Raw genomic sequence first — 72,089 nt, 5'->3', positions numbered from 1 at the left:
AAAGTAGTTTTAAAAGACCCTAAATTAGTTTAAAGAATGCTTATGATCTTGCCATGCATTTCACTGTTCATTGCTAGCTCCCACCTAACACTTTTAGATATAGGAAAGATTTGAAGTATTCTAAACAAATGGATTCTCTCAATGAATGTTAATGCAGCATTGATTTAGAAGGTGTTAAAAAAAAGTGGTCTTTCAGTTTGACTTTCATTTTTCTTCAATCTTATGTCAATGTGGATATATGACAGAATTGGCTAATGCTGGTAATTCTGTAACCTAGTAGTTTAACTGATATTGCTATCTTATTGACAATAAATATCCTTTTCTATCATTATTACCCATTCACACATTCTTTCAAGAAATCTGCATTGGAAGCTTATTAAATCATTGAACTATGTCTTTTGAATACAATACTGAAAACAAACAAACAAACATAAGCCTTATTCTTGTGAACATTTCCATTGTCTGGAAAAGAAATCTGTTAAACAAGTAAACATGCTTATGGTCTGAACCTGTCCATCAACACTATCTAGCCTTTACCAGGTGTCAAGGCTAGTGGATTCTTGCACCAATATTCACCATTAGTAGAACAGTGAACTGATACTGGAATAGTTTGAATCCAGCACTTCCTCTAGGACAGACATCTCTAAAGTGTAGAAAAAGGTCACACTGTGATCTTGGATTTTTGCCAGTTGGGAGAGGCCATGAAAACCTCATACTGCCTCTCATATTATTTATTTGTCATTGAAAGGGCAGTTTTTGTCCTTTTTTCCTCATTCATGCTTTTGCTAAGGGAAACTGCAGTTTTAATTTGAGATTTGCAGAGTATTTTTGTTTAATAGTTTAAAGAAGGTTGGAGACTTTGTGATTAAATGTGGAATATAAAAACTACAAATGACTGCAATGTCATGAAAATAAAGAGCTAGAATATTAGTGCAATCCTCAGAAAATAGTTTTCTTCTTTCTCCTTGCAATCTGAGAAAATTAATATAGAATTCTCAAGTTCAATCTGGATGGGAAGGCTTTCCCACACCTTTTCACTAAAAAGTAATGAGGACACTGGCAGCATGGTGCAGATGCTGAGCCACGACTTGCGAAGAATTAAGAGGACTTGACTGAAGCCTGACTTTTATAGAAAATGTAAAGTCTATGTTTTGGGGGTAATGTGAAAATCAAATAAGATGATAGATGGGAAAGTTTCATCACACAGCCTAGGACACAAGTCAGATTCTATAAATGTTAATGATACTTTGCAAAATAGAAATAATGAAATGATTGAAGGTAAAAATAAAACAAATTAATTTCAAGTAGAACAAGAGTATAACTGGATGTGAACTGGCACAGACAGGGTTTTGGGAGATAATTTCTGAGACAGCCCTATTGAATCAGGCAAAATTGACTGCCCATTATAGGGACAAGAAATATGTCTCCAGCTAGTTACTATTCTCTTTGGACTTCTTACCCAGGATATAGGAATGGAGAATAATATAAGAGTTAAATATGAGATCTCAGCAACTACAGATACATACCAAGATAGGAAATCATTTTTAGGCAAACAAAATATATGCCTTCCAGACAAAGTTTCTTATTATGTAGATATTTATTGAAGAGAAGGGCATTGGAGATTGGTGTTCAGGGACATTAAAATTTTTAAAGCCAATACAACCTCCATAATTCATTCCTGAACAATAAACACATTTCGGAACACTTTTTTCAGGGACCTTTTCACTTCTTTGTTCCTTAAGGAGTAGATCAACGAGTTCAGCATGGGGGAGACAATGTTGTTTAGTATCTGCACCACGGCCCCAAGCAGAGCATTGGGTGTGCGCTGCAGGTAGATGATGATGACAGGTCCGTAGGCACAGAGGATGGCAGTGAGGTGGGCACTGCAGGTGGAGAAAGCCTTCTGCCTGCCCTCTGCTGAACGAATCCTCAGAATGGCAATCCCAATGTGAGTGTAGGAGACACAAACGCTGAATAAGAGCATTAAAGCCAGGAGGCCAACATTAATGGAGCCCACTCTCTGGGCCACAGAGCTGTCAGTACAAGCCAAGGGTAAAACTGCAGGGATGTCACAGAAGAAGTGGTCCACCTGATTGGGGCCACAGTAGGTTAACTGAAAGGTAAAGGAGGTCAGTGTGGTGGCATGGACACACCCCACCAACAGGGCTACCGTGACCAAGCTGACACAGACTGCAGGTTTCATGATGAGCATGTATCTTAGTGGGTGACAGATGGCAACATAGCGATCATAAGCCATCACAGAATAGAGGCATCCTTCTGTAGAGCCCAGCAGGTGATAGAAGAAGAGCTGTGCAGCACAGCCTTTGTAAGAGATGGCTCGGCTCAGACCAGAGAGATAAAAGAGCATCTTGGGACAGGTTACAGAAGGGAACAACATGTCAAAAACAGACAGAAGTCCCAAGAAGAAATACATGGGAGTGTGAAGAGTGGAGGATGAAATGATTGCTGTAAAGATGAGTAAATTCCCAAGCAGGGTGAAGAGGTAGATGGAAGAGAAGATGGCCAAGAGCACAGTCTCCAGTCCCTCCGTCTGAGGGATTCCCAGAAGGATGAACTCATTCAGCAAGCTGTGATTTCCCATCTTGCTGGAAGGCTGTTCTGGGTTTTCACAAAGAACATGAAGACATGAGGGTGGGGGCTGGTTATGACAGACACAATACTACTGCACACATTGTCAACAAATTTTATTTTACCATAAAGTTAATGATGAAAATAAATTTCAGAATTTTATTCTAAAAGACATTTGGATGCTAGCAAAGTCCACCTACCACTTCACAACTGAAGGCATGCTCCTTCACACGTATGAATACAAAGCAAAACTGAAACACTAACAAGGTAAAATAAAGGATGGGTTAAGAGAACAAAAAATATCAATATAAAGCAGAAGAGCACAATTTAACTAATGTCCTTAACACACCATATAATATGAATTCCTTATAATTATCTGACCTGGAAGCTTGATTTTCTGTATTCCTTTTAGTGTATTGTAGTTATTCAAAGATGTCTCCTGATAGACTAAGTATTCAGGAAAGGTTAACTTGGGTACCCACATATCTGACTAGAAAAATGGATAACCATACATGACAAGGAGCAATAGGATGTGGGTTGTCTGAATAACATTCTAATTAGATAATTTGATATGTTCCTTAGTTTAAACTTTTTTTTTTCCTTGGTACCAGGGAATGAATTTAGGAGCATGCAACCACTGAGCCACATTTGCAGATCTTTTTATTTCTTATTTTGATACAGGTTTTTACTAAGTTGCTTAGGGCCTCACTAAGTTGCTGAGGCTGGCTTTGAACTTGTAATCCTCCTGCTTCAGCCTCCTGAGCCACTGGGATTGCAGGCATGTGCCACTGCTCCCAGGTAGTTTGTACATTTTCTTATATGAAAATGGTTATTTTACTGAAAATAACTTACCAGTAGAATATACCTGGGGACTTAAATTGTTTATATATCAAATGCAAATGTGAGATAGTTAAACATTGTTAATAGTGTAATTTTTTGAAAACTTAGAGTCATAAAACTAAAATATTTAATTACTACAACTTTGGGGGATTTTTATGTAAAAATTTGTATTTAAAAATAATAATTATGGTAAGAATATTTAGCATTAATTAACTTTCTTCACAGATTTATAAATATACTGTACAGTACTGTCAAATACAGCAGAGCATGTTCATCACTGTATCTCTGGAATACCATAGCTACTATCATTTATTATTGGAATCAAATTTTCAAGTCCTCTAAAATAAATATTTTGTCCTAAGACAATTATCAGCCTTTTATAATAATTCCAGAATGCAATCATTGCAGTGAATCTGCATTTCAGTCTACATTCCATGCACAATGAAAGGAATTCATATTTTCACTTAAGTGCAGTGTTTTCTAATTCCTCATCTAGGATAAATGGGATGAGAATTGACCATCCTCATAATTACTGGCAATCACTCATTCATTGTCTATTACTGGAGTGAAAAAATGTAAAAGATAGATGGAGGTTGAGAGTCAAGGGAAGATAATGAACTTCCCCAAGTACAGGGAACATTGGAGAGAAAAGAATAAAGTTTTGCGACACATAGAAGAGAATATGAAAAGCAATGAATGTAAAGTACCTAAAATAGGACAAAACTATTCACACACCATAGCCTGTTTAAGATATATTTGATCATGCATGTTGGTTCATGAGATAATAAATTACAGAATATTGTCACAATATGTTAATGCAAGTATTTACTTTCCTGCTGTCATGGCATTGAGTCTCTAGAGACTACGAGTATTGTGTTGGTGGGCTCTTTGAGTCTTAGGACCTTTTGGGTTTCATGTTGGAAAAAAAGATGACATTCTTTACATTTTTCCCCTGTACTAGTGTTGTCTTTTCCCTGTGGAGGATCATCTAAACTTGAAACCAGTTTATATTTGTACAGAACCTAAGAGAGAGTGTGCCTGCTAGGTGGCGCCCATGCTCTGAAGTATCGACCTCTACACAGGCCTAGTTGGAGGTCTCTGAACAATTGAGTCAGGCTCAATTAACAGAGAGGGAGAACAGGGTAACTGCCATGTAGGTATTTTAACACACTCCTATGAAAAGATGTTTAACAACATCTTTAGAGAGAGAGAAATTTTCAAAATAATATGTGATATTTTAGCTGTGAAAATGCCTAGCATAAGGAGAGATGTAGGCAGGTGCCTGAAATTATGATAGATTAAGTGAATGGGAAAATAGTGTTGAAACTCTGGGGCATTGCTATAATGATGCTTGATGTATGATTGATGCTCAATAAACACTTGCTATTGATTAATCCAGGAAATTTTCCCTCCAAGAATTGCTATAAAGATTAAATATGATGATATTCGTGATACACTTTGGAAATGATAAAGAATTTTACTGCTATCTGGAAGAGAGGGAACGGTGATTAGAAAAGGCAAGATTTTTTAGATGGTAACATTTAGTTGTGAATCTAGATTAGTTTTTGCTATTAGTTTTGATTCTGATTTCCCTTCATTTTACTTATATCAAAAATAGGGATCATATTATATTTTAAGGGTTGTTCAGTAGATTAAACACAGTAAGGTTTTGTGAGGCACCTAATAAAATGTTTGACATTTTGCAGATGCTATTTAGTGCTATTCAAGCGACTGCTATTTACTATGTCATTCTGGCCAAAAAAAGACACTCTTTTGCTGCTCTTGTTTAATATGAGAGTGAGCAAAGCTGCCATTGATAGCACAGTTTGGGAAAGTTTCAAAGAATACCCTTTGGTCTCCGAGGAGATTTTGACGGGGCTCAAAAATATGTATATAGGGGAGAAGAATGGGGACCACTACTTAAGTGCCTACTGTATCCCTCACATGTAAGCCCCACTCAAATCCATTCAAAACAGTGAATTATGAATTATGCTGGAACATGATATCATGATGCACAAGGGGAGAGAAGACTCATGTTTTTGAGGCTTAAGCAAAAATCCCATGACTTCTTTAAGATACAAATTCAAAGTACAGAAAGCCTATAAGAAATTTCTCATGAAAACTATATTATGGCAGATTGAAATTTTACTTAAAAACAATTAAAACAATATTTATTTTTATAACTTCAAATGTTATTTTTAAATCACTAAATATTCCATCTAATTATTTCTAGACTCACAACTAGAGAGTTTCATAAGCCTCTGAGACACCTGGAACCAAGTATGATAATTTAAATAGTAATTTACAGGACACCCATAATAAAAATTAAGACAGCTTTTGTAGAAGATTGAAGTCAAGGTCTAACATTTTTCTTTTTCTTTTTTTTTTAGAGAGAGAGAGAGAGAGAGAGAGAGAGAGAGAGAGAGAGAGAGAGAGAGAGAATTTTAATATTTATTTTTTAGTTTTCGGCAGACACAACATTTGTTTGTATGTGGTGCTGAGGATCGAACCCGGGTAGCACGCATGCCAGGCGAGCGCGCTACCACTTGAGCCACATCCCCAGCCCAAGGTCTAACATTTTTCTATGAAATATACAACATGGCATAGCTAGAAAATTTTGAATTCAAGGTTTAAAAGCCCAGATTCAAAAATCCTTTTTTTGGTGGTATGACTTTGGACTAGTAGTTTATCATCTCTACAGCTCTGCTTCTCCCTGTACAAAGCAGAAAGCTTTCCCCTGCATGGGTAATCTCACCCTTAAGTACTCAGTCAAAACTCATCATTCCGCCCAGGACACTTTGAGAGTAAGAAGAGATAAAATTAATAACTTAAACATAATGATAAGGGTAAAATGGGGAAGTTCAGGCCAACAACTGAATATGCTTTCTTTTTTGGCTCCTCATTTTTTCCCCACAAGTCAGTACTTTAACATCCAGCACTACAATGGTGTTCCCTAGCATGTGGGATGTTCTTAAAATTGTACTTTGAACACAGTGGGCACCCAATAAATGTTTGGTTTTCAAAAAATAAGATAGTATCTACATCACCATGAAGATCAAATATAAAGATGTTCGTAAAACGTTTTGATACATTAGATATGAAATAAAATGATCATACATTTATTACATCATACATTTATTATGAAAGTCCCATGCTGATGGACTTGGAAAGTACCTACATTCAGAGGAGAGTTGTGTCCCAAGCTCAGTGACATCAATAAAGGAGACAGGATAAGGCCATCACAAACTAAGATTGGAGGTCAAACCTTGGGAAACAATACATTTCAGGAAAAGGAGACAGAAATGGAAGAATTTAAGAAGAAATGTATTCATTTCTCAGAAAATAAGAAATAAATTGGGAAATTTTTTTAATGTCTTTGTTTCATTGTTATTTTGAACTTATCTACCTAATATATAATTCTCAGCAATTTTGTAGTGGTTGGAACATGATAGATGTTGAATTGATTAGGAGAGAGCAAAAAAACTAATAAAGGAATATATTCGTGCATGCTGAGTGCTAGAGAGAGGAAATGGGGAATGGACCCTGACCATTACATCAGAAACTGATGCCTGAGTCATGCATTCTACACCACAAATATTCAGAATGAAGTTGAAAGGCAAAACTTGAGAAACATGGGGAGAATTTCTAAGTACTTACATGATCAAGAAGGTCATACTGGCTCAACAAAGAAAAATAAAATTTTCCCTCTTTTTATCTTACTTTTTTTTGATAGGGCAGTGGAACTTTCTATACCAAATGTGTCTCTTCCCTAGATGCCATGGGATTGAGCTTGAATTCTCTAGGTGATGACCTCAAGTGGTCTTTTTCATTTGCAAACAGAAAGTGAATTCTCTACATGCTAGGTGACAGAGTGATTTCCTCCAAGTTAGTGGAAACAAAATTATCTTTTACATCTCTGGGACTTTAAATGGCTTCAAGGTCCCTCTAGAGAAGATTTCTCTGTGACATATCCCAAGACTCACAAGCAAGAGCTCTGTGAGCATAGGGAGCAATTAAGTGCTGAATGATGAAATAGTTCTAGAGCTACAAGTTAATACACAGTTATCAAGATAATCTTCCAAGGAATTAGGAACCAAAGAGTGTGTGAATCTCACCTGACCATCCACTTCTCTGTTTGGGGCAGATATCTCATTGAACTTTTGTTCTCTATAAGCCTGGGGGAATTTGGCTGCCTATTTTTCCATTTCTCCAATTTTCCCCTATCCCTTGTCTCTTGTGGTTTCTCATTTCCCATGGGCCAGAACTCAATTGCAAGGTGACACCTGCTTTAAGGCTGCTGGGAAATGCCTTTATTCTGAACAGCTGTGGAATTGGCTCCACTTGGCTTGGTCACTAATCTACAAAAAATTGATTATCAATATTGAAGAATATTCAGAAAGGCCAAAGCATCAGGACAGACTTGTGTGGAGATACCTCACTGAAGTAGTCTCTATTTGTTTTGTGTTGCACTACACTCATGAAATTGCCAGTCCCTCCCAGCTGGCCAAATCACATCTATGATAGTGTTACCTAAAATTGTCATGGAGATGAAAATTCCCATTTCCCAGTGAAACGATGTTCTAACCATCATAGCATCATAGCACAATGTATCAATGTATCACTCAGGAGGGGTGATTCTGGTAGAAACAAGCCTTCTGCACTGCCAGTCATGTACATATACTATATACAGCACATAAAATTATGGAGGGTACACAGTACTTGACAGTAACTATAGATGAATAAGCATTGGCTATATATTTACTAAATTATATTCTTTTTTGTTCTTTTCAGAGAATATTCCTACTATTTGTTTAAAAAGACCTTTAAATAAAACAATGTTCTGTGTTATGCTAGCTCTAGCCTAATACTTTGTTCAGTGAATATCTTGGTTGTATCAAGGGGCCATGTCTGGTAATTAACATAGACCATCTAGGTCTGTGTGAGTGCACTCTGTGGTCTCACGATGAAGAATTCGCCTCTCAGAACATATCTCATGTTTAAACACACATGATATTTTGTTTTAAGTGCTTTATTACTGGATATTTTCTCCTTTGTTTATTTGCTTATTTATTGAATTTCCCCCCCTCCCCTTTACAGTGTGAACTCCAGTTGAGTGAGGATTTCTATCTGTCCTGTTGTTGGCCATAATGTCAATGTGTAGAACAGTGCCTTGTGTATAGAAGCCCGGTAAAAACATGGGACTCAAAGATTGAATTGTGTGTTTCTCTTTCATAAATTTGATCGTTGGACTCATTAACTATTTTATCTGAAAAGAATGAAATTGTACATCGTGTTTAAATAAATATGAATAAGTACAAAGTAAATAAATACACACAAAATAGAATACCAACAGAACTATTAAAGTCCTGCCTGTTTACTGGTTCATTGCGCCAGGTGTAGGGATTTTTCAAATATTTTCTTTCTCATAACCGGCAACATAAGTGTGTTTCCTGATTCAGTTATTTCCAACCAGATTGTCATGTCTAGTCTGTGGTAAAATTTTAGTTCTGTGCTTTTATCCCAGCAAGATCAGATGATAAACTCTTCTCCCTTTTCTAGCTTCTCTCTGTTGCTTTCCAGAATCTTCAGCTAAGAGAAAGAAAATTATACTCTTTACCCACATAAGTAAATCATCTCTTCTCACAAATTAATTTGGCATATGTAGTACTAATAAATATCTGCACCAGAATTTAGAAGCTATGAAATAAAATTTGGTCTTATATAGTGCTTTCTATATGTATATGGATGTGTGTGTGTGTGTGTGTGTGTGTGTGTGTGTGTATGTATTTACTTTCCCACCCATTAAGATCCATTAGATTGTAAAAACCACCCAGGGAGTTAGCTACACCACTACCTTCATGCAATAATGAATACTTGGAGAAAAAAAATGCCACAACAAATACATGACAGAGACCCAAATCAAAGCTGGCCATCCACACACTTCGTATATACTTAACACAGATTCTCTACATTTATATGACTTTATTTAAGTTTCAGATTAAGTGGGCTCTTTTGAAATACAGAGGATACAGGGAATTTGATCATGTGTACTGTCCTTCAGCCAGGTGTCCTGCAGGGCTCAGACCTGGGGACCATATTCAGGATCCTGCAGGTGAGAGAAGATGTGACGTGCAGTTGGATTTATAGATGTGCTTTATTTGAAAGTGGCAGCAGACTCCTGAGTCTTTCCATAAACCTATTTTATGTTCAGGCCAAACAAAGAAGGCCCAGTATTAAAAGGTTACATAAATACCTTCATAAGTGCACGCTCACCAGCAGATATTTTGGCCTTGAGTACATATCCTGCATCAGGGTGCTTATGACCTTGACTACATACAAAACAGAGCTGGCTGGAAGTACCAGTGAGGTAGCCTAACTCTAGCCATCTTAGGACCACCCCACACCAAGAAAATGAACACTGATATTTTTGACTTGACTTAAGAAGATATTCTTAATCTTCTTAAACTATTATATCAAACACTTTATTTACCTCCTGATGAGACAAACAAGTCACCATACCTGTAAGGCAGGGTCCCTAGAAAATGGATGCTACCTCAACAAAGTATGTTGCTGGCCCTACCTCTAGGTAGAATGTAGGAACAGAGAATTCACATTAAAGATGAGGAATCAATGATACAATGCCCGTAATGTTCCTAGAAGTGATGCAAGAAGATAGATCCCCCATAGGAAGCCAAGATAAGGGCCTTGGAGAAGGACAGTGGGGAGGGGGACATCATCAAACCAAAAGAAGACATTGGTTCTGAAAGACATTCCGTGAGTTGCTACCCTGTGTTTACCACAGTGACTTCTGGGTTAGAACACCTGTTTCTGTTCCTCAAAGCTTCAACCACAGCACTCCTTGCCCTCACCCCTAGCAATGACCGACCACAAACATACCCCTATCTGAACTGCTTCCACTTCTTAATTGAGGTGTCAAAAAGCACCATATGAAACCTGTCCTTTTAATTATGTAAATCAGGCATTGAAATTATGTATTTCTAATTGGTTCATTAAGCTTAGAGCTTGAAGAGTTTGACTGGTCCCTGCCGGCAACACTTATCCCACCAATCACCTTCACTGGACCATCAAATATGCCTTTAAAAGCCCCTAGACAACAGTCACCCTTTAACACCCCTCTCTGGGGGGCCCTCCCCTTCAGGAACTCTGCTTTCTTTCTTTTACTCTGACAAATTCTATTACTTTGCTCTCATCCTTGTGTTTGTGGATTTGATTCCTCAAATTCATGAGAACCCAACTTCCTAACTTGGTATTACATTAGCAGGGCCAGCACACACCAAGCCTTTAGTAAAATCTGTTTTACATATATATATATGTATATATATATATATATATATACATATATATATATATATGTAGTTATGTTATATATAAATATATATAGCTATATATATATATATATATATTTACACATAGTTTTTTTTCTGTTATTACTGATGTACTGTTGCACCATTTTCACCTAAAAAACAAGCCCCTTCCCTGTGCCTGTCCTCTTAACAGTTCCTTTGGAGAGATCAGGCAGAGGTAAGTGAACATTCTCAATTCTCAGACCTTTCTCTGGATCCAGAGGAAAGAAGTTCAAACCTTTAAGAATTTCCCACTGATCCCTTAGTGATATGGTCCCCACTTGATAACTGGTCCCTAGAAGGGGGCAGGTCTTCAGGGAAATGTAGCCACAGTTGCTTTCACTTTGCATCAGCTCAGAGCCCTGGGAACTTCAGGAGGAGGTAGCTGTCCCTGCTGCCTGCCCTGGGGGACTCCCAGCCCTGCACCTCAGGCCTGAGGGCCTCCCATTCTGCCTTCCTTCCCCTGCCCCTGATCTGTTGGTGCCTACTGTAGCCCCAAGTGCCAGAGGTGTGGGACTTAGCCCTGGTGTGTGTCCCCAGGGATTTCTGAAGGTTTGGCTGTTTAGGGGAACCTTGGGGGATGCCTGGAGGGGGCATGTAGCCATCTTCTGATAATCCCCATGGCTCCCTTTCCTTACTTCCTCTCTGTTTCTCTCCATCGCTTTTTACTTCCCTCCCTCTCTCTTTCTCTGGGATAAGTGATGTTTTCTCAATTTTATGTAAGTTTGTGTTTTGGAAATGTGGCTTTAAGCCTCCGTGCAACTGAATCATTGCAGCCTCTAAGCCCATCTATGTAGAAGAGACTGCTGCTGCCCATTTTGTTAATATCTGAGAACTAAAAATCTAAGACTAAAAATTTAAAGATCAATCACTCTCTGTTTCTGTGCAGGCTCCACTCTGCAGCCCACATCTCCTCCTGGCTGCAGCCCAGGCTCTCTACTTCTGCCTGCAACAGGTGGTCCACTGGGCTCACTTGCTCCTCCCCTTCCCTGCCTGCTTTTGACTTGTTTTAAGCCAGAGTATTGCATATCCAGTGTCCAACACAGACAAAGCTACCTGGCACAGAGAGAAGTCCTCTGTCCTCCCAGCTGCCTAACACTCAAGGCTTTGGCCTTGGTCAGCTGTTGTGGCCAGTCTTTACCCTAGGTATTGCTAAACACATTTCTGAAGTGCATTAGTATAGGAAGTTCACACATAATTCATATGTGATATGCAGGTTTTATTGTACTTATTTTAGAAAAAGAGTACTAAGGTTCAGGAGGGTTAAGGTTATGACACCCATGGTATATTCTAAGGAGTATTGTGGGAGCCTCCCCTGAGCTATTTGAGGTTCTTCACTGGGCCATGGAGCCAAGGAGATTTTGGTTTGGCATTGCAAGCTATTTTGTCACTCCTCCTACTTCATGGGTTGCACAATGCTCATGACCTCTGTCTTTGCTTGGCTACAAAGACTGATCTTTAGCTCTTTTAACCCACAGCCCACCTCCTACCTTAATTGGCTAAGAACATTCTCTAAAATGCTTTTTAATTTCTGCCATACAAATAAAAGTGTGAAAGCCCGACCCCTAGCCCTCACTCTTTAAAACTATTTTCTGTGTTGTGTGATTTTTCACCATATTTCTCAGCCAGCCCACTCCATGTAGGGGAACCCAGCTTCTGTCACCTGTGGGACAGAAGCTGAGAGAGTATTGAACACACTTCTGAATACATGGCCCTGCTGTTTAAAGCAGCCACAAGGTGTTGTAGAGATTTCCTCTTTAGTGGGCACTTGGTGAATTTTACCGCCTCCCCACCTGTGGTTGGCATTCAGAAGGAGGCTTAGTATCCATATCTTCTTGCCTTTCTCTCTACCTACCTACTTTCTAGCTCCAACATTAACCCTCTGGATGTATTTTTTTGTTGTTGTTTTGTTTTTGCCAGAGAGAAGCATGCCATACCCCTGTGACCAGCTGTTTTCCACAGCCAAGTTGTATCAGCATACTGCCATCTTGTGACCTAATCAGTCTCCAAAAGGAGCCAGGTAAACCCAAACAGTGATTCTTACTAACCAGTATATCCTTGGAACATAGCCCAATTCCTGGCCTGCAGGAAGCCTTCTACTACAGCTTCTTGAACTCTTTAATACTGAACAGTGAAGAGCATCTCTGTGACCTTGTCCCTCCTCAAGTTTGTGGGTGGTGTGTCTGCAACCTAAAACTATGAGAATGCAGAGAAATCCCTTTGAATCCCTCCTTTGTGTTCCCCATGAATGAGGACTCTACTGTCTACAGCTTTAAGGACATGGAGGATGGGAAGAAAATTGTGGCAGAATTGCAAGATAAATTGGAGGTACAAGGATGAGTACTGTGTTTTCTCTTTTTGTTTTTCATTCTGCACAGTCTTTATAATTGCTACAAAAAACACTTTCACAGAAAACACTGATTTTGAATGCTGTTTCTTGCACTTTTTTCTAACTGCTAATGTTTGAAAATCATTTTGGGGGAAATAAATTTGAGGCATTCAAACTGTAGCTGGGAACATGTCAAAATCCATAGACTGCCACTCCAACAGTCTTTGTTTTCTGTGCTCCTAGTCTCTTCATATTATATTTCTTTTTTCATCCCTCATTATATTATTTTTAGGCCCAAAAGACCTGTGAGGAAGCAATGACCTGGATCTCCATGCCTACATATTGGATGAAGACAGGTACTCTGGGAATGACTTCTGTTGGAATGTGGGGAACATCCAGCCTGGGTTGAAAGTGGAACTCACTCTGAAGTATGCACAGGAGTTGCCCCAAGAAGCACATGGGGCCATGTGTTACCTGCTCCTAGCCATTCTGAATCCTAGATGCTATCTTTCTGGTAAGTATCTGTCCTCTTTAAAGAATAGTGGTGGCATAACTGGGAAATTTCTCTTACATTTATAGGGATGCTAAAAGTAATCGCAAGGGAAACAGTACTAAGATAATTATTTGTAGGATAGCTTGGGGACATGACTTGATATGAAAACTCCTGTAGATGACTTGAAGGAACTGCCCTACATACTCAGCATGGTTGCCATCATCAGCTCCCAACATGGCATCCAGAGAGTTCACTCCAACTATCCCTTAAATCCTGTTGAGTTCCTTGCAGATGATAAGAGTTCTGCTCAGGTAATCAATAAGAGATGACTGGTGTTTCCAGAACCCTATTCCTTGGGTCTTGACTTTGTCCAACCCTTCCCAGGTGGTCCATTCTTTTCCCTGTTAATCCAGATGGAGCTGCACTATGCTTCCTCCTCACCCAAGTTTAATGTGCTGAGTCTTCTTTTAATTCTCCCCTCTATTCCTGGTCGTGCTCACTGGTGGAGGAAACCTATCTCTGACCTCAATTCCAGGCACCAAAGAGTGCCTAACCTAGCTCCCTTGCCGGTCCTCAACTCAGATTTCCATGGGTTGAAGGACACAAGTTTGACAGGGATGTAGAACTTCTGATTTATTACAATAAGGTGCACAGCCCTCCCTTGCCCCAGTAGCTGTGGAGATAGGGATGCCTAAGAAGCCAGTTATTTTCTTTCTTTCTTTTTGGTGGCCTCCTTGGAATCATCTTCACATATTCTCACTTCCATTCCCCCTGTGTAGCAGCAGGAGAACATATCAATGTGAAATACTGAAAGAGCTTCACTTCAGCATGCAAAGTGTCCAGGCCTGGGATTATCCTGTGCTATTGTCTTCAGGCAGATATAGAGTAGTAAGTAATTGGGTACAGGATGTGAATAATTCACAACAGAAATCACAGTATTTATATGCATGTGACAATGATGTCATGTCAGAAATGCAAATAAAAATAATATAATAATAATGCCTAATGCTTCAAAAGGTGTGGTGACCTTCACATTTCACAGATTGCTTTATACAAAATAATTTGATAAGAAACTTTTCAGAATTTTGTCTATATATGTCAAAATAAATGCTTATTTTGGTAATTCTAATTTGGGGCTTTTACCTAAGGAAAAAAAATCATAATATAAGTACAAATATACACTGCATGTTTCCTGTCCTCTTAATTATTAGTAAACAATGAAAATGACAGTGCCTAAACTGTATGTACTATGCTATGTGCAACTCTATGAGTTATTATGCAGTACTTAATGTAAATAGATAGATGGGAATGATTTGGATAAAAGGCCTCTAAAGGATAAGAAATAAGAGAAAAGGAAGTTATAAAGACAAATTCTCACTACAAAATAACTTTACAGCCAAGCACAGTGGTGTAAGCCTGTAATTGCAGTAAATTGGGAGGCTGAGGCAGGAGGATGATGAGTTCAAAACCAGTCTCAGTAACTTAGTGAGGCCGTTAAGCAACTAAGCAAGACCCTCTCTGAAATGAAAAAAGAAAAAAGGGCTGCGGGTGTGGCTCAACAGTCATGTGCCCCTGGGTTCAATTCCTGGTACTAAAAATAATAACAATGACAAGAGATTTATGTAAGGAAAAAGAAATTTGGAAAAAAACATACTTTACAAATAGTAATTCTGATTAGATGAGCACTGAGTTTAGTTTCTTAATTTCCTTTTTAAGTTAATAGGTATTTTTGAAAGATTCATCAGATCTGCATGTAGTTTTTATAGTGATAGAATAGGCCAAAACATATTTACATGTTAGCCACGTTTCTGCACACACATCAGTGGCCTAAGTACCTTCATCTTGTTACATCACCTCACCATCATTCCTCTCAGAACTCTTTCTTCTTGCCTTAGATTCTTGATTTTTAAGGCTCAGCTTAACTTCTAAATTTGTTTGGACTCAAGTTTTTTTTTTTTTAATATCTCTTATTTCCTAAATCTTCCTCAATACATATGGAGTTTTCCTTAGAATTAAAGTAGAATAACCCCTGTCAGTGTGTTGCTCTCCTGGGCTTTCCTGCCTGCACTGGGTGTCAGGACCATAAAATCTAACAGGATAAACAATGCCACTCAGCAGCATTTTCCACATGGGTGGAATGGAGGCATCCTTGGGGAAAGTCATGTTCACAGTGACATTACCAGGATGAGGTTCTTACTCCATCCTAAGCTACATCCTCACAAAACAGTTCCCTGGAGTTGGTTCCACAGGCCATTCCAGGCTCATTACTGATGTGTGGCCAAGGTGGCTTCATGTATGATCTCAGAATTTGGCACTCTTTGGGTGGCCTCATGTATTCAAAGATTAATCCTTAGGGCCAACTGCTATGCTAAGGTCACTGAGGGTCTCCAGGGTGAAGCACATTCGCTGAAACCAGCTCCTCTCCTATGAAGCTCCATGCTTGTCTGGTACTTTGGTCACATAAGTGCAAAAAACTAACTAAGACAATGTTGAATCTCAAAAGTTATGCATTGAGATCTGAGTGTTGCCTTCTAAAATATTCACTTTCCCCCATTCAGATGTTCTCATCTTCCTCGTGACCAGTTCTGCAAGCCATAGTGGGGCATCAAGGGCAGCACTTCCTCATCTTGCAAATCCCTTTCATCAGGGACACTCAGTGGTTGTTCCCTACTGGTTCCTAGTGGTTAATCTAGTTGACTTGCTGTTTCCCTACAAACACAGAAACAAATGACAACCTTCAGTGGCAGCTTGGCTCAGTAAAAAAATTTAATGTTGTGCCCTATGTAGCATGCCAGTATAGGGGAAAGCAAAATACATTATATATATATATATATATATATAATTTAGAATAAATTTGCTTACTGTATATCCAGAACATGATGCCTTTTTAACTTTAAATTTATGTTTTAATAAAATAATGTATAAAAAATTAGAAATGATTTTTTTAAATTATAACTAACAATTTAACCTGAGTCCTAGACTGAATTTCCTAAGTTTATTGTATCACTTCAGTCCTAAAATGATATTGAGGTAGGTATTACTGTCTTGATTTCTCAGATAAGGAAATGAGACTAGCAAGTGAAGGAGCAAAAGTTTGAAATGCTTAGTTAAAAAAAAAAAAAGTTAAGATTTGTGCCATGCACAAGTGCTGCAAACTTGTAATCCTAGCATTTTGGGAGGCTGATGCAGTAAACTCACAAGTTCAAAGCCAGCTTCAGCAACTTAGTGAGGACCAAAGCAGCATAGCAAGACCCCACCTCAAATTAAAAAACAAAAAGGTCTGGGGATGGGGCTCAGTGGTTAAGTGCCTCTGGGTTCAATCCTAGAATTCACCCCCACCAGCACCAAAAATATATATAGAGAGAGACTTGAGAGACTTTGTGGAGAGAAGGGAAATATTATTTGAATCAGACTTAAAGAGTCATAGTATACAACACACATATGATGCTCACTATGTATCTGGTGATGTTCCAAACAGTTTAGGTCCATTAACTCCTTTCATTCTTATTGCAACCTTCCCGACTGCTGTCTTTCAGCATGGAAAGGATTCTATCCCTTAAAAAACAAACAAGCAAACAAACGCTAGTCTTACATTATATATCCAGAAATGTAAATTGTGTAAACATTACTTATCCATGAGAATTCTGTCAAATATGTATGGGAAACACACCCTTTACACTTTTTTGAATAGCCTGCTTGGTTATTGAAGTATCCAATGGATAAAAGATTAAACTGAGCCTGGTTATGTGCTCATGCTGAATGCCAGGGTGATTGAGAATTTAAACCAGTCATCTTGAAGCCATTTCTTTGTGAAAACAAGACACTGAGATTTAACTTTGTATCCTCTCTGAGCTATAAAACTAGAGCTGTTATAACTCTGCCATAGTCATTTCATTTACATCTGAAAACTAGTGTTTTATTTCTTGCATCAACTTGTGCTTGCTCCTCTAGTAAAATCATATCCATGACTGTAACAACTTATCCACTCATGGTGGTCTCCCCTGGTCTTGCTCACATCATTGCTTGAGTGAGGCTATTAAGGTTCAGCTTGAATTCAGGGCTTCCTTTTCTTCTGCAAATCATGGGTGAGTGCTTCATGCCCTAATATATGGAATTAAACTAGTGTGTATATTGCTTATCAATGCTCTTGTAATTTGTCAGCTTAAGAATTATGCACATGAGTATCATTCTTTAAAGCTGCGACTAAAGATGAAACTATAACCCATGTGATAAAATTTCTATTTATTTGAATTAAAGAGAAAGTTTATGTCTGCAGATGACCTTGTGTGATTCTCTTGGAAAAGGATGAAAAATGTTAACCTTGTGTGTCTTATTTATTTGCTGAGCTGCCAAAAAATTAGCCTCCAGTGACACTTGAAACTGTTGCTTTTGCCTTCCACATTCTTCTTTTCCATATCTGTTCTACTTCTGACTCTTTTATATATTTATAAATCAATTCAAGCCTTTTTCAAGAAGAGTGCCTAAGGACCAAACACAGGAGTTTAGATTTGAGATTTCTAGCTCCCTTTGAGTTCACTACACTTGATTCTGTACTTAAGTTCTCTTTTTTTCTTACAGGGTCTTCATGTATTCTGTATAGAAAATTTGATGGGTGGTTCATGTGTAATGGTGAATTCTCTCTGAATATCCCAGAAGTTGAGGCATCAATGCCTCATGGAGAATTTATGTTTCTCATTGACTGCTCACAGAAAATGTGGTTTCCAGTGAATGGGGAGGACGGGTCTCAGCCACACATGAGAGCGCTAAGGTAAAATCAATTTTTCTCTGAGTCACATGTTCAAGTGAGGATGAAAACAAAGAGCTAAATTAGGGTGCATTTGGAGCTGTAGGTCTGCTTGAGAAACAGCTGGCACAACCACTCTGAGGATATGGATTGTAAAGTGGCATAAATCAGAGTGATGATCTAGACTCTCAAGAGTTAGCTTGGCAGGGTCTGTGTGCCTCACATCCTGGCACTCAGTCTCCCCATCCTCTCTCACCTTCAGAAAGCACTATTTCTACTGCTGAAGAGTTTTCCTAAGGCTGCTATTTTAGCATCTATGGATTTGGATCTTCCTTTCAGACATACTTTTGGTAATTTTCTGGAAAGGCCATAGAGTCCAAAAAACAAAAATTATTAGGAAGAAACTAGTTTGGGAAAGAAGATAATGTGTAATTGACATGGACATTGGGGCTGTCGGTAGGATTTTTATAGGATTGGGGTTTCTCAGCTGGAGCTGGCATCATGCCACCAGGTACTGAAGTACAATCAGTTGACCATGGAAAAGGCAATAGAAAAAGTTAGTTTATTAAGAGTTAGTTTATGGAAATCCTGAAACCAATCAACATTCACAGGAGACCTTCCATCCCAGATCACCCCTGCCACCACAGGTAGGAATTGGAGCAGAAGTCATGGAAGGGCAGAGACTGAAAGCTGTTCAAGAATCTCTGCCCCTGACCTTCACTACAGTATTGAAATACAGTGTGTAATGCAGTTTTCTATCACATAGTAAAGAGGTAAAATATCCAGAGGCATTTTTCTCCTTCATTAGCCTCATGCAATGGATCTGCTTTCGTAGAGTGACCCACAGGTCTTCCGTTAAGCTTAAACGGGAGGAACTACAAATCTCCAGTGTTCTGAACAGACCCTGTGAGGACACCTTGAGAGTGACAGTGGACAGTAGCTTGGGCCTGTTCAAAAAGGCATCACAGCCTCTGGAATGAAACAGTGTGGTTAGAGAACTCTGGCATGTTAAAATGAGTTTGGCCGAGGCTTGATGGAAGCTTTCTTTCTCTTTACACCTTTTTATCTTCACACATGGAGAAGTTACTGATATCTTGAGAGTAATTAAAGAAGCTCAGGGTAACAGCCAGGAACACAGGTATGAAAGGAATGTGATTTGTGTTGTGGTCACAGGACCCACGCAGTGCCATGTGAATTGCAGTGCCCCCTGAGACCACTGCTGACACTGCGTGCAGAGAACAGACTGACTCAAGAATTTTACTTACCAACTCACAAAATTTTTTTCCTCTACAAAATTGGAAAGCAATTTTCTATAAAACATCAATAAAAAGCAAACCTCGTATTTATTTTTCTAAAGCATTGTGAAAAGAAAAATTAAATAGTAAATTATTAATTTATAAATATTTTAAACAATTCACAATAGAGGATGGCACAAAACTTAGAGAGCTATAGTCATTGTGATGGCCAGTCTATTTCTAATATTCCTCTACCTCTCAGGTATAATCCTGTAGGGTTCTTTTCAAAAACCTGAAGTTAGGATGCTTATGCTTTGAAAGTCTCATTCCCCTATATTTCTTTCACTTCTGTGAAGCAGCTCAGGTTTCAGCCATCCATTTGTCACTTGCCACTTGCCTCAAAGTGTAGATGGACACTAAAGGCCAGGCTCATTGCACTGGGTTTCCCTCTCTTCCAAGTCTTGTTAGTTTCTCATTGTATTTGGAGACAGTTGATTCAATTGTCTCAATGTATTTGATATTTTCAAACAAATTATTAAATATGTTGGTTGTGACTTCCCTCTTTCTCTACTGGATTGAAATATCAGACTCTAGCGTTGCTGCGACCAAAAGTCACACAGGACAATTTATTTTAGTCATATTTGACTGCTATAAAATCATAATGTGTTAAGAAACCATATATGTAATTTGTACTTTTTCTACTTGCTGCAACTTTGGAAAAATCTACTAACCTCTATAAGACGTTTCTTTTCCTGAAAATGGTGATACTAATATTACTTATATGTTTATTATGAGACTTAAATGAAAAAAAAAACTATGCAAAACATTAGAATTATCCTTCACACAAATATTTTAGTGTTTAAATTTTTCTGTTACTCTGTTATTTTTATTATCACCCACATGAAAAACTTTTTTGAGTTATAGGAAATAGCTATCAATAAAAATTCTTCAATTTTGGTTTATATGTTTAAAAATAATTTAAAACTATACACAGAAGCATTCTATAACCCAAGCTTCAGTTCAAAGATCATGTTGTTAATGTGAAAGTGACATGATCAAGGTACTGGCAAGCTTTAAACTTTCATGAGAAGGACCCCAGTTACATCACTACAATTAGAAGTCTGGTCTTCACAAGTTAAGAGCATTATTCCTAAGTGTAAGCTCACTCTATTTGGGGATAATGATTCATTAACACAAAAGATATTGATACAGAAGCCATATTTAGAGAATATTAATATATTATTTCTTTCATGTGTTCTAAAAATACTTGTATTAGTATTACCTTTGTATTCTCTGTTTATAGACAGTTCTGTGTTGGAAACAAAATTGTGGACTAGGACAGGATGAGAATTTTCTAGTAAGAGGAACACGAGGCAAATTTCTATGTCCCAGGAATGGTCATGTCAGGCAGATACAGTGTCTTAGGCTGGAAATCTATCTATTTCTGATCTGCCATTGGAATCTTGTAGTCACTCCAGAACTCCAGTGCCACCTTTTTATTTATTAAGAATGTGGTCTTGGACAGATTTATTAAATAAGCTGAGACCCATTGCCTTATCCATGAAAAGAAACAGAAGCTAGCCTGTAAGAGGAATGATGATTAAATTGTATCATTAATTTAAAACATTTAATGTCATCTCCAGATTATAGAATATGCTCAACCAATGATAACTATTATACTTTTGGTAAAAAAAGTAGACTGTCTCATTTTATGTTTTTGAGCATCTGTGCTAATTTTATAAGTGGATTCTTGAGTGCATGTGTCTAACCTCCATTCATTTACAATTGCAGATTTTCTCATTTGGCACCGGAGAAGGTAACTCCACCAGCTTAATAAAAAGGATTGCCATAGCCAGATGTGATGGTGCATGGCTGTAATCCCAGCAGCTTGGGAGGCTGAGGCAGGAGGATCATGACGAGTTTAAAGTCAGCCTCAGCAAAAGCAAGGCACTAAGCAACTCAGTGAGACCCTGTCTCTAAATAAAATATAAAATAGGGCTGGGGATATGGCTCAGTGGTAAGTGCCTCTGAGTTCAAACCCTGGTTCCAAAAAATAACATTGCTAGGGTGACAGAGGGCACTTCTGAGTTCATCACAGGCAAGAAAAGGATACAGTTCAAGGTGAGGGATAATCCATGAGTCCAGAGGTGGGCAATCCAGACCAAGTATGCAAAATGGTGGGGGACACTACTATCAGGACAAGAGCCCAGCTTGCCTCCAGCATGGATTTTTCCAAATTCCCAAAGCTTAGGCTATGTCCTTAGTGTGGCTGCTTTGGGCCTTTAGCAAATTTGTCCACTGTGTTTTCCGGAGGATGTCACTTAGCCCTACTAACTGGAAGCCCAGAGATGAGAGCCTGAAAGAGGGTGAAGCTTTTTTTCTTTTAATATTTATTTTTTAGTTGTAGTTGGACACAATACCTTTATTTTACTTATTTGTTTTTTAATGTGGTACTGAGGATCAAACCCAGGGCTTTGCAAGTGCTAGGCGAGCACTCTACCACTGAGCCACAACCCCACCCCTGAGTGTGAAGCTTTTGTATTGACAGCAGACAGAAAAAACGAAGAGCTTTGGCTCTTATATTTGAGACCCCACGACTGTGTTCCAGGACCTCTTTTAGTACTATAGCCTATCTTTCACACAAAGGATACAGACCAGAGGAGAAAGAACAAATGTAATATGTGTAATGGATAGTGGAACAGTGACAAATTGATATTCTGTTATCAGCATGCAAAGGAGAAGATGTCTCTTTCTCTATTTCTAAGTCCCTCTATCCTAGTTAGTGCCATCACTTTTCAAATTCCCTTCTTCAAGGGTCTCATTTCTCTAAAATTTCCTTCATTCACATTTATATTGTGAAACCTCTTAGTCTTAGCTTCCTTATGTGGATAGAAAGAGAAATAATTTCCATATTCTAGAATAGGATTAAAGTTCAGGCATCACATGTGCTATGTCACATACCACCTGATGCATAATTAACGTTCAATTAATTGTAGCTATCCTTTTCATCCTTATTCTCTTTCCTTTCTTCCATCAGGCTTTTAGGTCCCTGAAGCACTTGCTACAGTCTGCAGTAGACAAGGCCTTTACGAGCTGCAATTTGCATCCTGGTATGAACATGTTTTCTCAAGAATTTACTGTCATCTCCAGGGGTCAGCAGTTCAATGTTTATGCCCAACCGATTGGGATGATATGGGTGAGTCCTTGATCTTTGTTGTTCCTCTGGTCAGAGTAGCTACTGCCCTGACAGTTTCACTGACACTGGTTGATATACATTAGGGTTTCAGCAAGAGATTGCACTTGCCATGTAGAGCCTGCCCACCATCTTCCCAATATATTTGATGTTTGCTATGAGTTAGGCTTTGTGTTAGATGATTTAAAAAAAAAATGTAGGCTACTCTGAGTGTTCTGAGCACACTGTGGCAGGCAAGGCAAAACTATGATGTTCAATGAGGTAGGTGTGTTAAGTGTCATTAGTCAGCTTTGTGTTGCTGTGAACAAAGAGGAAAAGCTTATTTTGACTCACAGTCTCAGAGGTTTCCATCCATGCTTACCTGGCTCTATTGTTCTGGGCCTGACATAAGGCAGCACATCATGAGAGAAGAGGGTGGCAGAGGTAAGCTGCTTGTGGGGAGTCACAAAGAATGACCACACTCTTCCGGTCCTGATGCCTCAGATTCTGACCAACTACTGCATTCACTCTGGTTAGGGTGGGGTCTATCACCGATAGTAAGAAGGTCTTCTTTGTGGGATGTGCCCCCACGCTTGAGTCACACTCACCTGTCTCTTGTAGCCCTGCTCCTTCTGGAATTTTTTGGATAGAACTTTCTAAAGAACAAGTGTCCCCAAACATCAGAGTGCTTGCTCACTCGCTCGCTCTCTCTTTCTCTCTCTCTCTCCCTCCCTCTCTCCCTCCCTCCCTCCCTCTCTCCCTCTCTCCCTCCCTCCCTCCCTCTCTCCCTCTCTCTCTCTTTCTCTCTCTCTCTCTCCCTCTCTCCCTCCCCCCTTTCTCTCTCTCTCTCTCTCTCTCTCTCTCTTTCTCTCTCTCTCTCATCAGCCTTTTGTGACTTTCTCTTGCTCTCCTTCTTGGGGAGCCTGAGGCCAAGAGCTGACAAGCCATCCTGAAGCTTATGTAAAGATACATTGTGTCTGTGTTTTATTTGGTGTCCCTACAAATTCAAAGGAGCAATCAAGTTCAGCTGCCGGCACAGGTCGGGGCAGCAGCTGCTCACTTCATGGCAGCTAGAAATGAGAGAGACAGAGACAGAGAGAGAGAGGGAGGGAGAGAGGAAGGACCTGAAGGAAGATAAGCCCTTTCAGGGCACACCAGTGGTGTCTTTCCTACAACTGAGTTCCACCTCCCATTCAGCCATCAATGAATTAATCCACTGATGTGGTCAGAGGCCTCATGATGTAATCATTGCCTAAAAGCCTCACCTCTATACACATGAGACTTTGGGGGACACTCTACAAAGAAACCAAAACAAGTGCATTTTTTAATTTCAAATATTTCCAACTTAACCTGGTCTGTTGGGACAGATCCCCATTATAAGTTGAGGAGCAGGTATAATTGATTCAGGCAAAACTCACACATGAATGATAAAACTAACAGGCAAGATTTTTGAGTGTTGACTGGATCCCTACATAACTGAAAAATATTCCTACTTTCTGGAAAACATAGGCTCTTTTAAATAAAAATTACCCAAATAGAAATGACTTTACACAATATGTGATCCTGGCCTTTGTTGTTTGTTCGTTTTGACTTAAAAGACATTATTGAAATAAGTAAAATCAAAGCATGTCTATAGATTAAACAGACATATATTAGAAAAGGATCACATGTCTATAAATCATCTCTACAACTTACCTTGGTTCAGAAACAAATACCTATACAAACATGTTCACATATACAAAAGAAAGAAAAGAAGAAGGAAATAAAGCTAATTTAATTCAAGATGGCATTTAGTGAATCTGAGGAAAGGGTGCACATGGATTCTTTGTATTTTACAATTTTTCCATAAGTCTGAAATTATCTAAATTTTTGCAAGTCAATCTAATTAAGTTTCTATAGGTATTTCATCAAAATAGAAATGCTAAAAATTTGTTATTTTGTATTAGACTTTTTATGTTTGGAAAAGTTTAATTTGCTTGAGGTTAGAAAAAATAAATATCTAAATCAGCAGAGATGCTCCCTTACAACAAAATGAAGAACATTTTTTATTTAGTATTTTTATGGTTGTGATAGCTTGTCCTGAGGTTAATCAAAATCATGTAGCACTAAGATAATCCAAAAGTCTTTCTGTTGGTATTGTAAACTTGTGAAGCAAGAGAACTGGATTATACATTGGAAGATCTGGATTCTAGAGTTTGTTATGTTATTACCTAAAATTTCAAAATTTAGGCTCTTTACTGGTATTTATTATTTCTAATATTGCCATCTATTACTTTATAGTGATAAGTGGTAAACAGTTTTTAAAAAATATTTGTGTTTCTGTATTTAAAAAACAGAAAAGGGGAGCTTGTAAAAAATGTCTACTTCAACATTCTTTGTGGGGACAAGTGCATGGAGTACCACATACATGGCATAAGTTAAGGGCATCTGAGTGGTAAACCACTCCTCTTGTGCTAGGCTTATGAGCAGCAGACCACTTACCCCGAAGGCATGTGTTGAGGCCATGTGTTGCAGTCCCTGTGCTTACTCCATGGCCCGCTCCTCAATTGGCCCCTGCAAAGATGGTTAGCAAGACATTGTCTTGGTGGCCGCCTATAATCTGTTTAGCTACTGCCTGAGTATATATATGTGGTAACTGTGCAATAAAAGCAGACCTGCTTCCTGCTTGGTCTCTAGAGGTCTTGATTAGTGACTTGGCAGCCACACTCTCCTCTACCCTGTTCTGTGGACCTCCTCGCTGGACACAAGAGAGCCCACACAGCTTGTGCCCAAACAGGGACCTGAGATAAGCCTATAGGACAGGGTGTGGCCCCTCACAGAGCAGTGAAGAAGGGGAAATGGGGAACCTACCAAGTTCTACCAAAGACTTGCAGCTGCAAGTGCTGCACACTCTCTTAGACACTAGAGGCTTAACCCTGAAGAAGAGAGAAGCCCAGAAGTTCTGGGATGTAGTAATAAACACTAGCCTGTGGCTCAATGCTGCTAATGTTTTTGATCCTACGATACGATACAGGAGAAGATAATGGCAAATGTGTGGCAAGCTGAAGTGAGGCAAGGGCATACTTTACCACTACATTATTTTTTCCTATTGTGACAGCCATTGGGCAAAGTTTAGGGTGCCCTGCAGCAGACCCTTGTCATATAATGATGGCCCCTGAGGGAAGATGAGGCTGTGAGAGACAGACAAGTGGAAAAAGCAGGGGTGAAAATATATCTCAAAGCAAGGAACCACAGAAGTCACAGGAAAGTAGGGGCAAGAATCTACTTCAAACAAGCAATCACAACAGGTGCAGAAGTGCGAGAGGCGGAAAATAGTACTGCTAGCCTTCATGGTGCAGGAAGAGGTGACCACAAATGTTGCAAGTGTGCCTTTTACTTACAGGCAAAGATTAATTCCTTCCATAAGTCAATGGCAACTGCCTCCTTATGAGGCAATGCCAAAGCTAGCAAGGGACTATGACAGCTTAGAAATGACCAGGCCACCAGACAGGCCCAAGGCATGGTCTCCCAGAAACCCATTCCAAGAGGCCAGAGATCCTTTTGAAGATCTATGTAAGATAGAAAATGAAAAGTGGGGTAAGGGAATACAGGCCTTCCCAGTCAACAAGGCCCTCACACCACAGCGCCCTGCCACTTGGTATCCACACACATTGGGTACCCTGAAGGAGTTAAAGAAGTCAGTAAAAGAGGATGGATCCTGGGTGCTATTTGCAGAGCAAATGCTCAAATCACTCAGTTTTGAACTTAATTCCCCTCAAGACTGGAAAGACCTACCCAGAACCTCTCGAGCCAGCATCATTTTTGAAGTGGAAGGCATTTTTCTATGATGACTGTGAACAGCAGGGGGATCATAATCACACCACGAATGTTAACCTCCAGCTGAATGTTTGCAGGAAGAAAGAATCTACAGTTCCCCTGCAGGACAAGCCACAGGCCCACCAAATTATTTTGATCAGGTGGGGCTCTGTGCTCTGAGAGCTTGGAAGAAGTTACCAGCTGGGGGAGGGACAGTTTCTAAACAGGGCTTAAGGCAGAAAGTCACCGAAGACTTGCCACAATTTGACAGAGTAAACAAGGTGGTCGAAGGAAAGGTGTCTCATGAAGAAGCTAGGGCAGCCTTAGCCAAGGAGTTGATCTGGGGGTAATTAAATAAGGAACATAGTACAGCAGTGGTACCAGTACACAATGGCCTTGCTGTTTATGGCAGTGATAAATTTTTCTTGTGTTGTTGTGAGATGCTTGTATAGCCATATAAAAGCCATTGAACAAAAAACAGCAATGCTGGCTGAAGTCCTTGCAGCACAGTCAGAGGGGTGAGATGTGGGGATACGTGCATGGAGTACTGCATACATGGCATATGTTAAGGGCATCTGAGTGGCAAACCACCCCCCCATAGGCACATGAGTGGTAAACCACTTACCCTGTAAGCACAGCCCTGGGCGTGAGGCCATGTGTTATAGTCCCTGTGCTTGCTCCAGGGCCCACTCCTCGACTGGTTGCTGCAAGGACAGTTAGCAAGACATTGTGTTGGTGGCTGCCTATAATCTGCTTACCTAGTGCCTGAGTTTGTACACATTGTAAATGTGCAATAAAATCAGATCTGCTTCCATCTTCATTTCCAGAGGTCTTGATTAGTGACTCCTCAGCCACTCTCTTCTCTACCCTATTCCATGGACCTCCTCACTGGATGAGAGAGAGCCCACGTAATTTGTCTCCCAAAAGGCAGGTGAAGGAAAAAGAAAGAAACATATAAGTGTTTAAAACTAGAGGGGCTGTTTGGGTTTTCAGATTAGCAAAATATTTAGAGTTATAACAACCTTACTCTAACAGATGAATATGTTTTTTTTTTAAAAAATTGACATTACACATATAGGAGAAAATGGAGCCACTGTTTACATTGTATTAGTTAACATTAGATATGTTTCATATTTAAATCCAATTGTTGCTTTTTGAAAGGAACATTTGTGTATCAATGATTTTGAAATTTGCAATATTGTCCATTTGATTTCTATCAAGAGTGGAACCTAACTTCTTGTGAAAAACAATCGCAGCATCTGTTATAATTTGAATCTTGAATGCCCTTCCAAAGGCTAGCATGTTGAATAGAACTAGGGGCACTACTGGAAAGTGATGGAGACTTTAGAAGTTGGACCAGGTTGGAAGAGGTGGGTAGCCTGGGCCACGTCTTTGAAGGCAATGTTTTGTTCCAGACCCCTTTCCAATCTTTCTCTTTCTCTATCTCTCTGAGTTCCCAGAAACCAGCAGAGAAACAGCTTTCCACTGCCATGCCCTTTTGCCCTGATGTTTCTACCTTGAGGCCAGAAGATGGCCATAAACTCAAACCTCTGAAATACTGAGCCAAATTTTTCTTTACTCCCTGAAATTGATTATCTCAGAATTTTGTCACAGCAATTGAAAAACTAATGAATACATTCTTTCTTTAGAAATTCTTAGACACCACATTGCAATTCCCTGGTTACTGGCATGAGCTGCTACTGAACCTTTTAATAGTTTCTAATAGTGCATTCCACACTCTGTGATGACTTATAGATCCTTCTTGGAGAACTGATTTTTTGTCACCTGTTGATGGGCAGAAATTGAAGAAAAGAAGAAAGCAAAAACCATTTCATTACAAAGCACTATTCTATTCTAAAATACAAATTACTTCCTCCCTATCCTACTTTTTTATCTTTGTCTCTCTCTCTTTCCTTTCTTCCCTCCTTTCCTCCCTTACTCCCTCTTCTTTTTCTGTAATATTTATTTCATTCATCTGTCCAAAGGGAGTTAATGTGGCTTATAAGAAAAGTCATAAATAACTAGTAGATAAAATATAAATAGAGAAGATAATATAGAAAAAGAGGAAGAGAATTATATTTATTACACAATTTAGTATAGTTTCTAGAAACTAAACTTACCTGTTACCCTCAGCATTATGGAACACAGAGATTAGGGGAAGAAAAATAACTTATATTGTTTGTTTTATGAGAAAGGAAGAAACTTCCCGTGGGAGGGAAATTTACTATTCCTATTTGAATTTAAATAATTTTAGTTTGGTTTTTCTTTATAGACACAGAAATAAATCAACATCTTTGTTTTAAAGCCAAATAGCAAACTATTTATTGTCAATAAGAGTTTTTTATTTTTTAACCACATTTTTACAAGACAAAAATTCTTACTTTGTGTATCTAATGAGAAACAATATAGACTCATATCTTTCCAGAGGTCTAATAATGCAATGAAAACATCTAGGTCCAAAGGAATCAGCACAATAAAAAAACTCTCAAAATCACAGAAGACTATATTCCAAGAAGATATTACCTTAAATATTAGTTAACTTAGTTTGAATTTTGATGTTGCTTGCTGGAAATTGGAGTTCACTCTCTAAAAGAAAAGAGACAGAATTCTGATGTTATATATTAAACTTTCTTCAATTTGTTTCTCTCACTCTCTTTTTCCTCACTATGTATAAGTGTACACTTTTAACCAAGACCATGAGGAGACAGATGTGTTTTAATTCTTTCAACTATTTAAACAACTAAGAAATGTTTTGGGGTACAATTGTGCTGAGACAGAATTCATACAGCGTAAGTGCAATGTCAAGTAGCAACATGATAAGTTCTATTTCATTATAAACATGGGGGGAAAAGATAGACAAGTATATTAAAATATTGAGAATAAGAGGTAGATTGATTCAGAGTATATTTTATTTCAATATGTTTTGAGAACCGCAGATGAGAATTTGTCCTATGATATGGAAAATCAGACTTCATCCTAAAAAGCTTTAGAGTCTTTTATTTATTTTTTAATTTATTTTTCCAGAGCATGACTTCTCTTGGAAAATACATTCCTCAGGGCTGATTTTACGTCTTTATTCCTCAGGCTGTATATAAGTGGGTTCAGCATGGGAGTCACAAGGTTGTTCAAGATCTGAACAACAGCACCCAGCAGGGGCCTGGGGTTGGGCTGTAGGTAGATGATGATGACTGGCCCATAGGCACAAAGAATTGCAGCCAGGTGGGCACTGCAGGTGGAGAATGCTCTTTGCCTGCCCTCTGTTGAACGAATTTTGGATATGGAGATCCCAATGCGAGTGTAGGAAACAAGGATGAGAAAAAAGCAAATGAGAGACAAAATACCAACATTTGTAAAACCTACTCTCTGAGCCAGAGATGTGTCCTCACAGGCTAGAGGTAGCACTGCAGGTATATCACAGAAGTAATAGCCCACCTCGTTGGAGCCACAGTAGGGCAACTGGAAGGTGAGCGAGGTTAGGATAATGGCATGGACACAGCCACCCATCCAGGTCCCTGTGGCCAAGACAGAGCACACTCTGTGGTTCATGATGACCATGTATCTCAAGGGAAAGCATATGGCAACAAATCGGTCATAGGCCATCACTGTGTACAGGAAACACTCAGTGCAGCCCAGGAAATGGTAGAAGAAGAGCTGGGCAGCACAGCCCTGGAAAGAGATGCCATGTTCCTGCCCTGAGAGGTACAACAACATCTTGGGAGCAGTTGTGGAAGAGAAACCCAGGTCAAAGATGGAGAGGTTTCCCAAGAAAAAGTACATGGGAGTGTGAAGCCGAGAGGAGGAGATGATAGCAGTGAGAATGAGCACATTTCCCAGGAGGGTACAGAAATAAACTAATGAGAACACGAAGAAAAGGGCTGTCTCTAGGTCCTTTGTCTCAGGGATTCCCAGCAGGATGAATTCGCTCACCATGGTTTGATTTCTCATTTTTATAGAAGAATCAGTTCTTGATTGTCTGTAGAAAGAAAGCTGTGGTTAAATTTAATATGTACGTAAATTTGCTCTGTTTAGATCAGTGGAATGAAATGGAAAAGAAAATTATCTAGGTATTTAGAGAGTGATGCTTCCTGAAAAAATTGTCTTTATCTGCCCACATCTCCCAAGGGCATACCCTTCCATAGTGCAGTTTCCAATAGCAGGTGGCACTCATGAACAATCCCACTCAGCCTCATTGGTCTATTCTCCTATCTTCCATTCTGCATACACACTGCTAAATTGCATTAATTGAAATGTTCCTTTGTGACACTTGTGGAAGCCACACGTGAAAAAGATACAGTATTTATTCAGTGGTCTCATCCTCTGGAGTCCCTGAAATTAGTGCAGATGAGTGACTGGCAGCCTCCACCTCAGGCTCCAAAGTCTGTAATTCTTTAAGCAGGTCCAAGTTAAACAACACTAGTTTTGCACCAGTAGGAGACACAAGGGAGAGGGTAGTAAAAACACCTTTATAAGTTTTATAAATTGAAAACCTTGAATTTTATATTGTTTTATGTTTTCCAACACAGTAAGATCTTTAAATTATAGATCGCTCTGTGGATTCTAAAAAAAATACATAAGACCCTATCAATATCTATTATTGCTCTCTTTCTCTATCTCTCTCTCACACATTCATATACACAATCTATATGTGATTGTGAGGAAAACCAAGATAAAAAATAAAGGTAAGCTGGGCATGGTGTCCCAGCCCTGTAATCTCAGAGGCCCAGCATGCTGAGGCAGGAGGATCATGAGTTCAAAGCCAGCCTCAGAATTTTAGCAAGGCGGTAAGCAACTCAGTGAGACTCTTTCTTTAAATAAAATACAAAAACAGGGCTGAGGAGGTGGCTCAGTGGTTAAGCCCCTGTGTCCAATCCCTGTACCAAAATATAAGTAAATAAATAATAAACAAAGGCAAAACTTCAGGTACTCACATCGAAAACACTGTGCATAAATGGCTCGATCTGTTGAATGTTGTTTTTGTTTCCTCCCCAGTAGAAGAAAGAAGCTTCCCCTGCCACAATTCCCAACAGCCTACAGGTTGCTAATAAGGGTCCTGAATTACTCTCTTTTTTAGCTACTTTCAGGTAGAATGCCACATATCTAAGGGTACTCCAGCTCCTTTACAGTCATTTCCTGTCTGACTCCAGGAACTGCAGCAATTCATAAACACAGGAGATTTTAATAACCTCGGTTTTCCTTTGGGCATTAATCCTTCAAGTCAGGAACCTCATTGTGCAAGAGTGCAATTAACTACTTGGTATAATTGGAGCTCAGAAATGAGAAAGTGAGATGAAGAGAAAGAGAGAGAGATTATTATAATTTCCTTTGTAAAATATACTTTGTGGAATAAAAGGTTGATCTGATACCTATGTAGCACATACTTATGTATACATGTTTTTATTTAGTGCTTTTTTATGTGCTAATGTTTTTCTTAGATCATTTATACATTATCTTACTCCACAATACTGCCAGAATTGACCTATTGCAATAACAACTGCAGAAGCTGAGAGAATTAAAGAAACTGATGAAAAGCTAGGCCCAGTAAATTTGGGAACAAGGGCAGCTCCAGGGCCATTAACAGTAGAGTTTTGGGGAGCAGCCTTAGAGCAAGGCTGTGCAATGACTGAGGTTCAATGGTCTCATCCTCTGGAGTCCCTGAAATTAGTGCCCTTGGCTTTTATGAAACTCAACTTAAAATTTAGTACAATGTCCTTGGTTAAGTCACATTCTTGCCCTGTGTTCAGGGTCCAGGATCCAGGGAAACAAATATGGCAGTGCTCAATGGTATGGACAGGGGCTACTGCCTAGACAGACAAGTAGAAAATATGCTGAAGGGCTATTATGAGTTTGAAGCTATTACTTGAAATGTCTGTCTTGTGTATTGAGTGGCATATATTGTGTCTTCCATGTTAATGTTATGAATATTCAATAAATATTGGGTAGAGGGTACCAGACCTAATTCTTCAATGAATATAATTATTCATTTGTTTATTTAGATATACATGAATTCCACTTATTCCAACAAATATCTAGAGTCCAATTTATGCCATATATTAATCACTTGCTAAGAGAGACAGACAAGTGAGCTGTAAAATGGATTAGACATATTCCCTTGGCTCAAGATATGTAAACTATCTCTGGGAGAAACAGCATCGTACAGTCTTATTTAGATCTCAAAATTCTGATGAAATCTACAGGATACGAAAAAGTAAGTAATGAAGATAGTTTTTGTTTGTTTTGATGCTGCTGTTGTTTATATATGCCCCAAATCATGGAAGGAGGTAGCCTTTGGCTTGTTTTTCAGGACTTTTGTCCATGAAGTTTCTGATCAAGATTTAGTGCTTACAGGATGTTTAGGTAGTTACACCACTCTGAAAACATCTCAAATCTAGAATCATTAAAAATTAATAAAATTAAAATTTAAAACATTATTAAAATTAATAATATTTTTCTTACACACTAAACAAATGATAAAAGATAAAAACTAGATACTTTTATCTTTCTTTTTTTTTTTTTGCCTTTTAAGTATGATAGAGGGAACTCAGGGCATGGCACATGCTGGGCAGGCACCTTACCTCTGAGACACACCCCCAGTCCAATCCTTGATTATCTTTAAATTTTGTAGCACCATGACTGGCATGAAGAATTATTTTTTATGAATAAAGAGATGATTCATATATTTGTGACGAGCAATCAAAATTTCTTTAAATTTATATTAGCTAAAATTTAGAAAGGCAAATAAAATAGATTATGTTAGATGTTCACTTTAGAACCAAGGTGGCATGTGCTAAATTACTGTGATTGTCACAGTGATAATACATCCACATCCCCAAAGGTCCAATGTTCTCAGTGATGATATTTATTAGTAGTCATTAGAGGGCAAAGGGACAGAAACTGATAAAATAGCAAAAGGTCTCTTATTTGTGCTTATAGTTATCATCTTCCAGAAAGCAACAAGATATTCCAAAATTAACATAAGCAAAAAAGTAAAATTGCAAGTTGTTTTTTATCTGCATTTTTTAGCAAAGTTTTGCTGTTTGTGTCAAATAGATTTTGTATGTGCGTAGAACACATCAAATACTAATTTTTAAGGAATTATTACTATTTAATTGAGAAAATGTAGATATGTTTATGTAGTACAATATGATGTTTTCAATAGGTATATCTTATGAAATGACTAAATCAAGCTAATTAATATATGGATTACCTTTTTTTTGTAGTGAAAACACTTAAAATCTACTCTCAACAATTTTAAAGGCTACAATACAATTTTATTAATTCTAGTCATAGTATTGTGCAATAGATCTCTTGAACATGTTTCCCCTGTTTAACTGAAATTTTGTATCCTTTGATCAATATTCCCTTTTAGCAAGCCCCAGTCCTTGATAAACCCCTTTCTAATCTCCACTTCTATGAGTTCAAATTTTTTAAATTCCCCATACCAGAGAAAATGCACAATATTTGTCTTCCTCTGCATAGCTTATAAATAAGATCCCTGAACTACAGAATTTTGAGATACTTGTTCAGGAAAAAAGGAGAAAGATATTCACAAGATCAAAAAAAAAAAAAAAAAAAAGAAAGAAATAAAGAAAAGAAAAAAATGCAACTGGTAAAGTGCAAAAGCCCAGCATTAGCCTCATCTGATAACATCAGAGCAGATGTTTATTTACTTGAGTTTCTATGTATGACAGTACACTAAAACCAGATTTCAATTCTCTTATCTGGGTGGGCCTCCCACAGATGCCCTCTAGGAATGCTTACAAGGTAGGAATCAACAGAGGAGAGCAACAAATGGGTAGGAGAATAATAAACCCCACTCTGTGGCTTTAGAACATTTTCTTGTAAATAAGTTTAGGCATGATGTAGAAGCAACATAATTACTACTACACCACTGGGTTTTGAAATGACTCTGCTTTTTTTCCTCAAGAGTAATTACTCTGAATGTTTTTCCACTTCAACTTTTTAGATTTTATCATTTTCACTTGACCCCAGTCTGAAATATTCTTTCCTCCCTCTTGAAAACAGCTTTTTAAAAAGTAAATGTTACAAACTCATTGCAAAATAATAAAGAAACACACAAAAATGTAAGTTATTCAAATCCCCACAAATAGGATTACATATTTTAACATTTAGGTGGACATTGTTTCCAATGCCCATTTATACATGGACAATTTGTATTGGGATAAAATAATGTGTAAGTATTCACAACCTCTGTAAGAGATGGTGTGGCTCAGGCCAGGGAGATAGAATACATCTGGGGACAAGTTACAGATGGGAACAACAACAATAGATAGAAATCCCAAGAAGAAATACATGAGAGTTTCAAGAATAGAGGAAGAAAGGAATGCTATAAAAATCAGTCATTTCCAAGCAGAGTGAAGAGATAGATGACAAAGAAGATAACTAAGAGAAAAGTCTTCATTCCCTCCATCTGAGGTATTCCCAGGGGAGTGAACTCATTGAGCACAATGTGATTTGGTGACAATGAGTGTACTGGTATTGTGTCTGTCACAATCACACTCCACCTTCCTATTTTTGTGTTCTTTGGAAAAGTCACATCCTATATAAAGATGCAAATATAGTATATTTAAACATTTCTAATTGTGCAATTTATGAAACCTTAGAGTCACAAAACTAAAATTTTTAATATAACATTTGTGTGTTTTCTGTATTGTAAAAATTTGTATTTAAAAGAGTATTTGTGGCAAGAATACTTAAAATTGATCTACTTTCTTAACAGATTTGTAAGTATACTATACAGTAATGTCAGACACAGAAGAATATGTTCATAGCTGTATCTCTAGAATACCATATTTATTATTGTTTATTTTTTAACAGAATCAAATTTTTAAATGCTCTAAAATGATTGCTTTTGACCAAAACCAGATTTAGGCCATTTTTAATAACCCAAGACAGCAATTGTTACATCAAATTTGTTTTTGGCCAAATGAAAAGAATTTAGATATTTGTTAATATATCATGTGGTCTAATTGTTCATATAGGATAGATAGGGTGGGTATCGAACGTCTTCACACTTGCTTGTAACTGATCATCTTCTACTGCTGGAGTTTAAAACTGTACCTCCTGCCTTTGTAGGACTTCTAATGGTTTCATGATCCCTCTGAAGCATCATTTATAATATATTCTGAAGCAGGAACACTCTGAGCATAAACAATTAAATACTGAATGTTCAGGGAGTTTGGGAATTACAAAATATTGCACAGTCATCAAGTTTCTTTTTCAAGATATTGGATATCAAAAAGCTTTGGAATCCTTCCTGACCATCCCATTTTTCTGTGTTAGGTTCATGTCTCATTGACACCCTTTGTTCTCTATAGATGTCAGGATTTGGCCTGTCTGTTCTGTGATTATTTTGAATTTCAGTTTATTTCCTTACTTCTTGTGGTTCTTGTTTCCCATGGGCCAGAACTTAATCATAAGATGACACTGGATTTAAGAAAGACTGGAAAACTGGAAAATGTTTTATTTTGGAATATCCATAGACTTGGCTTCACTTAGGATACCTACTAATAAGAAAAGAAGGTGAGGATCAATGTTCAAAAATACCTAGCAAGGCCAAAGCACAAGAACAGACTTTCATGTGGAGATTTCTCATCTGAAGTAGCCTCTATTTGTTCTGTAACATACTACACTGATGTATTGAATAAAGGGGTTTCTGTCCACAGGCAGTAGCACATCTTTAATGGTGTCCCATAAAAGTATTATAAAGCTGAAAGATTTCTATTTCCCTGTGGTGTCATACCCATCCTAATGTTATAGCAGGAAGCATCATATGTAATGCTGTATTAATGTACCTATTGTGCTGCCAGTCACATACAAGTAGGGGACAATAAATTATGGGAGCTATATAGTATTTGACAGAGATGATAAATGACTATGTTATTGATTTATACATTTAGCATACTATATTCTTTACCATCGTTTATAGTGTACCATTTTAAAAAAGAAAACCTTACTGTATACCAACAGGAGCCTCATACATCTTATGTTTGATTCATATCTTGATTATATCAAGGGCCCATGTTCTTAATTGACCTGGATTTTTGGTTCTGTGTTAGTATACTTTTGATTACATAATAAAGAAAATACCTAATGAAACATGTTTCAAAACATGTTCCATAGCTGAGCCATGCATGATGGTTTTAGTTTCTTGAAGAACTTTCACTACCAGATATATACTTCTTTGCTTATTTGTTTGTTTATTGTTTTTTTCCTCCATTTACAATATAAGCTCAAAGGGGAGAAGAATTTGTCTTTTTTCCAAATGCCAATGTGCAGAATAGTATCTTCTGTTTTGTATAGAAGCCCAGCAAATATATGTTGAGCTTCCCAAACAAATAATCTTAATCTTATATTAACTATAGCCTTACTTTTAATCTTAATTCTTACCCTTGGACTAGCCTACGAATAAATTTAAAAAGATTTAGAATGAATTGAATATGATAATTAATTTAAAAATAAAACAAGTGATTCAGACTCACTAAATTATGGGTTACCATAATTATCAAAATGCCTATTATTATTCTTAATACTATCTTAGCTTATTCTACATCCCTGCTAGGAATATTCATCTACCGATCCCACTTAATATCATCACTTTTATGTTTAGAGGGTATAATACTGTCAATATTTGTCCTATGCTCCCTCCTAATTATAAATTTCCACTTCTCTTTATCATTCATAATTCCCATCATTTTACTAGTATTTGCTGCATGTGAAGCAGCTGTAGGTCTAGCCCTTCTCGTGATAGTATCTAATACATATGGCCTAGACTACGTCCAAAACCTAAACATTCTTCAATGCTAAAAATTATTATTCCCACAATCCTACTTGTCCCCCTTATATGATTCTCAAAACCCTCAATAATTTGAATTAATCCCTCAATTCATAGTCTGATAATTAGCCTAATTGTTCTCCTCACATTAAATCGTCCTACAAATACAGATCTAATTTTTTCATTAGCCTTCTTTACAGCCTTCTCCCTTATTAATTCTAACAGCATGACTCCTACCCCTTATAATTATAGCAAGTCAAAGTCACCTAACCCAAGAACCATTAATCTGAAAGAAACTATATATTCTTATATTAATCTCACTACAATCCTTTTTAATTATAACTTTCTCTGCCACTGAATTAATCATGTTTTATATCCTATTTGAGGCCACCTTAATCCCTACACTAATTATTATCACTCGATGAGGAAACCAGACTGAACGATTAAATGCAGGATTATATTTTCTATTTTATACCCTGGTAGGTTCTTTACCCTTACTAGTGGCACTAATCTACATTCAAAAATCCACAGGATCTTTAAATTTTATTATTTCAATATATGAGTCATTCGTTCTTCCTATATCCTGAACAAATGATATCCTATGACTAGCATGTATTATAGCTTTTATAGTTAAAATACCTCTACACAGCCTCCACCTTTGATTACCAAAAGCCCATGTCAAAGCTCCCATTGCCGGTTCCATAGTTTTAGCTGCTATTCTATTAAAACTTGGTGGATATGGAATAATTTGAATTTCAACTTTACTACATCCTATCACAGGTAATATAGCATACCCCTTTATTATATTATCATTATGAGGCATAATCATAACAAGCTCAATCTGCTTACGACAAACAGACCTAAAATCTCTCATTGCTTACTCATCAGTAAGTCATATAGCACTAGTAATTGTAGCAATTATAATTCAAACCCCCTGAAGCTTTATAGGAGCCACAGCACTAATAATTGCCCATGGACTAACATCTTCTATACTATTCTGTCTAGCAAATACTAACTACGAACGAATTCATAGTCGAACTATAACACTAGCCCGAGGCTTACAGTCCATTCTTCCTGTTATAGCAACATGATGAGTTCTAGCTACCCTGACCAATCTAGCTCTTCCCCCTTCTATTAACTTAATTGGTGAACTATTCATTATTATAGCATCATTCACTTGATCAAATATTACAATTATCCTAACTGGCTTAAATATGTTAATTACAGCCCTTTACTCATTATATATACTGATTATAACACAACGAGGAAAACTTACGTATCATACATTAAATGTTAATCCCTCTTTCACAAGAGAAAATACACTTATATTTCTTCATCTTTTTCCACTTGCCATTCTATCGACAAACCCCACCGTTATTCTGGGTCATATACACTGTAAATATAGTTTAAGCAAAACTTTAGATTGTGAATCTAACAATAGAGAATTGTAATCTCTTATTTACCAAGAAAGCATGCAAGAACTGCTAATTCATGCTCCCCGTGATTACACCCAGGGCTTTCTTAACTTTTATAGGATAGTAGAAATCTGTTGGTCTTAGGAACCAAAAAATTGGTACAACTCCAAATAAAAGTAATTAATATATTCTCTTCACTCATCCTTACATCACTTGTAACTCTTTCATTTCCTATTTTCCTTACTGTAACTGACCACTATAAACACACTAATTACCCAAACTACGTAAAAATCTCTTCATTTGTACATTATCACTCTGCATTATACCAACACTAATGTTTATTAACTCAAATTATGAACTCATTATCTCAAATTAACACTGAATGACTATTTAAGCATTCACTCTTTCCATAAGCTTTAAGCTAGATTACTTTTCCATACTATTTATACCTGTAGCATTATTCGTTACATGATCAATTATAGAATTCTCAATATGACATATACACTCTGATCCCTTTATTAACTGATTCTTCAAATATCTCCTCTTATTCCTTATCACTATAATAATTCTAGTTGCATACAACAACCTATTTCAACTATTTATTGGCTGATAAAGGGTAGGTATTATATCTTTTTTATTAATCGGTTGATTATATGTTCGAACAGATGCTCTCCAAGCCATCCTGTACAACCAAATTGGAGATATCGGATTTGTTCTAGCTATAGCATGATTTTTACTCAACTCAAACTCATGAGAACTCCAACAACTCTTCATAATAGATGTATCTCTACTTCCCCTACTAGGACTACGCCAGAGGAAAATCTGCCCAATTCGGCCTTCACCCTTGACTACCTTCTGCCATAGAAGATCCAACCCCTATATCAGCTTTACTTCACTCCAGCACAATAGTAGTAGCAGGAGTTTTCCTCCTTATTCGCTTCTACCCACTAATAGAACACAACAAGACTATCCAAACACTCACTCTCTGTTTAGGAGCTATCACTACTCTATTCACCGCTATCTGTGCCCTAACCCAAAATGATATCAAAACGATTATCGCATTCTCCACTTCAAGCCAATTAGGATTAATAATAGTAATTTATGGAATTAATCAACCCCACTTAGCATTTCTTCATATTTGTACACATGCATTCTTTAAAGCTATAGTATTTATATGCTCAGGATCAATTATTCATAACCTAAACGACAAATGAGACATTCGAAAAATAGGAGGGTTATTTAAAGCCCTTCCATTTACCTCATCTTTACTTATTATTGATAGTCTGGCACTAACAGGAACTCCCTTTTTAACCGGATTCTACTCTAAAGACCTAATTATTGAATCTGCAAACACGTCCTATACCAATGCCTGAGCCCTTACTATCACTCTTCTTGCCACCTCCCTAACTGCTGTCTACAGTACACGAATTATCTTCTATGCCCTAATAGGACAACCTCGATTCTCTACACTAACTTCTATTAATGAAAATTACCCTCAACTACTTAATTCAATTAAACACCTTCTTATTGGCAGCATCATTGCAGGATTTATCCTTTCATTCAATATTCCACCTATAAACGTTTCAGTTCTAACCATACCTATTTATCTAAAACTTACAGCACTATTAGTAACCATTTTAGGATTTGTTATTGCCATAGAACTAAACTCAATAACGCTTTATCTTAAAACCAAAATGTACTCAAACATATCAAAATTTTCAACCTTACTAGGCTATTTTCCCCCTATTATTCACCGACTTAACCCTCACTTCAATATTATCATAAGCCAAAAACTTTCATCAACTCTATTAGACCTAGTCTGATTAGAAAAAACTATTCCCAAATTTACCACTAATTTTCACTCAACAGCCTCTACCATAGCCTCTAACCAAAAAGGCCTCATTAAACTATATTTTCTATCATTCCTAGCTTCAACACTCCTAGCAATCATAACCATATTCTATTTCCATGTGTAATTTCAATCACAAGAAAAATACTAACAAACAATGATCAACCAGCCACAACCATTAGTCAACTTCCATAACTATATATAGCTGCCACCCCTATTGAATCTTCACGAATTAACCCCAATTCATCTCCCTCAAACACTGTTCAGTTCTCTGAATCCTTAAACTCAATTACAATTTCTATTTCATCATACAAAACTATAAATATGACAATCATGAACTCCACTAAAAATCCTAATAATAAAACCCCTCAAATGACTACATTTGATCCTCATGTTTCTGGATACTCCTCTGTTGCTATAGCTGTAGTATAACCAAACACCACCAATATTCCTCCTAAGTAAATTAAAAATACTATTAAACCTAAAAAAGACCCCCCAAAATATAACATAACCCCACACCCAATTCCCCCACTAACAATTAATCCTAAACCTCCATAAATAGGAGAAGGCTTTGAAGGAAACCCTACAAAGCCTAAAACAAAAAGTATACTTAATAAGTATGGAACGTATGTCATTATTTTTACATGGAATCTAACCATGACTAATGACATGAAAAATCATCATTGTTATTCAACTATAAAAATGTTAATGACAAACACCTGCAAAACCCACCCTTTAATTAAAATCATTAACCACTCTTTTATTGATTTGCCTGCACCTTCTAATATTTCCACATGATGAAACTTTGGGTCTCTACTAGGCCTCTGTCTAGCTCTTCAAATCCTTACTGGATTATTTCTAGCAATACACTACACATCTGACACCATAACAGCCTTTTCATCAGTTACTCACATCAGCCGAGATGTAAATTAAGGCTGACTTATCCGCTATATACATGCTAAGGGCACATCAATATTTTTTATCTGCCTCTTCCTTCACATAGGCCGAGGGTTATACTATGGCTCATACACCTACTTTGAAACATGAAACATTGGAGTCATTCTCCTATTTGCAGTAATAGCCACGGCATTCATGGGCTATGTTCTCCCCTGAGGCCAAATATCATTCTGAGGAGCAACTGTAATTACTAATCTTTTATCTGCTATTCCATACATCGGTACAACCTTAGTAGAATGAATTTGAGGTGGCTTCTCAGTCAACAAAGCTACTCTAACACAATTTTTCACATTCCACTTTGTCCTTCCGTTTATCATTGCAGCTCTAGTTATGGTCCATCTCCTTTTCCTCCATGAAACTGGATCAAACAACCCCTCAGGCCTTATTTCTGACTCAGATAAAATCCCCTTTCACCCGTATTACACTATTAAAGATATCCTCGGAGTTTTTCTTCTTATTCTAGTTTTAATAACCCTAGTTTTATTTTCACCAGATCTTCTAGGAGGTCCCGACAGTTACATACACGCAAACCCCCTAAGCACTCCACCCCACATTAAACCAGAATGATATTTCTTATTTGCCTACGCTATCTCCGATCTATTCCCAACAAACTAGGAGGTGTTTTAGCCCTAGTCTTCTCAATTCTTATTCTGATACTCTTTCTATTACTCCATTTATCTAAACAACGTAGCATAATATTTCGGCCATTAAGTCAGTGTATATTCTGAATCCTAGTAGCAGACCTATTTACACTAACCTGAATCGGAGGACAATCTGTTGAGTACCCATTTATTATCATTGGTCAACTAGCATCAATTCTATATTTCGCTATTATTCTCCTAATTTTACCAACTGTCAGCCTAATTGAAAGTAAACATCTTAAATGAAGAGCTCTAATAGTATAAATATTACCTTGGTCTTGTAAACCAAAAATGAAGTTATAAACTTCTTAGAGCAATACATATCAGGGAAGAAAACAGACTTTCCACCTTCAACTCCCAAAGCTGATATTTCTTACTTAAACTATTCCCTGCACTCGACTAGTTGCTTAAATTTTGACTTCCATGTCACTATTAATTTTCATTCAATAATTCATTCTCCTATGTAAATCGTGCATTTAATGCTTTCCCCCATTAAGTCATTAGTAATCCATGTACATAGGACATTATATGTTTAATCAACATTAATAATACTCCCACCATGCATATAAGCACGTCCATAATACTAACATAGTACATAATACAGTATCTTATGACTTCACATTAAATGCTCATCAATACGACCTTGGCCACCCCAGTAACCATTTTCCAAAATACATGGCACATCAATATCACTGGCGGTACATACCACATTCAGTCATAAATCTTTCTCATTCCAAATGACTATCCCCTACCAACTTTGGTCTCATAATCTACCATCCTCCGAGAAACCATCTACTCGCCCACTTCGTGTCCCTCTTCTTGCTCTGATCTCATTTTAACTTGGGGGTAGTTAATAATGAACTTTATCTGGCATCCGGTTCCTACCTCAGGGCCATAAACCGCATAATCGCCCTCTCATTCCTCTTAAATAAGACATCACGATGGATTAGTTCTATTCTAGCCCATGACCCAACATAACTGCACTGTCATGCCTTTAGTGGTTTTATTTTTGGGGGGGATGCAGGGACTCACCATTGGCCATCAGAGGCCTCGTTCCATTCAATTCAATTGTAGCTGGACTTACTAGTCAATATTCTCGCTTTACATAACTACTATGCCATAGTCAGGCTTAATGCTCGATAGACAAAAAAAAAAAAAAAAAGTTAAAACAGAAATTCCATAGTAGACCCAAATGCAAAATAAGCATTTAACCAATTATCTTTTCTCTGAATCTATTTAAACCTTCTTATTTGCTTAAAAATTTATTGACTCCCTTCTTAGTAGATTGAAATCTATAAATAAATTTTAATTAAATCCCCATAAATAATTATACTATACTATTCTTACACTAATAATACTTACATATTACTCTGTTTACCAAATCCTATATAAGCATACCCTTCAAATTTCATATGTTAATGTAGCTTAATTCAAAAAGCAAAGCACTGAAAATGCTTAGATGGGTATTTTATACCCCATAAACACATAAGTTTGGTCCTGGCCTTTTTATTAGCTTTCAGCTAACTTATACATGCAAGCATCCCTGCCCCAGTGAGAATGCTCTCTATGTCTATTAATTGATCAAAAAGTGCAGGCATCAAGTTCACTAATCCTAGTAGCTCATAACTCCTTGCTCCACCACACCCCCACGGGACACAGCAGTAATTAAAATTAAGCCTATAAATGAAAGTTTGACTAAGTTAAGCTAAACTAAGTGTTGGTAAATTTCGTGCCAGCCACCGCAGTCATACGATTAACCCCAGTTAATGAAACACGGCGTAAAGCATGATTAAGAGACTAGTTAGAAAAGATTAAAATAATATTAAACCGTAAAAAGTCTTGGTAATGGGCTGGGGATGTGGCTCAAGCGGTATCGTGCTCGCCTGGCATGCATGCGGCCTGGGTTTGATCCTCAGCACCACATACCAACAAAGATGTTGTGTCCGCCGAGAACTAGAAAATAAATATTAAAAATTCTCTCTCTCTCTCTCTCTCTCTCTCTCTCTCTCTCTCTCTCTCTCTCTCTCTCTCTCTCTCTCTCCTCTCTCACTCTCTCTAAAAAAAAAAAAGTCTTGGTAATAATGAAAGTCAAATACGAAAGTAATCTTAAATTATCTGAATTCACGATAGCTAAGACCCAAACAGGGATTAGATACTCCACTATGCTTAGCCCTAAACATAAACATTCAATAAACAAGAATGTTCGCCAGAGTTCTACTAGCAATGGCCTAAAACTCAAAGGACTTGGCGGTGCTTTATATCCCTCTAGAGGAGCCTGTTCTGTAATTGATAAACCCCGATACACCTCACCACCTTTAGCAAATATCAGTCTATATACCGCCATCTGCAGCAAACCCTAAAAAGGTCCTACAGTAAGCAAGAAAATTTTACATTAATATGTTAGGTCAAGGTGTAGCCTGTAAGGTGGGAAGTAATGGGCTACATTTTCTATTCTCCTAGAACAAATTTTCACAATAGCTTTTATGAAACTTAGAGCATAAGGCGGATGTAGTAGTAAGTTAAGAATAGAGAACTTAACTGAATAGGGCAATAAAGCACACACACACCGCCCGTCACCCTCTTCAAATATACTTTCATACAACACCATAAATAATCTATTTAATCAAATATATAAGAAGAGACAAGCGGTAACAAGGTAAACATACTAGAAAGTGTGTTTGGAAGAACCAAAATGTAGCTTATTAATTAAAGCACCAGGCTTACATCCGAGAGATTTCGTTCACTATGAACATTTTGAACAAATGCTAGCCCAACTTTTTCCCCTCCCAAATACAATCCACTTAATAAATAAAACATTTACCTAAATAAAGTATAGGAGATAGAAATTTATATCAGGAGCTATAGAGAAAGTATGGTAAGGGAAAGATGAAAGAACAAATTTATAGTACTAAAAAGCAAAGATTAACTCTTTTACCTTTTGCATAATGATTTAACCAGAAAATGCTTGACAAAAAGAATTTAAGCCAAACACCCCGAAACCAGACGAGCTACTTATGAGCAGCCAATAAGAGCCTATCTGTTTATGTCGCAAAATAGTGGAAAGACTTATAAGTAGAGGTGAAAAGCCTACCGAGCCTGGTAATAGCTGGTTGTCCAGATTAGAATTTCAGTTCTACTTTAAATTTACCTAAAGCACAAATAAGCTATATGTTAATTTAAATGTTATTCTAAAGAGGGACAGCTCTTTAGAGTCAAGGAATAAACCTTAATTAGAGAGTAAATCTATTAGCCTCCATAGTTGGCCTAAAAGCAGCCATCAATTAAAAAAGCATTAAAGCTTAACCTAATTATCAAAACTTAATACCTAACTCTTTTAATAATCTCCTAAACCAATACTGGACTAATCTATTTTCCTAAAAGAAAAAATTATGTTAAAATAAGTAACAAGAAATTATTCTCCCTGCATAAGCTTATATCAGATCGAATAATTCACTGATAGTTAACAATTCCATAATATTAAATAAATCATAAAACCATTATTAATAACACTGTTAACCCAACACTGGTATGCATAAAGGGAAAGATTAAAAAAAGTAAAAAGAACTCGGCAAACACTAACCTCACCTGTTCACCAAAAACATCACCTCTAGCATAAATAGTATTAGAGGCACTGCCTGCCCAGTGACATACGTTCAACAGCTGCAGTACCCTGACCGTGCAAAGGTAGCATAATCACTTGCTCTTTAAATAAGGACTAGCATGAATGGCTTGACGAGGATTTAACTGTCTCTTACAAAAGTGAAATTGACCTTCCCGTGAAGAGGTGGGAATTTCCCAATAAGACGAGAAGACCCTATGGAGTTTAAATTTAATAGTCTCACAGCCTTAATAATATCTAAGGAATTAAAACTATTGTTCTGAAAGGTTAATAATCTTGAGAACTGTTTGCTAATCTTGTTCCCAGACTGTGCTGTCCCCAACTGCCAAACTGCAGAATGTACTCCCTTACCCAGTTGCATGCAAACCGCCCACTCACCCTGACCCATCAATGAACTTCCCTCCATGCCCTCTCCAAGGAAAGTATATAAGCTCTGCTTAAGCTGTTCTCAGGGCTCTCTGCTCTATTCAAGTGAGCTCTGAACCCCCAATAAACCCTTTGCTGTTGCATGAGACAGTCTCTTGGTGGTCTCTTCCTCCAACGCTCTCCCGACCTTTACAGTTCATAGGCTAGAAATTTTGGTTGGGGTGACCTCGGAGTACAAATTAACCTCCGAATGATAATAACATGTCCAAATTATAACTCATTAATTGACCCAAATTATTGATCAACAGAACAACTTACCCTAGGGATAACAGCGCAATCCTACTCAAGAGCTCAAGAGTCCATATCGACAGTTAGAGTTTACGACCTCAGTGTTGGATCAGGACATCCAAATGGTGTAACCCCTATTAATGGTTGGTTTGTTCAACGATTAAAGTCCTATGTGATCTGAGTTCAGACCGGAGAAATCCAGGTCGGTTTCTATCTGTTATTATATTTCTCCCAGTACAAAAAAAAAAAAAACAAGAGAAATAAGGCCAATTAAACACTTACACCTTAAATTAGTGGATGAAATAATCTTAATCCAGTAAAATATTTTCAATAACCCACCCTAGAACAGGGCTTGTTAAGATGGCAGAGCCTGGTAATTGCATAAGACTTAAAACTTTATTTCAGAGGTCCAACTCCTCTTCTTAACATTAATGTTTATAATTAATCTCCTGCTTTTAATTGTTCCAATATTAGTAGCTATAGCTTTCCTTACCCTAATCGAATGAAAAATACTAGGATATATACAACTCTGCAAAGGCCCTAATGTTGTCGGACCTTACGGCCTACTTCAACCATTTGCTGATGCAATAAAGCTATTTATTAAAGAACCCATAAAACCCTTAACAGCATCAATTATATTATTTATTATTGCCCCTACCCTTGCCCTAACACTAGCATTCACCATATGGATCCCCCTACCTATGCCCCAACCTCTTATTAATATAAACATAGGAGTTCTATTTATCCTAGCCACCTCAAGTTTAGCTGTATATACAATTTTGATCTGGCTGAGCCTCCAACTCTAAATATGCTTTAATTTGAGCTTTGTGAGCCATAGTACAAACTATCTCATACGAAGTAACGCTAGCAATTATTCTTCTCTCAGTACTTCTAATAAATGGGTCCTTTACTCTGTCCACACTTATCACCACCCAACAATTTACATGACTTCTACTTCCAACATGACCTCTAGCAATAATATGATTTATTTCAACATTAGCAGAAACTAATCGAGCTCCATTTGATCTAACAGAAGGAGAATCAGAACTTGTATCAGGATTTAATGTTGAGTATGCAGCCAGTCCCTTCGCCTTATTCTTTATAGCTGAATACACCAACATCATCATAATAAATGCATTAACAGTAACCCTTTTCATAGGAGCACTACTAAACTCCACTTTTCCTGAAACTTTTACATTAAACTTCACCCTAAAAACACTCATTTTAAATTCCACTTTTTTATGAATCCGAGCATCCTACCCTCGATTCTGTTATGACCAACTTATGCATCTTTTATGAAAAAAATTCTTACCCCTAACTCTAGCCCTGTGCATATGGCATATCTCTCTTCCAATTATTACTGCATGTGTACCACCCCAAATCTAAGAAATATGTCTGATAAAATAGTAACTTTGATAGAGTAAATTATAGAGGTTTAAACCCTCTTATTTCTAGAACTACAGGGATTGAACCTAATCCTAAGAATTCAAAATTCTTCGTGCTACCTTTTACACCACGTTCTAAATAGTAAGGTCAGCTAAATAAGCTATCGGGCCCATACCCCAAAAATGTTGGTTTATGTGCTTCCCGTACTAATTAATCCCCTAACTCCCTCCACAATCTACTTCACTCTCTTTTCTGGAACTATAATTACACTTTTTAGTTCACATTGACTTCTGACTTGAGTAGGTCTAGAAATAAGTATGTTAGCTATTACCCCCATTCTAATTGATAAAGGAAATCCTCGATCCACAGAAGCTGCATGCAAATATTTTCTTATTCAAGCCACCGCGTCAATGATCTTAATAATAGGCACAATAATTAATTTCATAGACCCAGGTCAATGAACCCTATCCAACTCATATAATCAAATTTCATCATTCATATTTATAATCACACTTTCAATAAAAATAGGACTTCCCCATTTCATCTATGAGTTTCAGAAGTTACCCAAGGGATCCCACTTAAATCAGGCCTAATCATGTTAACATGACAAAAAATTGCCCCAATTTCTATCGTATACCAAATTGCATCTTCCATAAACCCTGCCCTCATATTATTTATAGGAACCCTATCAATCATATTAGGAGGCTGAGGAGGACTTAACCAAACCCAACTGCGAAAGATCCTAGCATATTCATCAATCGCCCATATAGGATGAATAATAGCAATTGTCACATACAATCCAACCTTAACAATATTTAACCTAATTATCTACATTATACTTAATATTAACATATTTATACTTCTCCACTACCATAAAAAACTACCACCCTTTCCCTATCAAATTCATGAAATAAATTCCCCCTTTTAACACCTACAATTTTAATTGTACTAATATCACTAGGAGGATTACCCCCTCTAACAGGATTTACACCAAAATGAATTATTCTCAAAGAACTTATTTCAAATAATAACATTATTTTCTCTACACTAATAGCAATACTAGCACTCCTAAATTTATATTTCTATACAAGACTTATCTATTCAACATTTCTAACTCTATTTCCATCATTTAACAACACCAAAATAAAGTGACAATTTGAAAACATAAAACTTATACTTTTTCTACCAATCTTTATCATTATTCCTACTCTCTCCCTTCCATTAATACCCCTCTTCTCACTCCTGAACTAGGAATTCAGGTTAATCAAAATCCTAAGCAAGTACCCAACACTTAATTCCTGCACTAAGGACTGCAAGACTTTATCTTACATCAGTTGAATGCAAACCAACCACTTTAATTAAGCTAAGCCCTTTATTCCTAGACTGATGGGATTCAAATCCATAATATCTTAGTTAACAGCTAAACGCCTTACTCAACTGGTTTCAATCTACTTCTCCTGCCTTAAGTAAAAAAGGCAGGAGAAGCCCTGGCAGAGTTGAAGCTGCTCCTTTGAATTTGCAATTCAGTATGACTATTCACCTCCGGCCTTGGTAAAAAGAGGATTCAACCCCTGTCTTTAGATTTACAGTCTAATGCTTACTCAGCCATTTTACCACCTACCTATGTTCATCAACCATTGATTCTTCTCAACTAATCATAAAGATATTGGTACACTTTACCTTCTATTTGGCGCTTGAGCTGGTGTAGTAGGAACTGCGCTTAGCCTACTAATCCGGGCTGAACTAGGTCAACCTGGAGCTCTATTAGGTGATGATCAAATCTACCATGTCATTGTTACCACTCATGCATTTGTTATAATTTTCTTTATAGTTATGCCGATCATAATTAGTGGATTTGGGAACTGACTAGTGCCCCTAATAATTGGAGCCCCTGATATAGCATTTCCACGTATAAATAATATAAGCTTCTGACTTCTCCCCCCTTCCTTCCTCCTCTGGCTTGCTTCTTCTATAGTTGAAGCAGGTGCAGGAACAGGTTGAACCGTATACCCTCCACTAGCTGGAAATCTTGCCCATGCAGGAGCGTCAGTAGACCTAACCATCTTCTCCCTTCACTTAGCAGGGGTATCATCAATTCTAGGTGCAATTAATTTTATCACAACAATCATCAACATAAAGCCACCTGCCATATCTCAATATCAAACCCCTCTATTCCTGTGATCTGTGCTAATTTATTACTCTTGTCTCTTCCAGTTCTTGCGGCAAGAATTACTATACTCCTTACAGTATAAAAATGTAATACTACATTTTTTGACCCTGCTGGAGGTGGGGATCCTATCCTTTATCAACATTTATTCTGATTCTTTGGACACCCTGGAGTTTACATTCTTATCCTTCCAGGATTTGGTATAATTTCCCATATTGTAACATATTACTCAGGTAAAAAGGAACCATTTGGTTATATGGGAATAGTGTGGGCTATAATATCTATTGGCTTCCTTGGATTTATTGTATGAGCCCATCATATGTTTACCATTGGGATAGATGTAGATACCTGAGCTTACTTTACATCTGCAACCATGATTATTGCCATTCCTACAGGAGTAAAAGTTTTTAGCTGACTAGCAACCCTGCACAGAGGAAATATCAAATGATCACCAGCAATACTATGAGCACTTGGCTTCATTTTTCTATTCACTGTAGGAGGCCTAACAGGAATTGTCTTAGCTAATTCTTCATTAGATATTGTTTTACACAACACATATTATGTCGTAGCCCACTTCCACTATGTTTTATCAATGGGGGCTGTATTTGCCATTATAGGAGGATTTGTTCACTGATTCCCCCTTTTTTCTGGTTACACACTGAATGACATATGAGCTAAAATTCATTTTACTGTAATGTTTGTTAGAGTAAATTTAACTTTCTTCCCTCAACATTTCTTAGGATTATCGGGTATGCCACGTCGATACTCTGACTACCCAGATGCATACACTGCATGAAATACCGTATCCTAAATAGGCTTATTTATTTCCCTTACAGCTGTAATAATTATAATCTTTATAATTTGAGAAGCATTTGCATCAAAACGAGACGTTCTCACTGCAGAACTAACACCAACTAACTTAGAATGACTACATGGGTGCCCTCCACCCTATCACACATTTGAAGAGCCTACTTATATTAAAGCCTAGATCAAGAAAGGGAAGAATCGAACTTCCTAAAACTAGTTTCAAGCTAGTCTCATAACCATTATGACTTTCTTCATGAGATATTAGTAAAATAATTACATAACTTTGTCAAAGTTAATTCACAGGTTAAATTCCTATATATCTCTATGGCATACCTGCTCGAATTAGGATTTCAAGATGCCACAACTCCCATTATAGAAGAACTTTTACACTTTCATGACCATACTCTTATAATTGTTTTCTTAATTAGCTCTCTAGTCCTTTATATTATCTCATTAATATTAACTACAAAATTAACTCATACAAGCACTATAGATGCTCAAGAAGTAGAAACTATTTGAACCATTCTCCCTGCTATTATTCTTTTTCTAATTGCCCTTCCCTCTCTACGTATTCTGTACATAATAGACGAAATTAATGACCCATCCTTAACAGTAAAAACAATAGGCCACCAATGATATTAAAGCTACGAATACACAGATTACAAAGATCTTAATTTTGATTCTTACATAATTCCAACCTCAGATTTGGCCCCAGGAGACCTACGACTTCTAGAAGTTGATAATCAAGTCGTACTTCCAATAGAATTACCTGTACGAATGCTAATCTCATCTGAAGAAGTACTTCACTCCTGAGCAGTTTCATCCTTGGATTAAAAACAGATGCAATTCCAGGCCGACTTAATGAAGCTACTCTTACATCAACACGACCAGGACTTTATTATGGACAATGCTCCGAAATTTGTGGATCAAATCATAGCTTCATACCAATTGTCCTTGAACTAGTTCCATTAAAACACTTTGAAAACTGATCCTCATCAATACTATAAATTCATTATGAAGCTATAGTAGCATCAACCTTTTAAGTTGAAGATCAGGAGCCAAATCTCCTCATAATGAAATGCCCCAACTAGATACATCTACATGATTTATTACAATTTTATCCATAATTCTAGCCCTTTTAAGGTCTGTTTACTTGTTATTGTGCCAGGTTTAGGGTCATTTCACCTATTTATCCTTACAATAAGCAGCAACATATGTGTGTTCTCTGATTCTGTCCTTTCAAGCAGATTCTGTGTCTGGTCTGCAGCAGACTTCTTTTTCTAAGCTTGTGACTCAGCTAGATCAGAGGATGAATGCTGCTCATTTCCCCTCTTTTTTCTCATGTTGCCAGAAACTTCAGCCAATAAAGTGAAGATGTAGCTGAGGAAAGAATATATATAATATCATATGTAATATATAATATATATAATATATAAATATTATATATATATGATTTCTATCCAGAGAAATAGACCATACCTTATCATAATTAGTTTGTCATATATAATAGTAATATATATCTGTATTATTGCTTACTACTGATAAAACAAATTTGTTCTTGTTCTTATGCATTGCTTTACTCTTTATGTATAAGTATTTGTGTGTGTGTGTGTGTGTGTGTGTGTGTGTTTACTTTCACATGCATTAAGATCAATTAGATCTTAAAACAACTCAGGGAATTAGCTACACCACTATCCTCATTTTACTTTACTTGGTAAAGTCTGTTACAGGGATATTTAGCATCTTATATCACTCCTAATGTTACTCTTGCAGCATTTTCAATGGAAAAAATAGCCCTTTCTCTCTTTGTCTCTCTAACAGTTCCTTTGTAGACACCAGACAGATGTCTACAAATATTCTCAGGTTGGGAACTTTTACAAGATCCAAAGAATAGTAGAAGTTCAAGTATTTGTTTAATAAATATCAGTAGGTTCCTTAGAGATATAGTTGATAAATTATAACTGGTCCCTAGAAGGGGGCAGGACTTCCTGGGAAATGTAACTGCATTTTCTTTCATTTTTCATCAGCTCAGAGCTCTGGGACCTTCAGGAGGAGGTAGGTTACCCTGCTGTCTGCACTGAGACGGAATCCCACCCCTGCACCTGAAGCCTGAGCCTCCCATTTTACCTCCCTTTACCCTCTCCTTACATCTATTGGTGCCTGACTTCTAGTTGCAAACCCCAGGGTGTGGAACTTAGTACTGGTGTGTTTCCCCAGGATTTCTGCAAGTTCACTTGTTTAGGGGAATCTTGGGGGAAGGCCTGGAGGGAAAATTTGGCTATCTTCTGATAATCCCCACCTTTCCCATTTTACTATTGCTTTTCTATCTCTCCATCCCTCTACTTCTCCCTTCCTCCTGCTTTTCTCTGGGATGTGATGTTTTCTCTGTTTTGTGTATGTTTGTGCTGTCAAATGTGGCTTTAAGTCTCCACCCAACTCAATCATTGCAGCTCCCAAGCCTATCTATGTCAAAGCTGAGATTGCTGCTGTCCCTTTTTGTAAATACCTGGGCAATGAGAATCTAGGACTGAAAATTTAAAGATCGAATCACTCTCTGATTCTGGGCAAGCCCCACGCTGAAGCCAAATCTCTTCCTGGCTGACCCAGGTTTTCCACTTCTCATAACAGGCTGTTAGGGTGTGGTCCACTGGATTCTCCTGCTCCTCCCCTCCCTGCCTGCCTGAGACTTCTTCTGTCAGACTCTTACATCTCTGATGTCCTGTCCAGACAGAGCTCTCAGGATGAGAGAGAAGCTCTCTCTCCTGGGTAGCTGAAAGCTTGGATTTTTCTCAGTCTTTGGTCTGCTTTGTTCCTGTATGAATCTACTGCCTTAAGTTTCCTGTGGGTGTTATTAGATGTTCTTTCTCTGACTTAGCCCAGACTCTTCTACCTGTCCCACTTAGGGATCATCCTGGAAGCCCTTTCCCTCAGCATGTTCTCCTCTTCTCTAACCTGCTACTTTCCTCTTGTGTTGTTTTAAAATGTGGGGTGTTTTACAATGCACTGTTTTTATTCAATTGCCTGTAATAACAGATTTGGAATGAGGAGCCTGGTTATTGCTCTGGATTTGTATAACAAGGCTTGTTGCAAGTGATATCACGTGGATAATCAGCATGGGCACGATTTCAAATTTTGTTAAAGTGGAGACTTTGTTTTTCTAGGTGTGGGAGTGGGTGTGTATGTGTGCGTGTTTGTGGATCTAACTCAAGGTCTTGTTTGTTCTAGACAAGTATTTCATCACTAGCAAAATCATCACCCTAATATGTGCTTTAAATAATGATTTGGATCAGTATAGTGAGTTTACAAATATTTTTACCCAATGCTTCAGAAAGCTTGAGCAGGGATCATTCCAGAAAGAAAGCTGTTCCTCAAAAGAGCCCCTGTTTTTGTGCCTGCAGGTCCCTTAGGTAAGCATGGCATTCTCTATATTCTCTCCAGGGCTCTGGATAAGCACATGTGTGCTATTGTTCTCCAGCATGCTCTGAGCTCCAGGTGGTGCCATTTTAACTCTTTAAGTCCTATTTTTAGTGAAAGCCCCTGTTGGTCCTGGAGATGGCAGCCCAAGTCACACTGTATCAGATCAGGGAGAGGCAAGCTAGCACATGATCCAGTGCAGAATGGACTCAAAATGACTCCCTGGAGCATGAGGATTCAGCATTAGGATTAAACCCACCTGTGGGCCCCCTGGATAAAAGAATTGCATTAAATCATGCTTTTGGTACATAAGATGTATCTCTGTTGATATGTATCAAATTACATGGAATGTACCTCCAAAATGATTATAAAATTTGAGAGGAATGTTTAGGACAGTCTGATTTAAAATGTGGGACATGTTGCATGTATACTACTTGAATACTAGAATAATTTGGACATAGCAATTAAAAAAAAGAACTGTGACATGTAAAAGAAAAGTCACAAGGCATATGGTACAAGGTCTAGGAGACTTAAGATGCTTCTTACATGGGAGTCTGAATAGAATGATTCATAATGATTAACAGTAAATGTTTGTTGAATAATAGTAACAAGGACAACACAAACAATGCTGGTATCTGTTCCAGTTTAAAAATACTAATGTAGGAATTTTGCATATATTACTCCAAATGTGAAATGAAGGTGTGATGGTTATTATTTTGGAAAGATAATACCGAATTTCAAGGGAGATTAGGGTTATGAGAGTATAGTGGGAAATGAGGGTCAGAATACCGAGATCTAGAAGCAATAATTTATAAGTAGCACCACAGCTCAGAGGGATATTTGCCAATGTCTGAGCCCTAAGCATAATGGGGCTTATACTTTTATACACAAGCAAATTTGGGGGTACATCAAGGTAAGGGAGTTGGTGCAATTCTATTGGAAGGTGCATTCTACATTTCTTATATAGGTACAAGTTTGTCAACAGTCTAGGGACTCAGCTCACATAGCTTAGGGATTTCTATAGCACTAAGCCTAAATGGGGATTGTTCTATTCCCACTACTTTTTTTCCTGCTTCTGTTCCTGCAGTTATCTGTTACAGCTACTTGTTAGCCACTTCAAACCTCTATGGTTAAATGTCATTAAGCAGATTTGCTATGTGTCAGTGTGCGAAACCACAGCCTGTCTGCTCTTAAACTGCTAAAATTCTCATTTTGCTCTACCATGGGATCTATTCAATATTTCCAAGGAAACAGTGTATTAAACGTACTTTTGACCTTTTGAAAAAGTGGAATTGCTGTTTTAAGAAGGTTCAAGGGTTTTAAAATTTCCTGTTTAGTGAACCTTGTTGAATCATACAGCATCACCCACCCCCACTCCTGGGGAAGGTTGTCATTTAGAAGGAGCCAAACTATCAGACTCTGTCCCCTTTTCCTCCTCCTTTTGTTCTAGATCCAACCCTAACTTCCTGAATGTATTCTTATGAAAGAGGGAGGCTCATAATGTACTAATATTTGGATGCATATCTCCCAATATGTCTCTCTGCTCATAATGTGTCTTTTCCTCAGATCACCTTGTCAGCATGGAGGGCTCCTGTGGCCTAATCACTCTCCAACAGGAGCCAGGTCACCTTATGTCCAACCCTTGTGTACCAGTGCTAGCCCAACCCCTAACCTGCAAGAGGTCTTCTATTATAGCTTGTGGAACTCTATTATAGCTTGTGGACCTATCCCCAGAGGCACTGAAGAACTTCTCTGTCCATCCTTGAGTTTGTGGCCAGTGTGTCTGCAACCTTAAACTGTGATAATGAGGAGAAAGTCCTTTTGGAAGCCTCCTTTATGTACCCAATGGAGGAAGACTTTGATGTCTTTAGCTTCGAGGACATGATGGATGGGAAGAAAATTGTGGCAGAATTACAGGACAAGATGGAGGTACAGGAGATGGGTTCTTTGTCTTCTCCCTTCCTTTAATGATTAATGTGAACTCTTTAAGATCACATTCAAATGCATCTTCACAAAAAGTGCTGGTGTTGGATGCTTTTTCCTCCACTCACATCTAAATGCTGATTTTCCTGAAATCATTTAAGGATAAATCAGTTAAAGGCATTCAAACTCCAGGTGTGAAATTGAGAAGACTCATTAATTTCTTTCTCTAACAGTCTTTATTTTCTGTAGTCCTGTCTTTTCGTTTGTTGTTACCTTTCATTCCCATCCCTCGTATTTTCCTTAGGCCCAACACAACTATGAGGGTGCCATATCCCAGGGTCAGGAGGCCTATTTATTGAAGGAGGACTCATACTCCAGAGATGTTGCAATGTGGGGAACCTCCAGCCTGGGTCAAAGGTGGAGCTCACCCTGAGGTATGTTCAGGAGCTGCCCTTGGACACTGATGGGGCCCTGCACTATATACTCCCAGCCATCCTGAATCCTAGATTCCATCTCCCTGGTGAATCCTTTTCCCCTTTGAATACTGGGGTGGCATAATAGGGGACTTTTTTCCTTCATTTTGGGGTGTGCAAAAACTATTAAAAAGGAAAACAGAATGAAATTAATTTTTTGTAGAACATCTTATAGATAGTTGCCTTGATATGAAAACTCCTCTAGTCACCTTGGAGGAACTGCCCTACACACTCAGCATGGTTGCCACCATCCGCTCCCAGCATGGCATCCAGAGGGTCCACTCCAACTGCCCCTTGAGTGCTGTTGAGTTCCTTGCAGATGATAAGACTTCTGCTCAGGTAATCAGTAAGAGAGGACTGTTGTTGCCAGGACCCTATTCCTTGGGTCTTAATTTTGTGCAGCCCTTCCCAGGTGGTCCTTACATTTCCCTGTTAACCCAGAGGGGGATGCACTGTGCTCCCTCCTCACCCAGGTTTAATGTGCTGAGTCTTCTCCTGATTCTCCCTCTGCTCCTAGTCATGCTCACTGGTGGAAGAAGCCTGTGGCCCTCAGCTCTGACCTCAGCTCCAGGCAACAAAGAGTGATGTTCTAACCTAACTCCCTTGATAGTCCCCAACTCAGGTTTCCTTGGCTGAAGAACACAAGTTTTACAGGGACGTGGAACTCCTGGTTTAATACAGGGAGGTGCACAGCACCCGAGTATCTGAGGAGATGGGGATACCTGAGAAGAAGCCAGGTATTTTTTTCCCCCTTTGTACTCAGTTTTTGGCAGATAACTGTCTTAGAATCACTCTCAAATATCCTCACTTCCATTTTCTATCCAATAGCAGCTAAACCTACTCAAGTGAAATATTGAAAGAGCTTCACTGCAGCACGCAAAGAGATTGGCTTGGGAGTACGCTGTGCCATTGTCTTATAGGCAAGTTTAAGTAGTAGATAGTTAGATGAATAATGTGAACAAATAATTCATAACAGAAAATTCAGGCATTTATATACATGCAACAGTGATCAGTCCAGATAAAATGCCAATAAAAATGAGCATATGACATCTTTATATTTTAAAATATCAAAGATTTGCAAATATAATGCTTAATGTTTCAAAAGGTATAGTGAGTTTGGCACTGTCATAGATTACTGTGAACAAAATGTTCTGTGTCGATCTTTTCAAGACAAATTTTGCCATATATATCTAAATAAATGCTCAATTTGGTAACTACAATTTTTGGAATGTTATCTAAGGAAATAAATCTAAATACAAATAAAAATATGCACTGGATACATTTTAATAACAATTTTAATAACATCAAGTGTTAAATGATTAAAATTATTTTATTTACTATGCTGTGCCCTCATTAATGTGATAAGTTAATATCCAGCTACTGAAATATTATACATTGGCATTTTAGAATAATTTGGAAGAAAGGCCTCCATGTAACCGGAAGTAAGAAATAAGTCACACAAGCAGGTTACCAATATAAAATAACATATGCAAGAAAAAAAAACATTTTTTAAAAAGGAAATATGAATATAGTCATTGGGATCAAACTAAGACAATGTTTGGTTTCTTAATTTCTTTTTATAATTAAGTGAATAACCTTTATTGATAGATTCTTCATACCTACATGTAATAGTCCTGAAATTTTTTCTTTTTTTTTAATTGTGACAAATAATAAAATTTAACACTTTAAATATTTCAAGTGGACAGTTCTGTGACCTTAATTAATTCATCTTTCACCACAATCACCACTATCAATCTCTAAAATTTTATAATGCCCTAATTATTAATTTCTAATACTGTTTAGTGTCTTAGTAAGTTCAGTTTCTTACTTTTCCCTAATTTTTCTTATTAACTAAATCTTCCTGAACACACATGTGCTTTTCCTAATAAAAAAAAGTGGTACAACCAAGTCAATCTATTGTTCTCTTGGGCCTTCCTGGATGCCTGTATTGGGGTGCAGGGACCATAAAGTATCACTGGAAAGATACCTCCACTCAGCAGCATTTTCCACATGGTTAGAATGGAGGCATTGTTGGAGACAGTCACATTCACAGCGACATGGTTGGGACTAGACTCATGCTTACACAACAACAACTGCTGTGCAAACAGTTCTCTGGAGTCAGTTCCCACAGGCCATCCCAGGCTCTCATTACTGATGTGTGGCCAAGGTAGTTTCACACACTTGAGCTTGCAAAGTGGCATTCTTTGGGTGGCCTCACTTGGCAACCATTATTCCTTAGGGCCAGCTGCCCATGATGAGGTCCCGACCTCAAAAATGTTTGCTATAACCAGTTCATCTCCCATGAAGCTGCACTCTCTGCCTTGTACATTAGTAATCTGTGTTTGATTCCTATTGGTGAGCTCTTCATGCCTGTGAAATATATTACTAGTGATTTGTTCTCAGAACATTATTTCATAATGTTCAATTTTGGAAGATAAGGTTTGAGATCTCTGTCTCTTTTCTTGTCTGATATTTTTCTAGGCCCTATGCAGATGTTCTTATCTACTCCCATGGCCAGTTCTATAGGCCACAGAGGGACATCAAGGACATCTTTATCAGTCTCATGAATCTCTTCCAGCAGTGGTATTCAGGTTCAGCTTTGTAGCTCACATATTTGGTCGATTTGATTTGCTGTGCATGTAACCACAAGGAAGCAAATGAAATCTTGGAATAGCAACCTGGCTCAATAAAAACATTTTAGTGTTGTGCCAAATGAAGCATACCAGTATAGAGGGGAAAGCACAACATTATTTTTTAAAAACTTAGAAGAATTTACTATATTAAGGGAATGATGTCTTTTTAAAATTAAAATTTTAATTAAAAAAATAACTGCATAAAAATAACTTTTAGAAATAATTTTATAAAATTATTAAGAGTTCAATATGAGTTCAGTCCTCAGCTAAGTTTCATAAGGGTATTATATCACTTAACCAACAAAACAATCATATGAAGTAGATATTCTTACCTTGATTTTTCAGATGAAGAAACTGGGGATAGCAAGTGGTAAAGTTAAGATTTCAAACACCTTCTTTGAAAATAAGGAAGCAAAAAAAGAAAAGAAAAGAAAAAGAAAACAAGAAAGCAGAGATTGCTAAAGATAATTTGAAGGAAGCTGAAAGAGTTATAGTAGACAATATAGCTGCAGTGCTTACCATGTATCTGGTGGTGTTCTGAACAGTTCATATGTACTGAGTCCCATTCCACCTTTCTAACTTCTCAGGACAGTGCCAGCCCAACAATACCCAGGTGTTTCTTGTCACAGAAAGGAATATATCTTACTCATCAAAAACAATGCTACATTATATATCCAGATGTCTGGATTGTATATACATAATTTTCTCAACTAAACTTTATCAAATCTTTTGTGGATGATACCTACTATATTCAGTAGCCTGTTTGATTAGTAAAGTATCCCATGAATAAAAGATTAAACTGAAACAGGTTCCATGGTCATATTGAATCCAAGGTTTCTAAGGATTTAATTCTACCATTCTAGATTCAGTTTATAAAAATATAATAATGGTACCTCATTCCATATCCTCTTATATTCTCGGAACTATAAAAGTGGAGTTAATATAATCCAGCCATTCTCATTTCATTTCCATCTCAATAATGATGTTTTAATTCCAGCCTCAATTTTCATTCACACCTAAAAGTAAAATCAGATATAGCTTTAACAGTTTATCCACTCAGGGTGGTCTCCTCTGTTCTCCGTCATCCCACGGTTTATGTGAAGCTATTTGAATTCAGCATGAACCCCAGAACTTTCTTCTATTCCAGAGAATATCAGTGAGTCCTTCATACCAAATCACACGGAATTTCATTGGTGTATATATTCCTTATAAATACTCTTGTAATTTATGAGCTTCAAAATTATGCATATGAGCATCAACCTTTCAAAGCTGCAATTAAAGACTGAAACAATGACCTTTGTGATAGGATTACCATTGGTTTGATATGAAGAAGGTGTGCCTCTGCAGATAAACTTATCTGCTGCTTCTTTTGGCAAATGCTGGAAAATGTTCATCTCATGTGTCTCACTCATTTGCTCAGCTTCCAGGAAAATAGCTTCCAGGGACACTGTTAAAAGGGTTGATTATTCTTCCCTTACTTTTTTATATGTTTATGCCTCACTTGCCAAAGCCCTTTACAAGCTAATACTGCCTAAGTATCAAACACAGAAATTTAGATTTGAGATTTTGAGTTCACTATAATTGATTTCTGGTGGCTTTAAGATTTTTGCCCTTTTTTCTCACAGGATTTTTATCCCTTTTGTATAGGTAGTTTACTGGGAGAGCCTTCTGTCATGGTGAGTTTCTATTCAGACATTCCTGAAGATGAGGCACTCTATGACCAGTGGAGAATTTGTGTTCCATATGGACTGCTCAGGAAGTATGCAGTGTCCCAAGAATAACCAGGTTGGGTCTCAGTCATGCATAGAGGCAGCTCAGGTAAATCCAGTTCCTTTTCCTGAGTCAGGTAGTCAAGTAAGGATGAATCTGAGGGGTTAAAGTGGGGTGCATTGGGAGGTATAGGTCTGTTCTCCAACTGAGCAGCAGCAGGCATGACCACTCTGAGGTCTTAGAAGGTAATATGGCATGAAATCAGGGTGACAGGCTGCAGTCCCAAGAGTTGGCTTGGCAGGGTCTGAAAAAGTTCTCTCACTCTCTCCTCATCCTCTCTCCCCTTCAGGAAACACTGATTCTGCTGCTGAAGAGTTTGCCTACTAGGATGTTATTTTGACATCTATCAATTTGAATCTTCCTATGAGAAATTCTTTCCATAAATTTCTGAAAAGACCAGAAAATTAATCCTTTAAACGAAGAGAGTAGATTTTTAAAGATATTCCTGAAGAATTGTTCTAGGCTTTGGGGATTTCAGGTGGGATTACTATTTTACTTGGATTTCTCAGCTGTGTGCAATGTCCAACTGCTGTTCTATACCTGGGTCTATTTGTTTCTCTCAGGAAGAGTGTGAAGTACACTCAGAAAACAATGGAGGAGGAGGTGAAGAAGGTTAAGATCATGAGCACGGTACCTAGGGGGCACTGAAATCTTGGCACCACTTCAGAACATTTACAGGAAGCCCTCCATCCCTGGTCACCCCCTACAGGTAGGAATTGGAACAGACTTAACAGAAGGATACAGAGAAAATGAAAAAATCAGTCCCTGAGCTTCACTGAAGGAGTTTTAAAATGTGGTATATAATTGGAAGACTCTATCTTGTAATACTTAACTCAGTCTGTATTGCCTTTGTGGAGTGCCCAAAAAGCCTGAGTGCAGTCAGTGTGTAGAGGAGCTGAAAATCCCGTGGTGCTAACAGACCTGTGAGGATGCTGTGCAGTGCCAGTAGTGTGCGTGCCTGTTTGAAGAGCCCTGGAGTCTCTGGAATTAAGCAATTAGGGCTTTCAAGGGCAAATTCTGATACCTTACAATGAAATTAAAGTTTAATGTGTGTTTTCTGACTTCATACAGCTTTTTGTCTTCCCAGATGGAGAAGTTACTGAAACATTTAGTGTAATTTAAAAAGTTCAGTTTAACTGCGAGAAACATAGGAACAATATGAATGTGATTTCTTCTGGGAGGACCAAACCCTAGTGCTGCCACTTGCAACCTAGAGTCTCATAATACCAGTGTTTTCATCAGGAATTGTCCTCAACCCAAAATAGATATTGTATAAATTTTTGCTATTATTATAATTATTATCTTATATTCATCCACACAGAACATTTTAGTGAGTTCTAGGCAGAGATTTATGATCAAAAAAAGTTTCAGTTTTGATTTCATACATGAAAATAAGTAAAACTATGCATATAAGCACTATATATATAGCATAGGGACAGTACAAAGTTCATGTTGGAAAAGTAGCAGTGAGGGCATCAAGATGCTGGCAGAATTTGGTCATCAGAGAGAATGATACCAAATTAATTGCATTCATCCTAATGTGATGTCACTAGATTTGAGGATGATGACTCATACTAACCCAAATGAAAAATGATTTGTTATATAAATCAAAATCCATAATATTAATTCACAATAGAAACTATTTTTTCGTGTTGTTTATATGCTTACATTAGTATTATCAAGGCATTCTCTGTTCATAGATACATTTATTTGGGAAATTAGACAGTTTAAGTATGTTCTGGTGCACACAAACTAGGACACAGTAAGATCTTTCCAACTGAAAATCAGAAGACCACATATTAAGAATGGCCTTCCTGGGCAGATACAGTGCCCTAATAGTACCAGGGAGGTACAAGGAGAGAGTTTCTCTATTTTCTTTCATTTCAGAGTAATGTTCTGCTCAGTGTAATGTTTAGTACCATGTTGACCATTTGGTAGGGATATGGATGTGGAGAGTTTTGTTAAGTTTTCAGGTCCCCAATTCTTTATCTGGAAAATGGAAGAGAAACCTGTTGCTGAAGAGTCTCAGCATGCTTAAATTCTACTATTAATTTCAGGTTTTTTTAAAGTTCCCTAAATATACAACATGTTCAGTGATTGGCTTCTATTACAGTTCTCATCAGGGAAGTAGATTAACTTATCCTGTAATTGTCACCATTCCTTGTTAATTGTGTAAGTCCACTCTTGAGTGCCCATGTCTAACCTCCATTTATTTATAATTGCAGATGTTTCTCATTTGGTATTGCAGAAGGTATCTCTACCAGCTTAATAAAAAGCATTGCCCAGGTGACAGGGGACACTTCAGAGTTCATCACAGGTAAGGACAGGATGCAGTTCAAGCTGAGGGACAAGCCCTGTGTCCAGAGGTTGGCAATCCAGACCAAGTACACAGCAGGGTAGGGGACACTGCTACAAGGGCAGGAGCCCAACTTGCTTCCAGTGTGCATTTTCCCAAAAGTGGGCTTTGTCCTTAGTAGGGCTATGTGTGGTCTCATACAAATATGGCCACTGTACACCTAGAATATGGCCCAATTAGTTGGAAGACCAGAAATAAGAATCTGAGAGAGGTTGAATCTTTTGTATTTGAGAACAAATTCAGAGAAACTAAGAGCTTTGGCTATCATGTTTGAGATTCTAGACCTGTACTTCAGGACCTCTTTTAGTGGTAAATTGATGGTACTGGGGATTGAACTCAGGGTCTCTCAATCACTGAGCCACATCCCCAGCCCTATTTTGTATTTTATTTAGAGACATGGTCTCGCTGAGTTGCTCTGCACCTCAGTTTTTACTGAGGCTGGCTTGGAACTTGTGATCCTCTTGCCTCAGCCTATTGAGCTCCTGGAATTACAGGTATGCACCACTGCACCCCACTCTAAACTCTTCTTTCCCTATTGCTTCTTTAGTTCCATTATCTAGATATCAACTCCCCCTAGCATATCTTCATTAACATTTATGCTATTAAATCTCTCAACCTTTGTTTTCTTATGTGTAAAGCAAAAGAGATAATACCCACATCCCAAGATAGTATTAAGAATTAGACATAACATATTATGTCACATAGCACCTGATACATAATAAACATTCAGTTAATTGTGGGTATCCTTCTCATCCTTATTTGTTTCTGCCTATTTGGTTCCCTTTCCTCCATCAGGCTCTTAGTTCCCTGAAGCACTCTCTACAGCCTGCTACATGCAGTATCTCTCTGGGCTGGAATTTGCCTCTTGGTGTGCCTCCTACCATGCTTTCCCCAGAACCAACAGCCATGTTTAAAGATCAGAGGTTAATCATATATGCCCTGCTCATTGGGAAAATACAGGTGAGGCAAATTAGCAACTGTCATGACAATTTCAATAAAGTTGGTAGGTAGATTTACATTTCAGCAAGACTGCAAATCCCAGGGAGAGCCAGCCCACCATCTTCCTCATCGTATCAAGTCTCTGACTTCCTGGGCTATCTGATTACTACTTAGAAATTTTAATACACTGAGCTGGGGAGGTGCCAATCATTTGTCTGGTCATGTCTGCCTTCCAACACTTCTCTTCTCTAATTTTTAAGCAGTTGAGTCTACAGGAGAAGTATGCCTCAAGTGCATGCTCCAGAACAAGAGTTTTAAGCATAAGCTGACATTTTCTCTACAACTCATGCCAGATGCCAGGTAAGAATTCAGTTTCCCTATTCTTTTCCCATATTTCTCATTTTTCTTCCCTTTCTTCTGTTTTCTGTCATCCTTGCTGTTTGGATTCCTTTTATTGATTTTGGTTTAATTGTTTCCCTACATTTGCCTTTTTCTTTATAAAACATTCAGTCTTGTCTCTGCTCTTCTCTGCCCTTTTCTTCCCTTTGCCATTCCTAACATTTGGAACCCAAAGTAACTGTGGGTGTTTTCTGTAAGTCTCAGAATGTTTTGTTTCATTTTTTTCTTTTAGATTCACCATTCGCCATCTTGCTATAAAGTCCTTGATCCAGAGAAAAGACTTGGGTTTCAGTGAGACTCTAGTTAAAGATAAAGAAGTCATGTTGAAGATCAGCATTGAATCTGGAGACATCAGCTCCTTTACAGAATATATTGCTGTAAACAAGGAGCTTAAGCAGCCAGTTCAGGGGACCCTGGCTTACAGGCAGAGTCCAAAGCCAATTCTGTTCCATGATGCCTGCAGGAGGCCAAGAATGTATTTTCCTGGTGAATTTATCCCATTCAGACTCCAACAGACTAAGTGTCCTGGATATCTGAGTACATTATTTAAAGGAATAGCTTGTGAAAGACCTTAAAATGTCTCATTTTCCTTGTGCCTCCACATCCAAGACTGGTGAATGTTAAACATTTTTTTCTGTGCTAAGGAGCTAAAATATGGCGCATTGGAAGAGACATTTCATATGGAGGGATATTAGAATATAGAAAGTACATACAAGCATCAAAAACCAAACAGTTGCCAGGCATGTGGCACATTCCTATAATCCCAGTGGCTCAGGAGGCTGAGACAAGAGGATCTTGATTTCAAAGTCAACCTCAGCAAAAGTAAGGAGCTAAGCAACTCAGTGAGACCTTGTCTCTAAATGAAATACAAAATAGGGACGGAGATGTGGCTCAGTGATTGAGAGACACTGAGTTAAATCCCAAGTATCATCTCCAAAAAAAAAAATCATTTTAAATCTGAAGCTAATTTATCAATGAGATAGTAAATCCCACAAATGGCTGATGTTTGTAATGACCGGATACTGGAAGTGATAGAAGAGAGGACTCAAGGAAAAGAGAAAGAGCCCCTAAAGTTAGTTGGAAAGTGGAATGCCCAGGGAGAAGTAGAAACATTTGTGTAGAAGAGGGTCCAGTATCTCAATAGATATAGTGGAACCAAAAATACCAAAAAGAACCATAGTGTATGTGAATCTTTTTAGCGGTACTCAGCAGATTTGGCATAAGAATGGAGCAAGTAGAGAGTTGGGCTAATTTCAATGTTGGGAGTTTGCCAGATAGGTGTGATGAAAGCAAATTAACAATATGGAGTTAAAAATATCAGTAATGGAGTGGCAACTGTTGGACTTGTGATTTAGATTGCATACAGAATAAAGATGGAAGGAAATCGATATATGAGAAAAAAATGAAGAAATCAAGACTTATATGCTTTAGATGAGGTCAAAGTTCAGGTAAAATAGGAATGTCTAGGTAAGGAACTGGAAAAAAATAAATACTTTTAAAGGTAAGATTTTTTTCAGTTTATTTTTTATAAATGGCACAATTCTGCATGATAAAAGGCTTATCATGTCTGGAAATGTAAAACTGAAGGGAAAAATAGAGATAAAATCATTGAATTTGAGCATGTTAAGAACCTTTGTAGTAGGAAGCTGGGTAGCCTGTCTCCATGGGTATGCTGAAAACCCTCAAGATGATGGCAGACTTTGGAATGAAGCAGAAGTCTACGATCTGGATATCAGAAGCCTCAGAGGACGACTGACTGTGATAAAGTAGTTTTGGGTGGTGAAAGTAGTGAGGAAACCTAGAAGGTACCCAGGTGAGAGTAGAAGAGTAAACATTGGGGGCTACAGAAGTTTTTAGACTCACCTTTTAAATCTGAGTATTTAGAGTGCAGACATTGAGTAACAACCATCTGAGAGAAATAAAGGGAGAACAATTTAAAGAGGATATGTGAGTTAAGACTTAGTTGGAAGAGGCCTCTTGTACTGATAATAAACATACAGGAAAGATTGCTTATCATGCGTTAGGGGTTTCAGAGGATACAATAGAAAGCACAAAGAGCTCTGAGAGTGTGATTTTGTGCCAGGGTAGGTTCCTAGGAGAAGAAAAGCACAGGAAGGGTGGAGACTGCATAATACCAGTTACATGATATAAATGGGAAGAAATGTGAATCACATTACCAGACTTCATTACCTTTGCCTACTGCAGAGGGCAGGGGGTACCTAGACTCAGTGTGAGTATTGGTGTTTTCAAGATATTTCATAGAAATCAGAATGATTCACTTCTTATTCAATGCCTCTGTTTGCCTGTTCTGAATTAATACCCCTTCCTTCCACCAATGGGACAAACTTACAAAGTTACCGTAAAGGTGAGATAGACCTTAGCTCACTTTTCTATGGGGACTGAAGTGCTAATCTTCTTTTTAATTGTTGATGGACATTTGTTTTATTTATTTTATTTTTACGTGGTGCTAAGAATTGAACCCAATACCTCACACATGCTAGGCACTGAGCTACAAACCCAGCTCTGAAGTATTAATATTTAATGCCCTAGTTTCTTGTAGCTTTCACTACCTAGGAGCTAATCTTTTGAAATATAAGGGATAAAATTTGTCTAGTCTCTAAATTTTCCAGGGCTAGCGTAGCTTCATTAGTTGACAATATAGGACCCTGAAACGTCCTACTGATGGAGTCTGGAGTGACCTGTGGTTAAATAAAATCTTTTGCCATCATTGACAACACTGGTTGCCTGCAGTTAGAACCTGGCCCCAGCATAACTCTGCTGTCTTTCTGTTTGTGTCCCTGCTTCATTGGTCATCCTTTTACAAATTGGGTTTGAAGGTAGATATGGGTGGTGTCTGATAGCTTTCTCAGTGGAGCCACTTGTTCTGGAATAGTCTTCTTCCAAATTCAAGAACTAAAATCATACTTTACTATAACAACTAAGTTTTGCTTTTATAGACTAAATGTTACCTTATATTCTCTTTCAAAATTACAATCTAAAGTAATCAATTTAGTTTCAGTATTTTTTTTAAAAACAGGGATATCTTTGATACCCCAGTTGCTCAAGTAAAAGATAATGCTCTTACTCTTAAGAGCTCTTAAAGATAAGATGAAAGTTGTTCATCAGATACATGATACTTTTTTCATTGATTTATTTAACTGGTTCAACATTGATGCCTGGAAATGTGTGTTTTGGGGTTTTTTTTAGTCTCTTCTTTTTATTGTAAAAAGAAGGAAATTAGTCTTGAAAAAGAAGAAAATCTCTCCTTATGCAACAAGATGGATAAATTTGAAGGATATTGTGGTAAGTGGAATAAGCTGAATGCAGAAGGACAGACACTACAGGATAATACCAGTTACATGATGAATTGAAAATAGTCAAATTTACAGAAGCAGAGAATGGATTGGTGATGGCCACGGTGTTAAAGAAGTGGAAAACAAGGAGATATTTGTCAAAGGGCACAAAATTTCAGTTACTAATAAGATGAATAAGTCTAGCACAGGGCTGATAGCTGATAAAACTGCACTTTATACTTAAAAATATATTAAAAGGGTAGATATTGTGTGTGTTCTTTTCATAAATTGTAATAAAGAAAGCAAAGGAAGCTTTTGGAGGCAATGTATAGGTTTATGGGATAGATTGTGGTGATGCCTACATGGTGTATACTTATCTCAGAACTCATCTATAAATATTAAATATATACATCCATTTTTATCTCAACCTTACCCCAATAAAGTTTTAAATAATATTTTAAAATAAAAATAATCACTTTCACTGAGATAGAAAAAAGAACAGGCACTGTAGCAGGTATGGTGGATCAGCATGCAACTCCTAGTGCACAGAGTTTGGAAAATGTAAAATTTTGTTTCCCAGACTCTCTTGCAGTTAGGTTTTGATGTGATTGAGGTTTTGCCCAACAGTTGCACTTCAGTAATAGTCACATGTGGCAAGAGGCAGGACATTTGGGTATTCATGTTTGCTATTGTAGACTTTGCCAGAGTATGTTAGTTCTAGAGCAGCCAGCCATAGCAGTGGCTTCACAGTTCAGTAGGAAGCTTCCCAATCCAGCAGCTTTCTGAGTAGCTCAGGTCTTCAGTGTGGATTTGGGTGCATTCCTGAAGTCTGTTAGACTTGTTTTCTTTTGCTAGCTATCTTCGTTCCTTCATTTAATAATCTGTATTAAATCTTTCTTTTTCTAAACTTTCTGATAGAATCCTACCTAGCAAGGTATCAGATAGGGACCAGTCTTAAGCAAACTACAAGATCTAGTGTACATGACACAAGCCAATCAAGATTTAGGAAGAGTAAAGCTTTAAATAAGCAAAAAAATACAGAGCATGCAGTACAATAAAACATATCTGTAAAGGAAGTGATAATTTAAGACAAATGGAGGGATAGATAGATGAATGATAGATAGATGATAGAATCTCTATAAGTAACAGTGATTCTCCTCAGGTTTTGAATAGAGACCTTGCTACTCTGCCACTGAGGCTTATTTTAAAATGGACATATTTTCTTTTCCTTTTTCCCCATTCATCCTCCCTAAGCTGGGGGTGGGAGGTGTAACAGGATTAGTTTTTTTTTACTATCCTGGGGCAAGGTATCTGTTTTTGAGCACACACACACCCCAGAAACTAACTAATTCATCATCATCAGAGATGACACCAGAAGATCAAAGAAATGGCTATCCCAAATTAGCAAGTGAACTTTAACCCACAACCAGGGCATACCTGGGACCCATGTCAGGGTACACCTGTAATTTAGCTTTTGAATCCTTAAAAAAAAAAAAAAAAACTGTCAGCCAGGTGCTGTGGTATATGCCTGCAATCCTAGTGGCTCAGGAGGCTAAACTAGGAGGATCATGAATTCAAAGCCAGCCTCAGCAATTTTGTGAGAACCTGTCTCTAAATAAAATATGAAAAAGGGCTGAGGATATGGCTCTGTGATTAAGTGCCCCTGAATCCAATCCATGGTACAAAAACAAGCAAAACAAAACAAGAAAACCTCTGTTCTCCCTAATGGGCAGAACCAGTCTTTGGGATAGAAAGCCACTGTGCTTCTTTCTCCTTTGCTAGCAAAGTAATAAAAACTTTTCCCCCTTTTTCTCAAAACCCTGTTTTCATCAATGGATTGGTATTGGGGACAAAGATCAAAATTATGGTAACATTACTATTAAGATAGACGTGGGGATCTCTTACTACTGCATTTTATCCATATGAATTCAAGAACTGGTCCATTAGTCTGGCTTTCTGTGGTTACCTGACTCATATCCCAGCATATCATAGACTTTTATACAGGAGAGAAGATCAGAGAGAAGCATGGGAAATTGTGTAGGAATTAGTGATGACTCGGATACCAAATCACTCAAGAGATTTTCTGGGGGATTTATGTCCCTGATATTACTTTCATTTCTCCAATAAAAATGTAGATATTGTATATATAAATACATAATTTATTTAATATTATATAATATTAAAATTTAAATATCTATAACTATTAAATATATATACATATATATGGGGGGAGTATCTGTCCTATTTTTTTTTAATTTTAACTCTTTTGTTTGGTGGATCATATCTCTTTCACCAAAACTATTTAATTTTCAGGAAGCCCAAACATTTTTCAACCAAGAAAAAAATATATAAAATGAAAATTAAAAAAAGGGGAAGAGGGAGAAAGAAAGGAGGAGATAAAAATAAATATGTCCTCCATTAAATAGCCACATCCTACCTCCTTCCATTCTGGATCAATAATGCCCAGACTTAGCCTGGCTATTTATATTCTGAATTTTTTGAATGATTAGTTGAGAAGCCAATTGTTGCTGGAATATGTCTGTGATTTACTTGAAAACATAAAGGAGAATAAGGAATTAAAGTGATAGACTGTACTCTGAAAAAAAGGATAATGCAAGTCTATTGCAAATTTACCCACTAGTTATATCAAGACAAAGGAGCTCTCTTGAGAAATATGTGTTGAATGTTCTAGTGGGATTTATCCTCATGGAACAAACTGTGAGCTAACACATTTTCTCCCCCCTACCCCCTTTTCTCCATCTGTCCCCCATAATTTGGTCATGGAAACACTAATGATTTTAAGGATATACAGAACACTTATCCAAATCCCTAAAATGAATGGATTAATAATAATACACAGAGAGAGGATCAGAGAGAAGCATGGGAAATTGCTCACTCACAGGGTCAGCTGCAGTCGTGCTAGGAAGCCATGGTGATATAGTGGAAACTGAGCTAATCTTGGGACTGCCTGGGCTCTTCTGTTGTTTACTTTAGGAAAGGGCTCTAAATTTCAATGTTTGTATTTGTAAAATTGGGTTAAGACAAACCATCTTACACATTTTTTTGGTCATCAATCCAAGCAACATGAAAATGCACTGGAAAACTATAACAACCACAAATGTGATATGAAATTACTTATGAATGAGTGTTTCAAAATTAAATTAATGATGAATTTGTTTTCTTTATAACTCAAAGGAGAAGTCATACTGTTTTTGATTTGAGATACAGCTTTATCATTAACCAACTTAGTTACCTCAGTCTTTAACTAAACACTTAGAGACTAACTTGTATACCTTAAAATACTGGGGAGACATGACCTGTCTAATAAATTTATAGTAGTAAGTGAAAGAGATTGCATTTACAGAACTCACAAGACAATGCCAGAGCATAGCAAATGAACAATAAGCATTAGCTATTATTTAAACTGTCATCTAGCTTGGCTCAGTGATTCATGCCTGCAATCTCAGTGGCTTGGAGGCTGAGGCAGGAGGATCTTTGCACTTCAGGCAGCTTCATTAATGTTTCTGAGTTTGAGCTTCTTATCTGTGGATCTGAATAGTAATAATAATGCTAACTTATTCTTATAAGTACATTTTAAAAATAAATCACAGTTTTAAAAGGTTTATCAAATTCTTGGAACATAAAAGCATTCATTATATGTTGTGTGTGTGTGTGTTCTATTATTATTACCATTATCATTACATATATATTCAACTATTATTACTATTATCTTTATATATATTCAATTATTATTACTCCTATTATCATTACTAAGAGAATAATGAGAAGAAGAGAAACCAGTAGGGGTTCTGTTTTTGGGATTGAGGTCTCTGATAGCTTCATGACTGTAGCATGCTTGGTGGTTAGGAAGAGTGCCTGGCTGCTGGGAAACCTTCTGTGCAAAGACACAGGATGCCTGGCTGCTGTAGCAATGTTCTTCATGAGGAGGCTCTGTGTTAGTCTTATCAGCCTCAACCTTGACCTCAGGCACATATCTCCTGGGAATAAAGGAACTCTCTTGTTAGATAACCTCAAGGTATC

The 72,089-nt window shown here is 37.6% G+C and overlaps 2 protein-coding genes, 1 non-coding gene and 1 pseudogene across 3 annotated transcripts; 2 read left to right on the top strand and 2 right to left on the bottom strand.

The window, feature by feature from the left end:
- Window positions 1–1,672: 1,672 nt before the first annotated feature.
- LOC101956038 (olfactory receptor 10N1) lies at window positions 1,673–2,602 on the bottom strand. The gene has a single exon (XM_005339501.3). It carries the CDS (start codon window positions 2,600–2,602, stop codon window positions 1,673–1,675), a length of 930 nt encoding a protein of 309 aa, XP_005339558.2.
- A 26,971-nt stretch (window positions 2,603–29,573) lies between these two features.
- Window positions 29,574–30,506, bottom strand: LOC101970303 (putative olfactory receptor 10D4). The gene has a single exon (XM_013364825.2). The coding sequence runs from the start codon at window positions 30,504–30,506 to the stop codon at window positions 29,574–29,576; it is 933 nt and encodes a 310-aa protein (XP_013220279.2).
- A 13,918-nt stretch (window positions 30,507–44,424) lies between these two features.
- On the top strand, window positions 44,425–44,896 carry LOC144377479 (18S ribosomal RNA). The gene has a single exon (XR_013438479.1). It is a non-coding gene; the product is annotated as an 18S ribosomal RNA (ribosomal RNA).
- A 10,232-nt stretch (window positions 44,897–55,128) lies between these two features.
- LOC101970016 (von Willebrand factor A domain-containing protein 5A-like) lies at window positions 55,129–65,330 on the top strand (annotated as a pseudogene).
- Window positions 65,331–72,089: the final 6,759 nt, after the last annotated feature.

This window comes from Ictidomys tridecemlineatus, chromosome 4 (assembly GCF_052094955.1).
Source record: "Ictidomys tridecemlineatus isolate mIctTri1 chromosome 4, mIctTri1.hap1, whole genome shotgun sequence".
In the NCBI taxonomy this organism is placed as follows: domain Eukaryota; kingdom Metazoa; phylum Chordata; class Mammalia; order Rodentia; family Sciuridae; genus Ictidomys; species Ictidomys tridecemlineatus.
Note: the sequence above shows the minus strand (reverse complement) of the source record. Positions and strands in the feature narration are given on the sequence as shown.

Bases quoted from the DNA above. Each gene is read 5' to 3' on its own strand.
- LOC101956038 (XM_005339501.3), bottom strand. From the start codon at position 2,602: ATGGGAAATCACAGCTTGCTGAATGAGTTCATCCTTCTGGGAATCCCT.
- LOC101970303 (XM_013364825.2), bottom strand. From the start codon at position 30,506: ATGAGAAATCAAACCATGGTGAGCGAATTCATCCTGCTGGGAATCCCT.